We start from the raw sequence: 72089 nt of genomic DNA on the forward strand, positions 1-72089 counted from the left end.
TCTTTTTACAGTGTAATTCTAAAATATACTAAAACTTAAAGGATAAGAGGTCTTATTAAGAGCCAACTTGCCATGTTCATACAGAAATAATAAACTGACATTACAAATACTGCATATCAAAACAGGGTAATGGCTTGAGATTATTTTAATGAAAAGACAAGGGGTCTCATCACGAGCCAGCTTGTTCAATTGAGTTGCAACCAGCGAATGGCATTGTCACTTTTGGCCACCAAACCAAGACAATGACCATTAAGCAGAAAAAAGGAAAATTTTAGAAGAAAAATAAACTATTAAAAAAATAAATAAATGAAATTATATAAATCTAAATTTATCTCTAAAATTTATACTCTTATGTAGATGGGATACTTAATCATTGATGGTTAAAAGGTAACACTGACGAGGCTATGGATTCCTGCTGGCAGCAGCAGCTCTACCTGTGACAAATGAGTATATCTAAATTCTAATCTGCAATAGCCCCCTGCTTTATTTTTAAACCAAGTAAATACTGATATAGAAAAAGAAATTTTCATTTTGAATAGGATATCAAGTGGATGGTAATTAGGTGAGTTTTCTTTTCTTATTCAGAGAAATGTTACTTATCTTAGATTTCATGTAATTCTTATTTTTTGAACTACCTTTATTTTGGAAGTTCTAGAAGTTTAAAAAATTATCAGAGATAACTGGTTCTTCCAGCGAACATCCAATTGTTTTGTTGTTCAACAACCCTACCGTTTATTGATATAATAGTTAATATTCTATTAATAAATGGGGACCCTTTATAAAAATCCTCCAAAAAACTTAGCGCTTAAGGGCTTTCTTTTTATATTAATAGAAATGAATTGCTAAATAATATAAGGTACCAAGTCAAATCCCTTTAAGACTAGCAATTCTTGCTTCATCGCATATCGCTGGATCATGTATGTCAAAAGTTAATTAGCAAACCAAGATTTACGAATTGCGATAAGAAGGGATCACACTAATAAACTTAGGATATCATTGAACTTTCCATATAAAGCTAATACTTAAGGCATTTCTTGTAAAAAGAAGCGCCTATCGCAATTGCATATCACTTTCATGAAAACACAACTCACAAAGCCTGTTAATATGTGAACTATGATATTGCAACATAGTGTTGGGTGTAGTATAGGGCATATAAATGTACCAAAATTTAATTTCAATACGGTAGTTCATGAACTTCGAGGCACAACAATGGAAATGCCTAAGAGAGCCCCTGACAACCTGCAAAACAAATTCTAGTCTATCTTGCACATTAATCTCAGCAATAAATGAAATCCTACACTAAAAGAGAATTTGAGAAAACACCAATCCAAACAATTAAAGTCACATGGGAAATAAAAAGCAATCTCGTACTATTTGACTATGAGAAAGGAAATTCTAAGTACGAGCAAACAGAAGGGAAATCAGAACTGGAAACCAAGCAGTGTTGGCACAATATCAAAAAGACTGTAAATACTGAAATAAATTCAAGAGAAATTCAAAACCACTATGCCTACACTAATTCTACAGCATCTACCTCTGTGTAAACTTAACCTGAAAGCATTAGCAAGCATAAAAAATAAATTTACTGTGTAAATAAACTTATGAAAGAAATTATGGATTCTCTCGCCTTCCTTGTCCCTAAAAATAAATCTTGTAAAATTGTTTAGAAGTTTAAAGGAAACTATAATGGGAAAGAAGCATCATCGTTTTCAAACATAGTGCAATTTCCTTTTCATCAATGACAACTCTACGATATAAAAATGACAGCTTTAGATATCATAAAATTATATTTGATTACTGCTTCTTGAGTGTTGCACGGGTGCTATAACATCAATGTTTAAAATTAAATACATTTGATGGTTATGATCTCACCACTTCTTAATCATTCAAATCCATAAGGTGAAACTGATCACATTCCATAGCACAATCCCTTTAGTTCTAGACCAAAGCAGAGGATTCCAACTACACATTAAAACTTGTAGAAACAAAGTATCACAACATAAGCCAATCTTGTAAATTCAGACAATCTGAAGGGACACAATCTTTGTTTGATATAAGGAAATTTTCGGAGCATAAGAACAATTTCTAGTGCAGCAAATCAAATCAATCTTGCAGTCGAAAGGAAAACATTGTAACGGATTTAATAACACCAATTTAAAGAAGGAAAGAGACTGAAAACAGTTAAATCATGCGATATGAATTTCACACACAACAAATAATAATTTGAATAAAATTTAATCTAAAAATATGTAGAGCAGTGTCGAGCTGGTCTAGTGGCCAACCTAGCCAGCTCACACCCTCTATGAGCGAGCTGGTTTACATAAGAATTAAAGCTATGAGATGAATGAAATAGATAAACAAAGCATGGCAACAAATGCTTCAATTAAAATTTAAAATTATTCTTTTACATTATGCAGACAAACATTTAACTCCAACAAGCTAGAGAAGCGATCAATAAGCTATAATCTGTGTGATGCTACATTGATACCAACTTCTTCTCCCTTCTGTGTGTTCCTTCTATGCTTGGGCGTGATTATGCTATCGACGAATTAATTGACTGACTAACTCCTCTACTCTAGGCGGTCTGTTAAACTTATATATGCATCAAAATACAAATTAAGGCTTTTAATAGCCAATCGAAATAAAAGAGGTCCAGATTATAAATCTTAACCATTTTCTAGGAATAAAATTGAGTTTGTAACTAAATGTATAAATAGGAATTGTTTTGGCAAATCATTCCTCTTTCCCTGGAATGATGTTGTGGGTGGACCAACTGCTTCCTCGAACTGCCTGTTCAAATAAGATTAATTTCCTCAGAAAACTAGGATCACCTAAAACATTTTCTAATTCTAAAAATAACAACAATGACTCTGCATCAAATGGCACAATGATGCATCATCATGTTGGTTCTAAACCCCTGTCGTCGCAACAAGCGAGGACGATGGTAAAAATTCCCACTTGTTTCTTTCTCACGTGGAAATGCATCGTATAAGATAATATGGCATTGTGGTCGATCTGGAGTCCAATAACAGATTTGATCCCTTCCTTCTTTCATGGCACTACGCTGACCTAGCGTTTATTCCCCTTGTTGTGGCATCGATCATGTGGTTGCGCTTTCCAGGATCCAAGCGTACTTCAGTTGTGAAGCAAATTAACATTTTCCCTCACTCAATAAATCTTTGGTCCTTCGAAGAGAAACAGTCTCCAATAAAGCCATCAACACATTAGTTCAGGCATCCTGTTGTGTTATTGTCAAATGAAACAATCTTCAAACGGTTCTAGAACTTTGTTGGGAAGATAGAAAATAAGCTACAGGTTTACGATTGCCTTCTTCTAATGACCTCATTAAGTATGAAGCTTTCATTTGTTGTAGGCACCGTGGCTAGAGCTGAAAATATCCTTGTTGTTTGATTCACAGCATAGAAATTTGTAGAAATTTAAGCTACTCCCATCATCAGTTGTGCCGCTTGTGCCATGTTGAAGCAACCTGCCAAATTGGTACGCAATAACGCTGCCCAACTTTGCACTTGTTTCCTAGCGCAAATGAGTTGATAATATATATTCGTCACATCCATTAGAAGTTGCAGAGTATTCCTTTGAAATATACAGCATCATGATTTGTAGGTAGGGAAAAAAACTATTTCACCAATGCAAGGTTGATCATTTGGAAGAGGATTATGAGCATCATCAAGCAACACAAATATTATTGTCATTTACAGGGTGCTAAACATTCCAAATGCCTATCACTGTAGTAAGGAGTCATTAATATAAGTAGCTGAAAGTTTTGTACCACCACAACATTCTATTACTGGCTTATACCAAGCTTTGGAACTTAGCCACAAATCATCATCAATGTTGGAGGCCTCCCCTGTAGAGACAAAATTCCTAATCTGAGACCAATCAAGCCAAGTAATGTCATCCATATTTGAGTAGTATACGCACTCCTTAACTCTAGTGCAGGAACGTGAGTGTAGTCTAGGAATCCTTCACAATGCAGGCATCCATAAAATGGTGTAGGAATCCGTTGGATGGTTCAGGTAGGTAAATGCAGGTCCATAGCTTGTATAAAATCATGATTACATCAATTTTAAACCTGCAACAAAAAAACCTTTATTAATAATTTTTTAATCCTGATAAAACAAGGGAAGCACAAATACTCTCGAAAATAACCATTTATCCAAACAACAACATGAGTGATTTCGAGTAAAAATAAGACAAAACAGAGGCCCAACATCCCCCCATGCTGACCATTTTGCATGTCCTCATATAAGGAAATATGGTACTATCACTCCCTTGCATAAAACAAAATTAAAAACATTTATAGGCATTCATAATGATGTTCCTAAAATTATGTGTGATCACACTTCCTGTGCTGAATAAAACTTGTGTGTTTGCTGGACTCTTTATTTGCTTAGACTAATTTCAACAAAATATAAAACAAAAGCTGCAATGGAAAAACTAAATTGCAAGGATGGTGTTATTACTTGAATAAAAATATCCAACTTTTAAAATTTCCAAACAACCTCATTATAAACATGAGTGATATGATTTAAAAGCCATCGTGTTAAAAGTAGGCATAGTAATACCTTCCCATAGTGACCATTTTACCATTATCCATGTATAGTTGAAGCTCCTCTTGCCTGGGCATAGTGAGTTACATGCACTAAGGGTCCCACGTCCATAAAAATCATGCCAAAAAGATAGAACTCCAACACATAACACCAGAAGGATTTTAAATCCATTCTCAAAGAGATTGATAATGAGTTCAAGGAAGGGCAAAAACAACCAAGTAAATTATAGTGTAGAATTAACTTTAATACCACATGCATGGCCCTGGTGCCAGCAGGCGTCTATGGCCTCGACAGGGATACCTTTTAACCTCATGAAATGCTTTTGTCCCACCTATTAGATATATATTCAGAGTTATTTAAGGGAATTTACTTTTTTTATTTTTAGAAATTAATTGAAGGCCATTCTCCTAGCTTGGAAACTAGCTAACGACAATGTCATTCATAGGAATAAACAAGAATGAACAAGTTGGCTCATGATGAGACCTCTTGTCTTCTAGATTTTCAACTGAAAGCCATTACCTTGCACTACAACAAAACAGGCAATTTGCGCCAGATTTAGCACCAGATTCTAGTGCATTTTTTTCTCAATTGGGATGAGCAACCTGGCGCTAAATCTGGCTCTATTGTACAATTTTTAAAGCGTCCTTTTTTGCACCAAATTTTTCATCTTTTTTACGCCAAATTTTCCATCATTTTATGCATCATATTTTGCACCAAGATTTTCATTTGGTTTCACAACAAGTTTTGCTTCTAGTTTTGTGCCTTTTTTTGCATCTATTTTTGCATCATTTTTTGCTTCCTCTTTTGTGGAATTCTTTGCTTCTATTTTTGTGTCATAATTTGCATCGATTTTTACACCATCTTTGACATCTTATTTAGCGCCTTTTTTTACATCCAATTTGTGCCAATTTTTGCATCTGGTCTTATGCCATCTTTTGCTTCTAATTTTGTACTTATTTTTACATCTATTTTTGTGCCAATTTTTCTGCTTTTCTTTACACCATCTTTTCCATCCAATTTTGCACCATATGTTGAATCTGATTTAGTGCCAAATTTTGCATGCATTTTTGCACCATTTTTTGCATCCACTTTTGCATTTTATTTATCTCCCTTTTTTGCATCCTATTTTGCACCATATTTTGCATTTAATTTTGCATCATTTGTTGCATCCAATTTAGCATCACTTTTAACACCATTTTTTGCATCCAATTTTTCATTCTTTTGAGCAACTAAATTTGCATCCTATGTTGAACCATATACTGCATCCACATTTGCATCTCATTTTGTGTCTATTGTTACGTTCACTTTTGAGCCATTTTTTCGTCTACTTTTTCATTTTTTTTTGCACCAAGTTTTGAATGATTTGTTGCATCATTTTACATCCAATGTTGCATCTCAATTTGCATCCAAAATTGAGCCATTTTTATGCCCATTTTTGCACCATTTTTTCTTCTTTTGTGTCCAATTTTGCATCATTTTTAATGTCCAAATTTGCATCCTTTTTGGTATCTAGTTTTTCATCCTTTTTGGCTTCCAGATTTGCATCCTTTTTTCTGCCACATTTTGTGTCCACATTTGCATCTCATTTTGCACCTAGATTTTAGTTGGAATTTTCATCTAGTTATGCATCATCTTTGACATCCTTGGTTTCACCATTTTTTAGTCCCATTTTGCATCTTGTTTTGTGTCTTTTCTTACATCCTTTTTGCATCCTAATTTTACACCATTCTTTGCATCCTCATTTTGGTGTCCATTTTTGCATCCTTGTTTGCACCCAATTCGGTATCCTTTCATATGCCCTATTTTGTTCCCTTCTTTGTGTCTAGTGTTGCACCCTTTTTTAATTTTACTTTAAAAACCTTTTTGTGTCATTTTTTGCATATTGTTTTGATGGCTAGTTTAACATCCAATTCTACTCCCAATTTTTCATCCATGGTTAAATCCACTTTTGGCTTCTTGTTTAGAGTTTTACTTTTATTTCCATTTATGACCACCTCTATGGGTTCATTTTACTAAGTTCATTTACATAGTGAAATAAATTAAATTTTCTAAATATCATTTTGCTTTAGGATTTAATGCATGGTTAGATGAAAACAAAACCCTCTCAGTTTATCTCAGAAACCTAGGACAAACCAATTAAGAGAAAGGTTGTTCTAAGGCTTAGGATTCTTAGTAGATCAAGATGTAGAGTATAGATTAAGAAAAAGAGAATGAATTCTTGTGAGTCCTCGCATGCAGGTCTTCTTGGAGTTTTTCGTATAGCCAAGAAGCACTCCTAGCTAGCTCCAAAGCTTGGTCCTACACGTAAGAGAGAGAATAAAGCAACCTTCACAACATAATATCTTAATAATCAAAACTATAAAAAACATATAAATATTATTGAATAAATAAATATAAACCAAAAACCCATGCATACATTAGTTAAATAGAAGAAGTAAAGAATGAATAGAAACATATGGAAGGAAGAACAACTGATCTATATGAATAAAGGAGTTGGAGGAAAGTTACAACAATCAGATATAGTTGCAACATCACCTCCCCCAACTCATAGCTCCAAAACTCTCCCTCTCAAGACAGATCTCAAGAGCATGACAATACAAAATTCCCATCATTTTTTCAATGGCCAAGCCTCTAATATATAGGAAAGTGGAGGCTATGAAGATTTCCAAAATTCCTCATTAGTTCAATTTGGGAAAAATCTTTTGGGTGAATAATGTTTCCTCATATAAAAAAGGAATTTTCCACTTTTTAGATGCTTTTGTGCTTAGGAAAAAGCTTCCCCATGCTTTATGGCTCTTTCCCACTTTTGTATGCTTTTATTTTTTAGGAAAAAGCTAAAGATGAGGATAAAGAGAATACATTCCACCATATGTTTCCGAAAGTGACCAAGAATGTCAAATTCAAATTCTAGTTTGCTTATGTTTTAGTTTTTTTTTAAATATATATTTAGTTTTAGTATTTTTTTTTTCTAGAAAAATATATTTAGTTTTTGGCATATTTTTCTATAAGAAAAATTATATTTTGTTTTTATAAAAATGGATTTTAAACATTCCATTCATGCTAAATTTTTGATTTTATGATAGGAGTTTAAATTATATATAGTAAAGTAACTTAATGTCATGTGTCGTGTTGCTGAGATGGGTGTTATACATCTCTTTCTTGCGAAGTTATAGAATGTGCTTGGGTTTTCTTAATGCAATAAAACTAATTATGTTCTTCATGATATCTTGAAATGTTCATCTTGAACCAGGCTAATAAAACAATAAAGTTAAAATAGGTTTTCCTTTGTCCTTTATAGATCTTTGTCCCCATTAATCTTGGTCTTAATAGATTAATTGTCTTGTGGTGGCCTTGAGTGGTCACTTCCATTAGTTGCATGCTTTGTAGATTTCAGTTAGTGACATTTTTTAGGCTTGATAATATGTTATTTAATTTATTAAAATGTGTTATTGTCCATATTATTGTTAAATATTAATATTAAATACGCTGATTTTTAAGCATGTTTTAGAAAAACTTTCCCAAAATGTTTATAATTGTATTTTATAATGCAATGATTCTTTGCTTGATGAAATTGTTTTGGATATTTTTTTTAATTATTCATTGATTGATGAAATTGTTATGGATATTTTTTTTAGTATATTAAATTGTATGTGATAAAGTCAAAAATCACCTCTCTTTTAGATTTTCATTGATCAATTTCCCTTAAGGCCATCAAGTTCACCATTTGGTCCCAGGTTAAGGAAATATAGGAGTCATGAAGTGGAATTGTCCAAGCACTTAAATCTTGAGACATGTTTCTTTTTAGTCACTTTATACTTTCTTTCTATGTAAATTTTTGATGAAAATAATCTTGGAACATGAGGGGCGTCAATAGTAAGCGAAAACAAACTCCTAAAAGAAAAATGGTATGCAAAGCACCCATAAATAATGTTTATATAAGAAGCAAAAATATTAAGTGAGGTTCAACCTCATATAATTAGAAAATGGGGGAGGAATTTCCAAGTAGTAGTGATTGATGCTTAGAGATACTTGGGTGGAATGGTTATTATTTGAAATGATTAAGACATCAAGGTTACCAATATGTTTACCTCTTTTCGCATTATGACAATACAATTTTAGTTAATTGACATTGAGGACTACTACCATGTATCCAATGTCTATGACTCCAATATCGCAAATGGAAAACCTCTATTTCTCAATTCTATTTCTAGCACAAGTAATTTATACTCCCCATCTCCATGGATTGTTGGGAGTGACTTCAATATTATAAGTGTCTCAAGGAAAAGAAAGAATGAATCGAAATGTTTAACAAGATATTTTGTAAGCTATACCATTAAAGCCACAAAGTAGTCTCCATTAAAGTTGTCAAGAAATGAGTCTCCAACCCACACATGTGGATCAATGAGATGTAATACATGTGTGTGTGGTTACGAACTCAATACACCTCTATAATAACTCCACAAACTTATGTATTTCACTCTGTCACATAAATTGACGGTAGTGTGACATAAGTAAACCAAGAGTAGACATGAAAGCCTTAGAAAACAAACATTCCTTAGATCCTCAATTAGGTGCTTAAATGATGAAGTGAAAATGCAAGGAGAAAAGAAGAATTCATGATTTAACCATCACATACATGTGATCAAGTGTGACTAGGAGTGTGTATATTCATATATTTTCCAAAGAGGGAGTGAATACATGAGTTACCATTTATTGGCCCTTATTTTTCTTTCTTTTTCATTTTCTTATATATAGGACTTAGGGAATAAGGTTTTCATAAGTTTGGCACAACTCATAGATATAATATTTACATGAATTTTCACTTCAACCTTAGAGTTTAGACTTAGATAAATCAATATAGTGTATGTTTAATGATTTTGGCTTTCACTTCTTTATTGTATTTCATCACAAATACAAAAGGGGAAATATTTTGCCACAAATCTATGGATGCTTAATCATAAAGTCGTCATGTGATGAAAACAAATTAATGATGTTATTCTCTACGAAAATGATGGGTATTCTTGAGAAAATCTTATGCTTGTGGATGTTTCCTCCCTGGTTGAGAGGGAGTGAGGGTAGACACCATGTTATCCATGTGTCATGTACTATGGCTAGGATTAACAATCGTAAGCCTAGTAAATGCACTAGTAGGGATAATGGTGGATTGGATAAACATCTGGGACCAATATTCTTTGAGAATTTGGACATTGACTAGGACTAATCGCCATAAGTCAAGTACATTAATCCAAGATAAGAATAGTCATGAGGATTGACATTTTCTGGTGTCAAATATTATGATAGTGGATTAGGAAATGATCATGTGAGGACATACCTAGTAAACATCTTGGTGGGGTAAGTGCCTTGAAAGGCAGTGGTGTCCAAATCTATGCCTCCCAACATTGTGCTCTGATCTAATGGAGAGATAAACTTGTTAGTCAAGGCCTTACTATTTTGAAAATTTTGGCTATGATGATGTAAATCATCATTGATGCTTATCAATCTAGATCCCTTCTTATATGAATATTTCAACTTGAGAGTACTTTTTTGTCTCATTATGAGTACCTCGCTAGTTTAGAGGGAGGGTCATCATCTTCATTATTGCCATCATCACCACCATCAATGTGATCATTATTGTCATCATTTCATTATCATCATAATCACCATTCATGTATTCTTCATGATCATCATCATCATCATCATTTTGTATATTGTTGTCAATTGTTCATAATTATAGGTATCATAAGAAATATCACCAACCTTAGGACACATGATATATGAAAGAAAAATAACCACTTTATTTTTTAGAAATGATTGATGATCATCAACATCACTACCATTATCATCGTCATTATAATTGTCATCATCCCCATCATCATAACTAATATAAGTTTTATCATAATTTTTGTCATCTTCATCATGAACATCATAATCATCATTCATGCCATTATTGTTCTTGATTATGACCAAGATGAAAATAATGATAATGATGATCAGATGATGATGACTTGGAAGATGACGCCAAAGATAATTATTATGATTTTTACCATGATAACATTTAAAAATTGGGAGGAATGGCCAAGGTCATTAGCATCATCATCATTGTCATTGTAACTCCCATCATCTTTATCATCATTGTCATTATCATAACAATCGCAATTCATGTCATCGTCATCATCTTCATTATCATCATCGTTATAATTATTGACATTGTCATCAGTTGTTCATAATTTTCAATGTCATAAGAAATATAATCAATGCAAAAGATATGATGTGTGTTGGAAAATGGATGCAAAAGTAAACAAAAAAATGGGGGTAAAAATAGACGTAAATTTGGATGAAGAGTGGACACAACATAAGTAGATGCAGAACAAGACAGAAAAATTGAACAAAAGTGGATGAAAAAGTAGATGCAATAGTTCATACAAACTTGAACACAAAATAGGACTCAAACATGGATGAAAAAGTGGAAGAAAACATGGGCACAATAGTAGGCATAAAACTTAGCATGAATTGTGGTGAAACAAATGTGGATACTCCAATGAATGTAAAAAAAAAGGGACACAAACTTGAATTCAAAAAGGAGGAAAACTTGGATGAAAAAAGGGATGTAAACATGGGCCAAACATGGGTGCAATAGTGAACATAAAATTAGTTGCAAAACTAGACAAATCAAAAGTGGATGTAAAAGTAAATTCGAAATGGGATGCAGAAAACATAAACAATATTTGATGCAAACTTGGACACAAAAGAGGATGCAAATATGGATGCAATAGTGGAAGAAAATGTGGGTTGCAATGATAGGCATAAGATATGGCACAAATAATAGCACAAAAAAGGTGGATGTAATAATAGACACAAAAAAATATGAAAACTTAGATGCAAGACAAGATGCTATAAGGGATGTAAAAGTGGATGCAAACACGGGTGCAACATGAGAAACAAAATTGGATGCAAAATATGGATGAAATGGAAGTACATGCAAAAGAAGATACAAAATGAGATGCAAAACCCAACACAAAAGTGGATGCAAAAATAGATGAAATATTTTATGCAAAAGAGGATGTGAAGATGGATGCAAAATTGGAAGCAAACGTGGGTACAACAGTATGTGCAAAACATGGAACAAATTTTGTCACAACAAAAGTAGATGTAATGATAGATGCAAAAAAAGAAGCAAATGAAGATGAAAAATAGGATGCAAAAAGGGATGTAAAAGTAGGTGTAAACATGGGTGCAACAATGGATGTAAAACAGCTTTTGCAACTTATTTGAAAGAGCAATTTTGTCCCAACAATTAGACTTGTAGCATAAAGAACATGGTTAATACATATGATTCGACCAAAAACTAGTTACTACCAAAATTCAACCAAAAAAAATATTACTGCATAAAAATAGAATTAAAAACAAAAAAAAATAAAAACAAAAATTTCCCAAATTAAAAATAAATAAATGATAAACTTTTTTTTACCAAAATTTAGTGATTTTTTTAGTGCTAATACTAACATCACCATTACAACAAGATATTTTTTTAGTGCTAATATTGCCATTACAACAAGATATAAGAGGGATATAATGCAAAAAGTTTAATAATAATATGTATGTAGAAGATGGTCTTCAGACTGGTGAATTCATGATAATCAATGGGACTACAGTCAAAATAGTTGGATGTTATTTACTTTTTTACATAGATTGTCAAAATAATTGCATAAATCGATTTTTTTTAACCAAAATTTAACAAAAACTTTGCTAGTGCTAACATTAGAACCACCATTACAACAAGATATCTTTCTAGTGTTGACAACACCATTATAGTAAGATACCTCAAGGGAGACAGAAAATTTAAAAAGTATGATAGTAATATGTATCCAGAAGATGGTAGTGAAACTAGTAATTGTTCATTCTCATTATCATAATCATTGTCATCATCATCACCATCATCCTTGTCATCATTATTGCCATCATTACATTATCATCATAATCACCATTCATGCCATCATCATCAGCTCCATCATCATCATCATTATGGACATTGTTTGCAATTGTTTATAATTATAGACGTTGTAAGAAATATCATCAACCCAAAAAATGTGATCAGTGCTAGAAAAGGGTTGTTTAGGACACATTGATATACGTAAGAGAAATGACAACTCTATTTTTGAGAGATGATCAATGATCATCATCATCACCACCATTATCATCGTCATTGTCATTTTTATCATCCCCATCATCATCATTAATGTAATTTCTATCAACATTGTTGTAATCATCATCATCATTCATGCCATTATTGTTTTTGATGATGACCTAGATGAAAATGATGATGATGACACCAAAGATAATGCTTATGATTATGACAATGACAACATCTAAAATTGGGAAGATTCGCCAAGGTCATTAGCGTCGTCATCATCATAATAATTGCCATCATCATCATTAATGTCATTGTAACCACTATCGTCTTTATCATCATAATCACAATTCATGTCATCGCCATCATCTTCATTTTCATCATTGTCAATATTATTGACATTGTCATCAATTGTTCATAATTTTCAATGCCATAAGGAATATCATCAATGCAGAAAATAAGATGAGTGCTGAAAAAGGGATGCAAAAGTGAACATAGAAATGGGGGCAACAATAGAAGTAAAATTGGATGAAAAGTGGATACAACATAAGTAGATGCACAACAACATGAAAAACCTAACACAAAAGTGGATGCAAAAGTAGATGCAGTTGTCAATGCAAACTTGGATGCAAACATGAAGGCAAAAGTGGAAGCAAACATGGGTCCAATGGTAGGTGTAAAACTTGGCACAAATTGTGGTGAAACAAATGTGGATGCAACAACGGACACAAAAGTAGATGCAAAAATGGATGAAACAAAAGTGGATACAATAGGGGATGCAAAAACATACACAATATCTGATGCAAACTTGAACACAAAAGAGGATGCAAATGTGGATGCAAACGTGGAAGCAAATGTGGTTGCAATGGTAGGCGCAAGATATGGTGCAACAAAAGTGGATGTAACAATAGACAAAAAATATGCAAAATAAGATGCAAAAATGGATGTAAAAGTGGAAGCAAACATTGATGCAACAGGAAAAACAAAATTGGATGAAAAAAATGGATACAATGGAAGTAGATGCAAAAGTAGATACAAAACGAGATGCAAAACCCAATGCATAAACCTGACACAAAAGTGGATGCAAAAATAGATGCAATATTTGATGCAACAGAGGATGTGAACATGGATGCAAAATTGGAAGCAAACGTGGATACAATAGTGAGTGAAAAACATGGTGCAAATTATGGCATAACAAAAGTGGATGTAATGATAGATGAAAAAAAAGAATCAAAGTATGATGCAAATGAAGATGTAAAAAGGGATGCAAAAAGTGAAATTTAAAATGGGTGTAACAGTGGATGCAAAATTGTATGCAAAAGTGGATGCAATAGAAGTCGATGCAAAAGTAGATGCAAAACGAGACACAAAACCCGATGCAAATCCTGGTCCAAAATTGGATACAAAAAGGGATGCAAAAATAGATGTAGTAGTTGATGAAAACCTAGATGCAAATGAGGATGCAAACGTGGATGCAAAATTATAATCAAAAGTGGGTGCAAAAGGAGGTGCCAAACTAGGCGCCAATTGTGGCACAAAAATATTAGATGCAATAGTGGGTACAATAATAGATGCAAAAGATGATGTAAATATGGATGCCAAACAAGATGGAAAAGTGGATGCAACAAAAGTAGATGCAAAATTATATGCAAAACTAGACACAAAACTCGATGTAAAACGTGGCGCAAAAGGGATGCACAAATGGATGAAAAAATGGATGCAAAAAATGATTTAAAAAAGGATACAAAAAAGGATGCAAAAGTCGATGCAAAAGTTGATGCAAGTGTAGGTGCAAAAAGTGGATGCAAATGAGGATGCAAAAGTATGTCAAACAAAAATAGATGCCAAAATTGATGCAAAACCTGGAACAAAACCTGGTGCAAAGGATGACACAAAACTTGGCATAAAATTTGGTGCAAAACGTGGTGCAAAACCTATTGCAATACCTGGTGCTAAACTTGGTGTAAGATTTGGTGCAAAACTTGATGCAAATTTTGTGTCAAGTTTTGCACCATATTTGATAAATGGATGCAAATAGCACCAAAAATGGGCTCTAGATGCAAAAAAAGAAGTAAAAAGGGACGCTAATCGCTGGTTTTGTTGTAGTGTTGGCTTGGTGACCAGTAGCACTAATTTCATTCTCCTTAGGACCCATGATCATAGCAGGTCAGCTCGCAATGTGACCTCCTATCCCTCAATTAATTTGTTTATGTTTCTAGAACAAAAATCTGATTATAATTAACCTTATATAGGTTACTTAATAGGTGGGGAAGCAAATATACTCCTTAAGAGTGCAGGATGGCATGAAAAGTTTTGAATTACTACTCTTTACGAGTTGGTCGTGCGACCCTAAAGACTTATTTAAAAAACATCTAAGATAATGACCAAAAATATTCCTTTAGTTGGTCATGCCAGGATTCTTTATGAAATCTTATTAGAGTTTTGCAAGCATGGTTCACCATAGGAGGTTTTTCATCAGTCCCTTTGAAGAGGGACATGAAAAGATTTTCTGGATGATAGTTTATTTAGAAAAGGAGAAATGTATTACATGTAACTTATAACAACACCCTTCACTGACATATTAATCCACAATCAAAGTCACTAAAATATGACGCATTAATCGTGAAGTTCTTCTGACAAGTCTTACCATGAGAGTGCATAATAATAGAAATTTCCAAAGTTGTGCTTTTAGGGAATCACAAGTTCAAGAGTGTTGTTATACATCTTTATTCATTATTCTCATATTACCCTACCCTATTTTTGAAGAGAAAAATATCACCTTTAAGTGTCGGTGTACTTCCAATGAAGCCATGTGTGTAACAAAATGCTGATTATACTCACACTTAGTTTTAAAGAATAAACTTCAAGACATACCGAAGTGTGAGAAACTAATTGCTTCAATTGACATGGTATGAAAAATTTCCAAATGATGAGGAAATAAGGTGGGCTAATGACTACTCAAAACCAGGATTCAATGGAATCCACATATTTATGGTTCTCCAACTAATGCAAGTCTTCCACAATTTTATAGTCACCCTCCTGGAGGCACAAAGAATCCGGTGAAAGACAAAAGATAAATCCCTCAAGTTCGGGCTCAAATATTTGATTTTCAAATTGACAAGAATGGTTGAGAGAGATTTTAGGGCTTCGACAACATTTTGAGAACGAGTTCCAATGAAATATTTCTCCTCTAGTGGTTTTTGAATTATATCTTCCTTGGGTAAATATTATACGTAATGGGGGAAGTTTCCAAATTCATTCCCTTTCCCAACATGGAAGATGTGACATTTTGTTCGATAACGGGAAGAATAGGTATTTCAAACTGTTGTGAAACCTGAAGGTTTAGATTGGGGTTTATGATATGGTTTGTGTTAAGGTTTTGGTTAATGCTTGGGCTAATCTTTGGATTTGGATTGGGATTAATCTTTGGACCAGGGTTAGGTTAGGTTTTGGATTAGGACTACGGTTAGGTCTAGGGAATGGATTAGGGTTAGATGTAGGGTATGGACTAGGGTTAGAATATGGATAAGGGTATGGACGAGGGTTAGGGTATGGATTAGGGTTTGGGTTAGGATATGGACTAAGGCTAGGATAAGGTTTCACATGCAGCTGGGAAAATGGAGGAGGATGACTTGATGGTGCATTGGAAATAAATTGTGGTTGTTTCTAGTGCTCATATGATTTAATTTGCATGGGATATTTCCCTAGAGAGAAGGTTCCAAACCATTCTTGAGGCCATGGAGATATATGGTTCAAGGATTAGGGCCAAGGAGAGGGCCACTATGGCCATGAAGTAGGATATTCAATTGGAGGAGGATTAAAAGTTTGGCATGAAACTCTGGGATTATAAACATGTTGAGGAACCTACCCAAGATAATAAACATTATTCCAAGTATCAAATGGTGATGGGTTTTGAGTTCTACTCGGGAGTGATCCAGGTGGATATTGGTGGCCACCCGCTAATTCCACTTGGATCCCCTCTAGTGCTTCTTTCAGTTTTTTCAGTTTCCTTAATTATAGCACAGTTTACTATTTTTAGCAGTTTTTCGAGTCCTAAACTTCCAGATCCGTTTTTAGGCCCTAAACGACGTTTTTCGGGAAATGTACCGTCAGCAATTTTTTTGTCAAAAATCGCCTTTTCTGTCATATTCCTTGGAGATATCTTTCCAACAGGCTATCATGCGTGTCAAACGGAGATAATACGACCAATTCGCGACCCCAGGAAGTTGATGTACCAACTTACCCAAAAACGGGGCCCACAATTTGGCGTTTCATCTTCTAGGGTTAGGTTTTGGAATGTGAAGGGCTTTCCATTATTTCTCAACAATAAATAGGCCTTTGAGCCTCATTGTAACACAGTTCAGAGGCATGTAGCCACGCATCTCTTCTCAGAGATAAGCTACCATCGCCCTAGCTAGTTTATTTCCATTTCTGGTTGTAAGCATATGTCAGTATTTTCCATTAATGAAATGAAGCATTATTTCCGCTGCATCTTTGTGTGTATGGTTATCTCTATAATTTGTTGCGTTCCTGTTTAAGTCCATATCAGTGGTATCAGAGCAGTCTGCTTTTTCTCTGTTTTTCTTTGCATGTCCCCAACGAGGTCAGGATATAAGGAGTTAGGGCTTGAACTGGTCGAACCATTGCAAGACCAGCCTCGCAAATCCCGACAGCCTCCCATGGCAGATGAGAAGAAAGACGAGGGAGCAGGAGATCCTATCAAAATCTTGCTCGAAGAAGCCCTCAAGCGATAACGGAACGCGATGATGGACAACTTTGCCCAAATCCTTCAGCGGCTACCCAAAAGTGACGCATCGGCTTCCAGCAGCTACTCTGGAAATGCTACGCCCTTTAAGGTACAAGTTAATTTTGAAATCCCCATATTCGAGGGTCAGATAGACGCAGATGCTGTAGATAAATGGTTAAATTTCCTAGAGGGTCATTTTTCTGTTCATGAATTTTCGAGTCGGGAAAAGATTGTTTTCGCTCTTCTCAAAGCAGCCCCCCACGTCAAGGACTGGTGGGAAACCTACTGCGAGCAGAAGGATGAAAGTATAGGCTCACTATTTTCAGCTGCACCCACTTGGAATTCATTCCGGGATGGCATTAAGGAGCAATACTACCCTGTTGGAAGTTATGAGGATGAATACATAAAGTGGACCACGCTGCGGCAGGGAAGGGATCAAGATGTGCCGGAGTTCACCAATCTTTTCCATACCCTTCGCACGGAGTTGGGTATCAAGGATTCGGAGTAGCATTTGATACTCAAATAACACGGTTGCCTACACAAGTACATCGAGGAAGAAATAGAATTCCTAAACATCTCCTCGCTTGGCGTAGCATACCGATATGTCGTCAAGATCAAGCAGAAGTTTAAACAAAAGAAGCGAGACTTTGGATCTGCGAATCCAAAGCAAGGGAAAGGTGCCCTTAAACCAAAGAACAAAGGACAAAGCTAAGGCTGGGTAGCCCAAGACAACCCGCCAAAGCTACAAGCAAAGAACAGTGCCGCAAAGCCGAAAAAGGACATGGGAAAATGGTGTGAGTTCCATAAGAGCTCCACTCACAACACAAGTGAGTGTCGGGCCAAGCAGTCACTGGTGGCTGAGCTAAAGGTTTCAAAATCATATGCATGTTCCGACTCTGAGTCAGAACCCGACAAGGGGAATGACAAAGGGAAGAAGATCATTGATGTAGATCCCAAAACCACTTTTGCTACTGCCAAGATCCAGAAAAATGAACCCGAAGATCTAGAGGAGGAGGAGCATCTCTTCCACTCCCAGATGTGGGTAAGGGGCTCCCTGCTACAGTTCATTGTCGATAGCGGGAGCCAAAAGAACCTCATTTCGGCAGAGGTTGTGAAGCGATTTGGCTTACCGACCACAGCACATCCACAACCGTACACTATCGGGTGGCTACACCAAGGATGGGATCTTCACGTGAGCCAACAGTGTCACCTTCCATACAACATCAAGCCCTTCATAGATGAGGTATTGTGTGACATTTCTCCCCTTGAAGTTTGTGATGTATTATTAGGACAACCATACTTGTGGAAGCGACACGATGTGTATGAATCAAGACCCCGTGTTGTTATTATTACATTTGGAAATCAGTTGTACAGGATACCAGAGGTAGCACCGCCTACTGCCATCTCTTTGGTTACTACAAAACAATGCAGTAAGCTCATTTCCAAAACTGGAAAATTTGTTTTCCTGATGATACGCCCTTAAGGAAAGAAGAAGATGGTGGCCACAGCCTCCAACAGGGCCCCTCTGCATGACAACTACAGATGGACAAGGTCATGGAGGAGTACGAGGACATCTTCACCTCCCCCGTAGGGGTGCCTCTGCACTGTCAAGTCAAGCACTCCATTGATCTAACCCCAGGTGCGCCGCTACCCAATGGACCAATTTATCAGCACTCCGTTCTGGAGAACGATGAAATCAAGAGGCAGATTCAGGAGCTGCTGCAGAAAGGCGACATCCGTCCAAGTTCATCACCTTGCGGGAGCCCAATTATGTTGGTACAGAAGAAGGATGGGACTTGGAGACTCTGTGTTGACTATCGGGCGTTGAACAAGATCACTGTCTGTAATAGGTACCCGATCTCGTGGATTGATGACCTCCTGGACCAACTAAAGGGGGCAAAATATTTCAGCAAGATCGATCTGATGTTAGGATATCACCAGGTACCAATCGAACCCTCTGATGTGTGGAAGACTACCTTCAAAGCCAAGGAGGGCCTTTTCGAATGGTTGGTTATGCCTTTCAGGTTGACGAATGCTCCTGCAACCTTCTTGAGGCTAATGGATGACATCTTGCAACCATTCACCAACTCATTTGTAGTGGTATACTTGGATGACATTCTAATCTTCAGCCAGAGTTGGGAAGAGCACCTCCACCACATCTGATAAGTTCTCCAAACACTGCGGCAACACAAGCTATGTGCCAATTTGGAGAAATACACTTTTGGCATGACCCAATTTCAGTATCTGGGATACATTATTGATGAACAGGGGGTGCATGTGGATCTAGCCAAGATCCAAGTCATTCTGGATTGGCCATCTCCAACCACTGTGACAGAGCTCCGCAGCTTTCTAGGTCTTTCCAACTTCTACCGCAGTTCGTGTTGGGGTTTTCTCATATCACTTGGCCTTTGAGTCAAGTCATAAAGGGAGGAGCAAAAGCAAAATTCTTTTGATCTGAATCTCAACAGAAGGTATTCATAGAGTTGAAAGATTGCCTCTGCACAACACCAGTGCTCGCATTACCAGTTTTACAACAACCATTTGAGGTCGAGACAAATTCCTCTGACTATCCTATTGGGGCAGTCCTTACTCAACACAGGAATCCAGTGGCATATCATAGTGAAACACTTTCAGACATAGTCCGAAAGTATACCACTTATGATAAAGAGATGTATTCCATTGTGCAGACCTGCCAACAATGGAAGCATTACATTTTAGGGAAGGAAACGATCATCCACAAAGACCACTGACCCCTGCAGTTCATACAGACCCAAGGGAAATTGCAGAATGATCGCCATCAGAAGTGGTCCCCATACCTGCAACAGTTCCATTTGAATATCAATTATAAGAAGGGCAGCACTAATAATGTTGCAAATTGCCTCAGTCAACCACCGATCATGGCGTTAACCACCGTGCTCAATTCTTGTGGGCACGAGACTTCTGATTGGCCACTGCTCTACAGAAGCGACCCAGAATTCGACCACACATACCAGACCCTCTTGGAGGGTCAGCATGTTCCAGATTTTCACCTCCAGGACGGCCTGTTATGCCACCTGGGTCACCTTTGTGTTCCTTCAAGCGAGCGTGCCAAGATGATTTAGGAAGCACACTACTATCAGGCTGTTGGGAATTTTGGGGTTGAAAAAATAGTGGCAGTACTGCAGAAGTATTTCTATTGGCCGAATCTTCGACAGGATGTCGGGAAGTATATCAGATCATGCACTTCCTGTGCCATTGCCAAACCGACCATCAAGAAGCAAGGCCTCTATACCCCGCTGCCTACCCCTAGTCGGCCTTGGGAATCCATCTCCATGGATTACATGTCAGGCCTTCCTTCCACTAAGCATGGAAGTGACTGTGTTTTTGTGGTCATCGATAGGTTCTCAAAGATGGCCATTATGACGGCCTGCAAGAAGAATATCACAGCAGAAGCCACTGCTAAACTCTTCTTTGAACGAGTGTGGGTACACTTTGGGATCCCACAATATATCATCTCAAAGCGGGACAGCAAGTTCCTCGGTACATTTTGGTCCAGTCTCTGGTCGATGCTGGACACCAAACTCACTAAGTCCATAGCCTTCCATCCTCAAACTGATGGCCAGACAGAGGTTGTCAACAGGATGATCGTACACATTCTGCACATGTACAACTCAAAGCATCCACGCGCATGGGACGAGAGCCTCCCCTATGTTCAGCACAGCTACAACCGAGCTCTCCATAGCTCGACTGGCCACAACCCCTTTCAAGTGGGCTTGGGATTCCAGCCACTATGTCCCATCGATGTGGATTTGCAGCTACTCACGTAGATTCTGCTCATGTCCAGTTCGAAACAGATAAGGCAAACAACTTCATTGAGCACATCCAAGATATTCGCCAGTAGGTCCATGAAATTCTGGAGAAATCAAATGCTAAGTACAAGCAATGACATGATCAACATCGAGTGCCACACAAGTTTCAGGTGGGTGACAAAGTCTGGTTGCATTTGCAAAAGGAATGCCTTACCGAAGCCTATCGGAAACTCAGACCACTCCGATATGGTCCTCACACCATTACCAAGGCTGTGGGAGACAATGAATTTGAGCTCAGCATTCCCCCATTCCTTGGCCTGCACCCAGTGTTCAATGTCGACTGCCTTCGGCCATACTTTCCACCATTACTAGACACGTCCGACATTGCAGAACAACTCACACCCACAGAGTTAAATCCAGCTTGCATGGAACAAGCTACAACTAATCAAATCATGGACACACAAATCAATCACACTCGCCAGCAGAATATCCAATTGTACCGATTTGTCAAAGCGGGACAACTTCTTCACCAGGGCAAGTGGCTCACTCGGGACCAAGTGCAGCAGAAGTTCCCTCATCTCATGGACGAACTCAACGCAATGGCGACCATTGCTTCCTGAGGGGGGAGGGATGATCCAGGTGGATATTGGTGGCCACCCACTAATTCCACTTGGATCCCCTCTAGTGCTTCTCTCAATTTTTTTAGTTTCCTTAATTATAGCACAATTTACTATCTTTAGCAGTTTTTCGGGTCCTAAACTTCCGGAGCCGTTTTGAGGCCCTAAACGACGTTTTTTGGGAAATCTACCGTTAGCAATTTTTTTGTCAAAAATCATATTTTTCATCTTAGTCCTCGGAGAGATCTTTCTAACGGGCTATCATGCGTGTCAAACGGAGATAATACGACCAATTTGCGACCCCAGGAAGTTGATGTACCAACTTACCAAAAAACGGGGCCCACAATTTGGCGTTTCATCTTCTAGGGTTAGGTTTTGGAATGTGAAGGGTTTTCCATTGTTTCTCAACAATAAATAGGCCTTCGAGCCTCATTGTAACATAGTTCAGAGGCATGTAGCCACACATCTCTTCTCAGAGATAAGCTACCATCGCCCTAGCTGGTTTATTTCCATTTCTAGTTGTAAGCATATGTCAGTATTTTCCATCAATGATATGAAGTATTATTTCCACTGCATCTTTGTGTATATGGTTATCTCTATAATTTGTTGCATTCCTGTTTAAGTCCAGATCAGGGAGTTGATTTGATTCCTTACTTGATTTCCTTAGTGCCTTTATTAATCCCGGTAGTGATGGGCAATGTTCTGTTGAATGGTCCTCTTCACAAATTTTGCAAACTTTCAGGCTATTAAGTAGACACTTTCCAAGGAAGTGTTTCTTTCTACAATTGGCACAAAAGATAAGCAGTGTTTGTCATCCTTCTTCTGCTCTTCCTACAAATCATCCAATTTTGAAATCAATGATTTAATAATATCATACTTATGTTCAATAAAAATATTAAATTTTTCACTTGTTAATTATTCATTAGATGAATTGTATGTCTCTATAGTAGCATAAAAACTCCTCATTGGAGGATTCCTCAAAATACCTTTTTCATGTTTTTAACAAGCCAACTGGTACATTTGTTAGCACATGAATAGTGTGTATATAGATATGTGTGTGTGTGTGTGTGTGTGTGTGTGTGTGTATGTATGTATAGGGTGGGGAGTTCTTACAACATCAGAGAAAATGAGAAACCTTAAAGCAATAGTGCATGAAAGAAATAAATTCAAAGAACATAAAATTGCAAGAGAAATTAGGTAAAGGAAAAAATAAATGCAACAGGTCACCAAGTTCAATCCCCTAAGTTCCTCCCCAGCAACGACGCCAAAATGTTCGGGGTAGTATGGGGCATATAAATGTACCAACATTTAATTGTTAATCTAGTAGTTCATGAACTTCGACGCGCAGCACTAGAAATGCCAGAGAGAGCCCCTGGCAACCTGCAAAACAAATTCTAGTCTATCTTGTGCATTAATGTTGACAATAAATGAAATGTTGCACTAAAATAGAATTTGAGAAAACAATAATCCAAACAATTAAAATCATGCAAGAAATAAAAAGCAATCCTATAGGAAAATAGTCAACCGAAAGGAGGAGCGATGGCTAGGGTTTCTGAATCTGCTTTCTACAACGCTGCTGCTCTCCAGACCAGAGATATAGGAAACAAGGGATATTACAGGAAGGGAGCTCGATGCCCCCACAGAACATCTGAAGATGTACAAGCCAACGATGTCAATCTGTCAACCGTATGGCTCCTCCACAATCCAGAATACGAATCCCCTGCGGCAGATTGACCACTACTCTGGTTAAGGCTGAACTCTCCCTTCCTAAATAGATGCGCTTCATATAAAGCTAGACAAGGGATTATAGGAATAGGAAACCTGAAGGTAGACACACCCCTACATCGACTAGATCAATCAGACATCAAATGATTACACTATGTCTTCTATCAATCTGTCGCCCACAAATCAATAGGCATAGGGGAAGCCATTTGGACGGTTTGGAAAGCATAGGACAGGTTCTAGGATATCAGTCCGAGCGATTTTAACACAAATCTATCCTCGACATGTCTCACGGCGAGCCTACCTGTCTATGTTAAGACAAAAACCCTGCATACAATGTTTTTTTGCAGGAAGTGATACAAGAACTGGAGCTGAAGTTCGACGTAGTAGGGCTTGAGAGTCGAAGGGATGAAAAGAAGGTCTTACCCCTGGTATCTGAGAATTTTTATGGAGGTAGTCTTCCGAGGACATGGATCTATGGTGATGTGAAGTCTAACAAGGAGAGAATCGACCCACTGCGCTATCCCTCGGCCCTGTTTTAGTCCTGGGCGAACGAGGCACATTGGTCTATGGGTGGCCCCTCCTCCAGTGCTGAGGATTCTGGAAATTTTAAAGCCACTAAAGACATTGTGACTATCAGGATTTCTTCCAGGAATAAGAAGAGGAAAGGGGAGTCTGAGAATGTAGAAGGCGAACCCGAGACTAGTAAGGATGTTAAATCTGTGTGACTTAGCAGCCGTAGTGTATCCCCTACACTGGTGAGCTCCAGGACTACACAACATTATGGAGGCATAGAACCAGGATAGCTATGGAAGAACCAGAAGACCTTAGAACCCCCCTCTTTGGTAATTTCTAATCGTTTTCAAATTTTTATTAAAACCACTTCGGGGAAGTCTACCTTGATATGGGTCCATGTAATAGATGGTATTATGGACCTGAAGAATATCATCGCCCATAAAATTGTCTATCTGGATGGACTACAACATCTTCTATATGGGGGCAGAACCCTCCAGGACTACAAATCCATTTTGGACTACAACATTAAGCAAGTTTCTACCATAATACTCAATATGAGACTATGAGGTGGAGCAACAATCTTCAGCTCAACAAAACAAACAGAGGGAGGAAGTGGGACAAGTAAAAAACCAAAATATAACATATATCCACAACAGAAACATAGAAATGAAGGAATATCATTCAAGAACATCTTACAAGGGGAAAAATCTCCTACATGAGCTCCAAAGCAGGCTGGAACAGAACCTAGTCCATACATTATGGAGCAACTGAACAATACACCAGAATTAAATATAGCCATACCAAAAACAGATGAGGCATGTAATAACTATGAATCACAAGCCATTATTTATCGTTTCAATGGTTTTTGGCCAAACCGTTTGATCTATTCCATTAGATTTTCACAAAATGGACCATAGAAAATTTTAGGGGCGAATGTTCGCCCTTTGGCGAAATTAAGGGGTTTTAAATTTTTAGTGGGCGAATATTTTGTATCATAGTACATTTTTACAAATCACCTCAAATAGCCCACCTTATTTTAAGGGAGAGGGTAAAAAAGGTAAATTTAGCCCTTGAAATTAGGAGTTACAACCTTCCATTCGCCCATTTTCAAGAATAGGTTTTATTTAAGTGAATCCTATGGGCCAAATACCATATTTATATAAGAGGTATGGTAAATTAATAAAAATATAAATAAATGAAAGGTATGGTAAATAAATAAAACATTTTTTATATTTACTCCATAAGTCATCTTATATACATGCAAGGGTGTAAACAAATAAAAATATAAGTAAAGTGGAGGTATGGTAAATAAATAAAACGTAGTATGGTAAATTAATAAAAATATAAATAAACAAGAGGTATGGTAAACAAATAAAACATTTTTTATAATAATAATAATAATATCCATTTTTAAGGTCACAGCCAAGCCAGACACCAAATTGGTGTATGAGACCCCCTTGTTTGTGGGACAAGGGACCCACCTTCGTGCAAGGATTTGACTGCTAAGTCTACGAAGGCATACATACTCTACCCCCCTCTGGTTTTGAACCTGTGACCTCTTAGGGGAAACACATGCTCTTAACCATTAGGCCCACTCAAGCTATATATTTACTCCATAAGTCATCTTATATTTATGAACACTCAAAAAATGCCTTATATTTAGGTGAAACCTATGGGCAAAATACTATGGGACAAATACCATGGACTAGATTGTTATTAATACCATGCAAAAAAACATTAGGGTGTAAACAAATAAAAATATAAGTAAAGTGGAGGTATGGTAAACAAATAAAACATTTTTTATATTTACTCCATGAGTCACCTTATATTTACGAACACTCAAAAAATGCCTTATATTTAGGTGAAACCTATGGGCAAAATACTATGGGACAAATACCATGGACTAGATTGTTATTAATACCATGCAAAAAAACATTAGGGTGTAAACAAATAAAAATATAAGTAAAGTGGAGGTATGGTAAATAAATAAAACGTCTTTTTATACTTACTCAAAACGTATGGTAAATAAATAAAAAAGTATGGTAAATAAACAAAATCTCTTTTTATATTTAGTCCATAGCCCTCGTTCTATTTATGAAGGTTCAAGAAAGAGGTTTTATTTAAGTGAATCCTATGGGCCAAATACCATATTTGTAAAAGAGGTATGGTAAATTAATAAAAATATAAATAAACAAGAAGTATGGTAAACAAATAAAACATTTTTTATATTTACTCCATAAGTCACCTTATATTTACGAACACTCAAAAAATGCCTTATATTTAGGTGAAACCTATGGGCAAAATACTATGGGACAAATACCATAGACTAGATTGTTATTAATACCATGCAAAAAAACATTATTAACTCTAATATTAGTATTAATAAAAATAAAAATGGCACATGATATTGACCCATGGTATTCACCAAAATGGCACATGGTATTGACCCATGGTATTCACCTGGAATGTAGCCTATTTAAATGGGGCAATTAAACTAGCATAGATCCATCTTTACTCTGGATCTACTAACCCCCGAGAGGTATCAAATATCGTGATATGCAAACTAGCATAGAGTGAAAAAATATTTGATCCCTCTCGTGGTAGATCAAGAGTAAAGATGGATGTTGTAATTTAATGTATGTTAAACATTTTAGATTGGTTAAAATAAAAAATAAAATAAAAATCAACTATTAATTTTATTAATTTTTATAAATTACTAATAGTAATTTTTAAGCTCCAGGTTTATGATAACCCATGGTAATACCAAGATCTTACTTGATTTTATAATTGAGTAAAATATTTGCCATGCTTGGTGAGAGATTCACCAAAAAATTATATACACATATTATATTATTGATAAAATCGCCTTCCATTTTTCCTATATACCATGGAGATTCGCCCATTTATTATACATATAAATTTATGGGTAGTTCTTAAAATTTTCCCTGAAATGGACTCTCCACTATGAGATTCGCCTATGCTCCAAAGGGTTTTTCATTGTAAAATTCCAATCAACAGAGATAGACATAGTGATACAGGAGGGACCATGGTTCTGGGGATCTTCGAGCCTTTTCATCACACCATGGTTCCCATATTTTGATGCCAATACCATGGTTGTTTCCAGGATGCTAGTTTGGGTACGTCTACATAACCTCCCAATTCATTTATGGGACCAAAAGGTTATTGCATGTATAGGCAATACCATTAGCAGATATATTAAAATGGATACACAAAGAGTGGAGGAAATAATATTTACATTCACATGCATCTGTGTGGAAGTAGATCTCAGCAAGGGCTTACCGGATTGCATACAGCTAAAACACAAACAACAAAGTTGGACCCAAATATTAGACTATGAAAACACAACATTCAGGCGCAGAACATGTCGAAAAACAAGACGTCTACAAAACACATGTCCAGAAGTCAAAAAGGACAGCAGAAGGAAGAAGAAAATAGGAAAACACCACAAGGGTTGGAATTTCCCCCCACCAGATCCTGAGGAAGAGGGGGAGTTAGACGTGGAATAGCCCATTCCCAATGAGAACAATCAAACAAAAAAAGAAGTAGAAACCCATGAGACATCTCCACAAGAACCTATGGGATCACAACTAGAAAATATGTCAGATACAATGGAAAACAGTGGAGCCAAAAGGCTACATGCATCAGACACCTTTGATTCCGACAAGGAAAATCCCCAATCAGGTGTTGAAAACCCACTTCAACTTGTTACCACGATACCGTCTCAAGGGGAGTGGCGCAAGGTTGAGAAGAAAAAGGAGCGCAAAACATGATTTCCCTGAGATGTTTTTTTGTTTTTTATTTTCTACTGTATTTTATGTACCCCCATCTGATGTCTTTTGACTTGTAGATGGATTGTGATCAGCATACAACATGTAATTTTATTCTTATTAATAAAATTACGATTTTTCCTAGGGGAAAAAAGCAATCCTGTAATATTTAACAATGCGAAAGGAAATTCTAAGTACGACAAAACAAAAGGGAAATCAGAACTAGAAACCATGCAGTGCCGACACAATATCAAAAAGACTGTAAATACTAGAATATATTCAAGATAAATTCAAAACCATTATGCCTGCACTAATTCTACTGGATCTACCTCTGTGTAAAATTAACCTGAAAGCATCAACAAGCATAACAAATAAATTTACTGTGTAAATAAACTTATGAAAGAAATTATAGATTATCTTGCCTTCCTTGTCCCTAAAATTAAATCTTGTAAAATTGTCTAGAAGTTTAAAGGCAACTACAATGGGAAAGAAGCATCATCATTTTCAAACATAGTGCAATTTCCTTTTCATCGATGTCAACTCTGTGGTATAAAAATGATAGCTTTAGATATCATAAAATTATATGTGATTGTTGCTTCCTGAGTGTTGCACGGGTTCTATAACATCGATGTTTAAAATTAAATACATTTTATGGTTATGATCTCACCACTTCTTAATCATTCAAATCCATAAGGTGAAACCGATCACATTCCAGAGCACAAACCCGTCAGTTCTAGACCAAAGCAGAGGATTCCAACTGCACATTAAAACTTGTAGAAACAGAGTATCACAGCATAAGCCGATCTTGTAAATATAGACAATCTGAAGGGATGCAATATTTATTTGATATAAGGAAATATTCTGAGTGCAAGAACAATTTCTAGTGCACCAAATCAAATCAATCTTGCAGTTGAAAGGAAAGCATTGTAACAGATTTAATAACACCAATTTAAAGAAGGAAAGAGACTGAAAACAGTTAAATCATGCGATAAGAATTCTACACACAAAAAATAATAATTTAAATAAAATTTTATCTAAAAATATGCAGAGCAGTGTCAAGCTGTTCTAGCGTCCAACCCAGCCATCTCGCACCCTCTATGAGCAACCTAGTTCACACAAGAATTAAAGCTATGAGATGCATGAAATAGATAAACAGAGCATGGCAAGAACTGCTTCAATTAACATTTAAAATCAGTCTTTTACATTATGTAGACAAACACTTAACTCTAGCAAGCAGGAGAAGTGATCCATAAGCTATAATCTGTGTGATGCTACATTGGGACCAACTTCTCCGCCCTTCTGAGTGTTCCTTCTGTGCCTGGGCATGCTTATGCTATCAACATATTAATTGTTGAATAACTCCTCTGCTCCACGTAGTCTCTTAAACATATATATGCATCGAAATACAAATTAAGGCTTTAAACAGCCAATCGAAATACAAGAGGGGAAGATTATAGATCTTAACAATTTTCTAGGAATAAAATTGAGTTTGTAACTAAATGTCGAAATAGTAATTGTTTTTAAAAAATTGTTCCTCTTTTTCTGGAATGATGTTGTGGGTGGACCAACTACTTCCCCGAATCTCCTATTCAAACAAGATTAATTTCCTCAGAAAACAAGGATCGCCTAAAACATTTTCTAATTCTAAAAATAACAACGTTGACTTTGCATCAGATGGCACAACGATGCATCATCATGTTGGTTCTAAACCGTTGTCGTCATAACAAGCGAGGACAATGGTAAAAATTTCCACATGTTTCTTTCTCATGCGAAAATGCATCGTATCTGATAATCTGGCGTTGTGGTCGAGCTGGAGTCCAATAACAGATTCGATCGCTTCCCTCTTTCATGGCACTGCGCTAACCTGGAGATTATTCCCCTTGTCGTGGCATCCATCATGTGGTTGTACTTTCCGAGAGCCAAGCGTACTTCAGTTGTGAAGAAAATTAACATTGTCCCTCACTCAATAAATCTTTGGTCCTTTGAAGAGCAATAGTATCCAATAAAACCACCAACATAGTAGTTCAGGCATCCTGCTGCATTATCATCAAATGAAACAATCTTCGAACGATTCTGGAACTTTGCTGGGAAGATAAAAAGGTAGCTACAGGTATACGATTGCCTTCTTCTAATGACCTCATGATGTATGAAGCTTTTAGTTGTTCCAGACACGATGGTTGGAGATGACAATATCTTTGTTGTTTGACTCATGGGATAGAAATTTTTAGAAAGGTACGCTACTCCCATAATCAGTTGCGCTGCTTCCGCCATGCTAAAGCAACCTACCAAAATTGGTACGCAATTGGGTTTCCTAACTCTGCACTTGTTTCCTAGCATAGATGAGTTGATAGTCTATAGTCATCACATCCATCAAAATTTATAGAGTGTTCATTTGAAATATACAGCATCATGATCTATAAGTAGGGAAAAACCCTATTTCACCAATTCAAGGTTGATCATTTGGAAGAGGATTATGAGCATCATCAAGAAACACAAACCTTGTTGTCATTGACAAGATGCTAAACATTCCAAATGCTTGTGGTTACAGTAAGGAGTCATTAATCTAAGTATATGAAAGTTTTGTACCACCACAACATTCTATTACTACCTTACACCAAGCTTTGGAAGTTAGCCACAAATCATCATCAATGCTGGAGGCCTCCCCTGTAGAGACAAAATTCCTAATCTGAGACTAATCAAGCCAAATAATGTCATCCATATTTGAGTAGTCTACACACTTCTTAACTCCAGTGTAGGAACGTGAGTGTAGTCCATGAATCCTTCAGAGTGCAGGCAACCATAAAATGGTGCAGGAATCTGTTGCATGGTTCAGGTAGGTAAATGCAGGACCATAGCCTATATAAAATCATGATTGCATCAATTTTAAACTTGCAACAGACAAACCTTTATTAATAATGTTTTAATCCTAATAAAACAAGGGAAGTAACAAATACTTTGGAAAATAATCATTTATCCAAACAACAGCATGAGTGATTTCGAGTAAAAATAAGACAAAATGGAGGCCCAACACATAGCAAGCCAATACTCATCGCACCGCGACACTTTACTTAAAGGCCAATCTTGTCAACTACAAAAAGTTTGCGAAACACGAGATTACCTAGACCCGATAAAAATAAATGTTATAAGCTGTAGTTAAGTTCGGTGCCTAGTCAAAATGCACTTTAAGCAATAGTTATTCATTTAGGCAGAATGTGCTCTAAACGACAAAAAGTATGTTTCTCCTCTTGCATCTCGCAAAATTTTAAACAACTCAGAAAAAACACAGAATCGAAAGTGCGATATTGTGATTTGCGATATTGCAATAATCTTATCGCAATCACATAGTCAACATTTCACACTTTAAACTCACCACCTTAAAGATTTTCCTCTCAAGTTTGTAATGTGATGCTTAAATGAGTAATAAAGGCCATGATAAAAGATCTTAGTGTGTATTTAATAAGTTTTAATGGGATTTATGTTAAGAACGGCTCGACGTGATTTGATATCTTTTCATCTGCATTTTGAATAAAAACTCCTTTCTTTTCACCTTTCGAGGTTAACTGTATCATTTAATTCCCACTATAATTTTCTCCTTATGTTTATCTGATAATTTTCATTACTCCATTTCAGGAAGCCTCCATAGAAAACAACGTTGGAAAGAATGGAAAAGAAGGGAAAGGCGAATACGTTTGAGAAATCATACATGATACCACTTTTCTCTGATACCAAATGCAACAAAGACGAAGGAACCACATCGTGGGAAGCCATGTCTAACCTGTTAGAAGAAGAGAAGCCCAAGCCACTGGTAAGAAAGGCAACAAATGATGTCGAGGAATCATCTACCGCCTCCTATTTTGAAACAACATGTTAATTCTTGCACTGAATAGCTACGAGACCAAAGATATTACCATATACATATATGGTAAAATGGGTAATCGATGATGTAAATGTCTTAGATAGGACTTTCAGGAATAAAAGGCAATAGGTCATGGGGTATTTCTCACCGGACAATCTACGACTAATGTACCATCTACCAGAGCCTCAAAAGCTCTATAACAAAGAATTCCTTGAGAATTTCACCAAAGAGAACGAAGACCATTTGGACGTTACACAGACCTAGAGGTCAAGTGGAGGAAAATTCAAACGAGATAAATCTGGTATGTACTCAATAGCATCCCTTTCTACCCCTCATAATTTCACACAACAATTATGTATAGGTTATTCGGTAAACCCGATAACACCAAATTTTCTATGGAATGGCTCATGTTAATTGATGCACCAGTTAATGCAACAATTATGAGCTAGATTCATATTTTATCAGACAATTTAATAAAGGACATTATGGAATAAAGAAATAAAAGAAGTGTTTCTTAAAGGATATTTCCCCCTTTCTTTATGAGTGATATTGTTATGGATGCAATTCATTTTTGTTCTCAACTTCCGAACATGGGATGGAAGTGGACTGTACATAACCTACTCCCCATCCATATATACCATAAAATTTTGTGGGAATATCAATTCCATCCTCATTTTTACAAAATATGCCAGGGTATTATGCTACCTATTCATAAAATTGTTTTTTATAGAACAACCCCTAGGTTTTCTGAGGAGGCAAAAGTAGATATCTTTCCAGTGGCCAGATGGTTCAGAGAGGAGATTTTCAACTACATCAGAGTTTTTGGGAGCATTTCTTCTCCACATGTCCTCCCATATTACGTCCCAAACAAGTTATTGGCCAGGGAAATAGCTTATCAGAGAGCAGGGGAGGGAGATTTCACCAAAAGCCTGAGGGAACATAAGAAAACCATTTGGCCAGCCCTTCCCTTACAATGTGATGCTTTCATACTACATGAATATGGGCACACAGTAAAAGAAGCAGAGATTATTATGTCTCTAAAATTGGCGATAGTTCCACAGAGATAATATGACCCAAATCATGTTGCTAAATAATTTACCACTATGGTGAAAGTCAAACAATTCACCCATGAAAAGGATGCCTTTAATGACCTCTTTCAAGAATATAAAACATTTGCACAAGTCCTACATTTGGCATTATCATAGTTGAGCTCGAAATATATTAATGCTTTTCATGTATATAGAAATAAGAGACTGTTAAAGTTCCCATTGGACCTATTACATATTAAACCAATAAGAGAACCAATTCCTAGTGTAAGCTTGGAGGGAAAGTCGAAAGAATATTTTGAAGAAGAAAACCAAGAAAATTCGACTCACGAGTCAGAGCATTGAGAACGACAATCTCAAAATGGAGGAGGAAACACAAATAAAGACTCTAAGAAAGATATAGTTGGAAGTACTCAGGAAACGACCAAACATGCCTTAGCAAAGAAGTAGGTAGAGGTTGCTTCCACTTCAGTTCAATCAATTAAGGTGCCAGTCACTAATCTTGAGAAGGAATGGGAGCAATTTAACAAGAAACTCCAAACAAGTACTGAGGAAACATCTGATTTTCAGACCCCCAAACAGACCCATCACAAAGAAAACCCTGAAACAATAGAGCAAGGGGCTACAGGTACTCGGGATATTGAGATTATTCCTGTTGTTCCTACTTCCGAAATTTTCTTGAGGATTGAAGAGATACCTCCATTAGATATATTCTACAATCCTTTCATAAGGCTGTAGTTAAAAGACAAAGGAATAAAAGGAAACTAGACACCACAACTACTACAACTCTAGAAAATGAACCAATGGATGTGTGTGCAAGGACACTCTTGTTGACCCATCCGAGAATCTCACGAAGTTATCACAGTTCACAGGAGGTTATGCCACCTCAACCATCGATAAGGCAATAGAGGTTCGAATGTTGCTAAAGGAGAAAGAACAAAAAAATCCTACTGTATGAATAGCAATTAGAACAAGAACAAACTAATCAACAAGCAGAACAACAAGTAGCCCAGCTTCAGAAGGAATTCAAGCAGATGAGGTTGCAGCACCAAGCCAGCTTATCAGAAAAGGATGTGCAGATTCGTCAAATAAAATCCATGGTGGATAAATTCAAAGATAACCCACAAACCGAAGAATTCATCAAAGAAGCGGTCAGCCTCAACTCCCTATTAATGAAGCAAGAAGAAATGTTCTTCTAGAAAATCTCACAGATTAATCCTTACTGTGAGACCAGTGATAAATTATTAAACCAAGTAATTGATATGAGGTTTGAATATGAAGAGGTCCACGAATATATTTCTGAATTTATCACCTGGAAAGAATCCGAGGAGGGAAGAAAAGTTGACCTACCAAAAATAGAGGAATCCCACAAATATATTATGTTTACAGATTGGGATTCACGGTTGAAATAGTAGAAAGGGCGACAACAATAGCAGTAGGAGAAGCAAGGAGTATAATAGAAGCCTTTAATGAAAACCTCCATAGTACTAACCTTGTCAAATAATGCATACCAAGGTTTCTACGAAATGTCAAACAACTAGAGCAGCAATGGAAATATACAGTGCAGGAAAAGGAAGAAGAAATTAAACACCTAACCAGGCTAAATTGGGAGACATACTGGCAGTTTCTAGTAAACCACACATCCAGTGGATGACTCTACGGTGTTTAACAACCTCTACAAAAAACATGGTGACAGCTTTGACAGATGCCATATTTGCTGGGCAGTTAAAATCCACAATCAGTCAGTCACCTCATCTCAAGCTAATTATTGACATTTGCAACCTCAGAGATCAAGTTAGCCGATTAAGTTAGTTCAAGATCAAAGGAGCTAGTCATTAGTTTAATTCTATTTTTAGTTTTATTTTTTTCCCACTTTGAGGAAGGTTGTTTGAAACCTCCTCAGCTATTTTTGTAATAATCTATTTTGAGGCATGTATTTTAGTATTTAAACCCCTCTCATGCATTTAGAGAGGGGTCCAAAATTTTATCAAAAACACTTTTCAAGACATTACACTTATGTATTTTTTAGAAGGTTTTGATGAAATGAATGGAAGAGGATCTATTTTTCTTTGAATATCTAGCATGCTCTATTGAAATTACACTTTTGTACTCTTAGAGTGTATTGAATTGAATGAAATTCGGTCAATATTTTTGAAGCACATGAGCAGGACTTATCATATATGATACTTTTATCATATGATTATGTTTTATTTATGTATTAGAAATACTTCTTCTCTCGATTGTTCTATGTATGAAAGTATGAATTATAGTTTTGAATTATTGCACTTATGTATGACATTCTAGCTGTGATTCCATTTTGAATACATAAACGATTTGTATATGAAATATATTTCTCTCAATTGTTTTTTTCTAACTATTTATCATAAACAATTATCATTAAACGATTTCATTTCTTTTGGTAGTTGAATGATATTTATTACCAATTGCTGTGAGACATCATTGTAGATCGCATATCTTATTTTATTCCTCGGTATATTTACAGTTAGATAATATTAGGTTAATATATATGCATGTGTTTAATATTTAGATTAGGTTATACTTAGTTGAATCATTTCCCTTTATATCTTATATCATCCCATCAACATTATCAAATCAATCCTCTCTGGGAAACTAGTCCCATTATCCCCAATTAGAGCCACTATACCAAAAGGAAAAGGAGTTTCTTTCAAGGTCTGGACCAGGTGTTTATCCCCCATGTTTTCCAGTGAATTTCGAGGCTTCAACAGGCTCGAGGACTAGTAACTCAACCAAGGGCTCCAGAGTGTTTGTCCAATCAAGGCTTCTAAGACTAGTAACTCAACCAACATCCATATGGAACATGACCACCAATCAGGAATAATCAAGTGGGAAACATACAACACCATGGCTATACAAGAAATGGAAAGGTTTGGAAAATGTAGGGACCAAACCTATAATTTTTTTTTTTAATACTAAAATACATCCATAAGAAAAATAGCATTGGGAATTCAAAAATCATTTAAGCAATATATAAAACTTTCCGACAATTATCTTTATTGAACATATCATTAAATTTACATGTTGTTAACTAAAACCATAATGAAATCATACAAAAGAATACTATAACAACATAGGTACCATTCACTAGGAGACGATATTCAAACTTCACTTGCTGCTATTTGCCTTCCTTCATTGTCGGTCACCTCCAAGTGTGAATGTCAATGTGCTTAATTCGAATGCAATGACCCACCGGTTGACCTACCAGCCTACTCCTTCGGTACTCTCCATCCCCGCTGTTTCCGAAAAAACTAGTGTTTTTTCGATTTGCTAGTCCCACTAGGATTGGAAGCTATCCTAGAAACAAACAATCAAAGCAATTTGTGATTTCCTTTATGTATGATAGATAAGAGAGGAGCAAAGGGACCAACCTGGATCTTCTGCTTGACTCCTTACTTGATTTCTCTCTCCCTTGATAGAGCTTGCACCTCTTCTCCTACTTATCCCACTCAATGAATACCTGTAGAGACAAAGTAACAAAACACCATCAAATCATCTCAATCTATTATATCATAAACAATGCAGAATCAGAAATACATTGATCATATAATGGCATTCACAAATAACAACATTCACAAATACACAATTGTATGGAGGAAAACTCAAAGAACTTTATTAATAATAGAAGGGAGAATTACAACCCAGCTGTCTGATCTAGCATCATCCTCCCAGCATCAAAGCCCTCTTCACCTCATGAAAAGCAATATCACCCAACAATACAATGCTCCTTCTCAAAGACAAACTATCAACACTTGCTTACAAATTACAAAATTCCAACCCCTATATCTCTCAGATGAGGGATCCATTTATATATGTCTGCAAGGTGTGAGTCATCTTTGGGTTTTTTATTAGTGTCATTCCACTTGTTGTTCTTGGTTCCACTTGGAGATTTCTTCGATCTCTTACTCATCCCTGAGCGAATTCAAAGAGGCAAGTGTCATATGAGAAGTTTCTGGAAGATTCCATGAGCATCCACTTAGCAAACTATCTCAGAAATTTGTCCATCCTCGCTTATTGCACCCCACAGATGGCCTCTTCAGTATGCATTGCACCTGGCTAGTGTACAAGTCAATATGCATCGTACCCTAACAGTGGAGCAGTCAGTATGGTCGAGTTTTGGCCAGTTTTGAGTGGTTTTTCAGGTGGAACTTTTGGGGAATGATGTAATCAGTTGACCATGATCCTTTAGGGTATGAAACAACACTTTTACGGGTTAAAGAGTCCTTGGTTTATCGACATATAAGATTGGGGTTGTAGTGCCAAAATATGTCTATAATAGTTTCCCCCTAAAGCATGAAGTCATAAATATTTTGATGTCGGGTGAAATGCTTTATCATGAGGATTCGAGGTATTCGAACTGGAAGATGACCTGTATAAGATACAATACAATACATCATCATCATATTATTTTCATGATATAGCTGAGGCGGGCATCCCATGCTCAGCTTTATAAATTCATTTTCATGTACATAGGACAGATAATCGTCTACAGTTGCAAACTAGTGATTCTTCATGTGAAGAGTCATCTTCCTTGGCTTAGATGACTATCCATGCAGCTTTTGTGTACATTTGATGTCTTTATATTCTTGAATATATCATAGCCCAGATGGATGAAACTAGATCCGAGGTCTTCAAAAATCGTTCAATCTTCGCCTTGTACAAGTCGATCCATGTGAAAATATGTCCTGAAGTCGAACATGGAAAGACATCGCCTAATTACCAGCCAATAATGTAAGTTGTTAACAGGCACGAGAGGAATCACTGATAATGATAATGACCCTCAAGGTACTACAATACAATTCACGTGGTGTGAATATATGATCCGATGTCGAACACCACACAAAATCTTTCGGTCGAAGGCCATTGATGTAAACCTGTCACTGGAAGTGAGAAACTTGCCATTGAGGCATGCAAGCTTCAAAGTACTAAAAGGGTTGTTTCTAAGTCAACTTCTTGGATAATGAGCTGATGTCGACAAGAAGTGACCCATCATAGGAGGGCCTTAATGTATCCCACATCTATGACACAAAATGAAGCAAATGATTTTATGGAGGTGAAAATGATCTGATGATACAAGGTTCAGGAATGGCGGTCATGAAATTTGGAGGGTGAAGGTATTGTAGTGGACGAGGCATTGACTGGATGGTGAATTCTCTGAATGACTTCTCTTGAACATATTGGCGACACTAAGATGGATTGGTAGCGTTAACCCCAAAAGATGGATGGTATGGAGGACCAATGGCGATATGAACGGTGAACGGAATAACCCAACCCGACTCAAACATGGTGATGGAGTGAAAGTGTCATGTTCAAGAGCAACCTACTACCAATAAAATTCTTTAAGTTTTCTTCCCTTTTCCCCAGTCATTGCTTACCAGTACCTCTTTATTTTTGTCAAGCTTGAGGAGGATAATATATGCTTGTTCGATAATTTTCCCTTCGAGAAAACCTGTCGCTATGATTTAGCGAGTCTAGCGACAATGAAACTCGTTCTTGTCTGGGTGGAAAAGTTTGTTTCTATTGTTTTAACGAGTTTAACAACAGAGACAATTCAGTCCTTTTCATGTTTAGAGAGTTTGAAAAGGGACGAAAAGAGAACTCCAATATTTCTTTTTCGTAGCATAATCCCTTAAGTCCAAAAAAGATTAAAATAATACAAAAGGGATGACTTTTCAATCACTTTAGTGAGCCGAAAAAGACAAGCGCTCAAACTTTTTCATGAGATAATCCCTCAGGTCTGAAAATTTTAAAATACACAGGAGGGATGGTGCTTCCAATCACTTTAGCTAGCTAGAGAGGCCAATTTCTCAACAATCTTTTCATATTTAGTAAGTCTGAAAAGGGTTTAAAGTGGACTCGTTTTTTGAGGAATGAGTGGTATCCGGGGTAGCAACTGGTTCTGGGTAATCTTGGAACTTCTCAAAACATGGTGATGTGAAGAGGGTGGCTAACAAGACCACTCATCACAGTTGTTCCTCAAAATGGTAAACAATCAAGTGGAAGCGTATGATCTCCCAAACGGATGGAGGTGATGGAGGAAACACAACCAAGGTTCAAAAGGCTGATATAACTGTGATCACAAGGGTTATTTATCGAAAGTGGGTTCATTTTTTAACGAGCTTGAACTCTGGGGGAACATATGCTCATTGGTAGGTTTATTTTTTAACAAGCTTGAACCATACGATAACATTGCTCATGGAAGTGGTCAAAGATTTTTACTGTTTAGCACATGATATTCTTTCAACGGTCATTTAACCTGCTCAATCACTCCATCAAATTGATTAGAAATACATATATATGTACAATGAAATGAACTAAAACTACCATTTTACTTGAAGTACGTGAATAGTAACATAAAAAGTAGTTTTACCTTTCATTTTCATCATTTCATTTCAAATTTGGGATTTTGGAGCTCTGGAGTGGTTTTCCCCCTCAAATTTCACCAACTGATTTCGGGAGATCTGGTGGAGTATTCTCCGCACTGTTAGGACCAGGTAGGAGCTAACCTTGAGTTCTTCATTTTCATTCCATCCTTTTTTTATTTTGAGCAAGTTTTCCCATTCTTCTGGGCCCCTGGGGTTTGAAGAACTCATTCTCCCATCATCACACCTGTCCCACATCAAAAGGAGCAATGCATACTGAGATGTACACTGGCTAGTCAGTATGCATCTCACCTTGTTCAAAGGCAGGGTGCGATGGGTGCAAAAGGGAAACCTTGCACAGTGATTTCTCATGAAATTTTTGCCTGTTTTTGCTCAAATTTGGATCCTAACTTATATTTTGTCTTTGTTTTAGATATTTGTTGGATTAAGACAGTTGTTACATGGCATGAACATGAAGAAGAGGACGTGCTTTCCTTACATGATCAGGGCACAGTTACTGCATTACGAAACTGTGGTTTGCTCAAATTCTTCCACATATCCAACATGAGGCAACAAATCAGTTTGTTGCAATATTTTCTCGATGCTTGGGATCCGATCGACCAGGTATTCCAGATCAGAGGCAAATCTATTCCATTGATAGTTGAGGATATTTACTTTCTGACGGGGTTATTGAGATGGGGTGCCCCTCTTTCACTATCAGGATCCGCCCGTGGGGGTGAATCTGTGAGAGATTATATCCGTCAGTTTTGTAGAGATGGATCTCAGCCCAGCAAAGATGGCAAGATCAATATCTATGATGTCACTGATCGGCCCTTGAGGACCATCTTATTTACCTTTGCTAGATTGGCTAGTAGCATGGCTCTTCATTTGGAAAACAGATCTTACATGCAGTACGCCCTGGAATGCTTGGAACCAAAGGTGTTCAACTAGTGTGAGGCGGTACTTCCTGTTATAAAAGAACAACTCTCCAAGGTAAAGAATGGAAGATCCAAGAATTTTGGTTATGGTTCCATACTGACTGCTTTTTCCTTGGAGAGGATTCCACTGATGCAGCCTCAGTACATTTCACTAGGATTTCCAACACCGAGAGAACCACGGATGCAGAGATGGGTTGATCTTATGGCTAGACATGCTGGTCAGTCACATATTTATTTCTCTGATGCCTTCCTTCAGTGGTTTGACCATCAGGAGATGGTCTTTGCAGAGTATCCATATTTCTGGATGGATTTCCGAGGTGACTCGGATTTGGCATTACCGGCTGGCAAGCAGTGGAGTACGATAGCTAAAATGATTTGACCATATCTTTGTTTATCAGTTTTATAATGTTTTTGTGTTTTTTTAATATTATCAAGACTAATTGAACTCATATGTGTATGAAGATATTGGGCCAGTGCAACCAGTGGCATGCCCACGGGTGGCAGCTGATGCTCCAGTAGGAGAGGTTGTAGGGAGGGCCGTCCTTCGAGATCTGGACATCTCAGAGACCTTGGCAGTGCTACAGGATCAGGTCGAGGGCCTTACTCTTGGTATTCAAGATGTTAGGACCAACGAGTTACCCCTGAGGTTACAATGCCACACTACTGGTGTGCCGAGTCGATGGACCTGACTCTTGCGCATGATCGCACAAGCGGTGACATGTTATCACCAGCATCATTAGTCTAGGATGCTTTTTTGCATTCATTTTGAGTTTCTTGGTCATGTGACCAATTTTGTCTTGGACACAAAACATTTTGTAAAAACTATAAACAGTTATATATTTTTGATTTTTGGAGTTTTATTCTGGTTAAGTTATGCAATCCTGATGCAAATATTAATGTAAAATGTTTTCTTTACAAATGCTGCAAATGTCTATCTAACACATAATTTGCTAATGAATCAGTTAATGTGTTTAAATTTCTAGAAATATGTTGATATTGAATGGAATCAAACTATCTTTCCAAAATATTGACTCTTAGGAACATGCAATAAATAGCTGGGTTCCGAACAGAATAAACACCAATGATATATAGAATGAAGAGCTGTGAATCTAGCCTGACAATGAATCGGCATATTCCATGTGAAATGGCATCAAAGAGAAGTTCAATGAATGCGCTATACTCAGCGCTGTTGTTTGTCGATCAACCAATACATATCCCCCTGAAACTCACTAACTCGCCGCTTGGAGTGAAAATGGCCTAGGCTGCAGAAGATAGATTCCGCGTACTACGGCTAGCTCTGTCGGCATACCCAAGAAATGGTTCCAAAAATTCTGACATCTGCAATCAAATGCAAATTGGATTACCTAACCAAAATGACAACTCTAAAAGAAAACAAAAAATGTAACAAAAGTATATATACAAAGAGTGTACTACACTTAATTAAGCATAGTAACACTTAAGATACAACCCGTTTCAGGGCTGTGACAGTGAAAAACCATCATAATCGACTAGCTCATAGGCTCCTTTTGTCAATACTCTTTTAACAATGTAGGGGCCCATCCATAATAGTTCGAATTTTCCTTCTCCCAATTTTTAAGAGTCCTGATTGTAAAGCAAGACCAAATCACCTTCTGAGAAGACACGAGGCTTGAAATTTTTGTCAAATTGTGCCTTGACACATTTCTTATGTGCTTCGTTAGCTAGCATGGCATCACGATGGGTTTCATCCAAGTGGATTAGTTCCAAGAAATGAGCCTCTTCCTCCAAAGTTTCAAGAAGCAAATCAATTGCGAGCTTGAGAGATGAAATTTCACACTGAATTGGTAAGACAGCTTCCAGACCATACACCAACTGAAAAGGTGTAAATCCAGTCGCATTTCTCACCGAAGTCCTATATGCCCACAGAGCTGAGTACAGGATTAAATGCCAATTCCGTTTGTGGACTCCAATCATTCTCTGCAGCATGTGCTTAAGGACTTTGTTGATTGCCTCAACCTGTCCATTAGCCTGCGGATAATATGGAGTAGAACTATCGTGGGACAGTCCTAATTTGGCAGTCAATTCAACCATCATGTGATTGCAAAAATGTGATCCATGATCTGTGACTATAGCCTGTGGAACACCGAATCTAGAGACTACATGATTGAAAAAGAAAAGAGCAGTCATTTCATCGTTGTTATTTAATGTAGGCATCGCCTCGACCCATTTTGTAAAATAGTCGACATCAACTATAATATACCCATGTCCCCCAGCCGAGGTGGGGTTACATGTCATGAAATCAATGCCCCACTTAGCGAATGGCCCAACAGGAACTACCGGATGCAGTGGTGTAGGTGATAATCTGGTTTTGCGATAAAAAATCTGACAAGCATGGAAACTTCTGACTGGAATTACGAAATCTTTGAAGATAGTGGGCCAGAAGTAACCAGCTCATAAGATATTTTTTGCAGTAGCATAACTAGATAGATGCCCCCCACACACACCTGAATGACAATCATTCAAAACTTTTTTGGCCTCCTCATGCGTGAGGCACCTTCACAGAACTGTATCGACACCACGACGGTAAAGTGTACCATCGACGATCATGTAATCTTTTGCTTGGTATTGAATACGTCATTTTTCTAACTGAGAGGTGTTTGGCCTAAAAGTTTGGGTTTGGAGATAGATATATATATCTCCATACCACGAATTGCTTGACGATATCAGAAACAGAGTCTCATCTACAAGTGATGCTTTAGATGTTAAATCATTGGATGAAGATGGAAGGTCACAAAGTAACTCCGCGAAGATGAGAGACTTATTTGACTTGGATTTGGTGAATTCTAGATCCAACTCTTCCAAAATGGCTATCCATTTGGAATATTTTCCCCCCAGTAATTGACACAACAGAATGTAGGTCATAGGGTTGCAAATTGACACAATAGTAGTTTTGCGAAAGAGTATATAGTGTCGAAATCTTTGTACTACTTGAACAGCTGCTAAATCCAGCTTTTCAACATAGGAGTATTTGCTTTCTGTATCATTCAAGTTTTGACTTAAATAATATATAGGATGTTCTATTCCATCATTTTATTGCACTAAAACCACAGCGATGGTTGTATCTGCAGTGATGAGATACAGGTTAAAGTCATTTTGATAGTTAAGAGCATACATTAATGATGCTTTTATCAGGGAATCTTTTAAAGCATCAAAGGAAGCTTGCGCAACCTGATCCCAGTTGAAGGGTACTTCTTTTTTCAAAAGATGCGTATAACCTTTAGCATGTTTAGCGTAATGTGGAATGAACCTCCTTAGAAAGGTCGCTTTCCCTTGGAGTTTCAGAATCTGAAGCAAATTTGAAGGTGGAGGCATGTCTAGGATAGCCTGAACCTTACATGGGTCGAGACGAATTCCATCCTTACAAACTACAAAACCAAGTAATCAACCGGAACCAACACAAAACACACACTTGTGTGGATTGAGTCGTATCTTGTAGTGTCGGCAATGTAGAAATATGGCTCTAAAATGTTGTGGATGATCAGTCCGCTTTCGTGAATGAGCTGGTAGATCGTCGAGATATGGTTGAACGATGTGCTTGATGTCATGGAAGGCATATTTCATTGCCCTCTGAAAAGTTGCCCCTGCGTTCTTCAAACCGAAAGGTAGTTTACAGTACGTGAACGTACCCCATGGACATATAAATGTAGTCTTCGACTGGTCTTGTGGGCGGATATTGATTTGGTTGTACCCAGAAAATCCATCCATGAATGAAAAGATTTCGCATCCGGCATATTCATCAATTATCTAGTCGATAAAGGGTGTAGGATAGTTGTCTTTTGGACAAGATTGATTTACATCCCTATAGTCGACACACACTCTAATCGTTCCTTGATTTTTCATTACAGGAACAATATTCGATACCCAATAAATGAGAGGAATAGGGTAAATGAAACCAGCATGCAAAAGTTTTTCAACTTCTGCCTTCATGGCAGCGGTTTTCTTCGAGTGAACCAGTCGAAGCCGTTGTCTTACTGGTTTGACATCCTGATACATCTTTATTTCATGGTCAATGATTTTCGAGTTAATGTCTGGCATTTCTTCATATGACCATGCAAAGACATGTCTAAATTCGCGAAAGCGAGTGCAATAAATTTCGAGTTCTGATGAAGAACATGATTTGCCAACATGATATTCTCTACAACATTAGGTTTGGTCGAGATATTAATGGCTATAGTTTCTTCAATATTGGACAAATTTCACTCGGAATCCACTGTATTTACAGTATTTGATAAAAAATCAAAGACTGAAGGATGATTAAGGTCACTTGAATAATCTGCATTGTTTTCTTGAAGGTGGGAATGATGGTGGTAATCCTCCCACGATGTCTCTTCCATCATCATAGACTGAATGATTCCTTTGTCTGTAGGATGTATACGAGACCAAGGATCGGAAGAGGTACCATACTCTAGAAACCTATCTCTCCAAACACTCATTGAGTGTTGATTTGGGTTCGCTGCCCATGCCCAGAAAATTGATTGCTACAAATATTGTATGGGGCTTGGGGGCAACATTTCACGATGATCCACACTATCAAAATGGTCAGAGTTCTTGTTAATCTTTGATGATGTAGAAGATATCATATGACAGGTTTCCACTGTGGCCACTTCTGCCTCAGATTACTTGGAGGCGAGAGGGCAAAAGTACCCATTAAGGAAGGGTATTTTAGGAGACCTACTCCAACATGTTGAAGCGATTGAGAACTTCCATGGATCAATGGAATGCTTACAGTAGCTTGTGAACTGTTAGGGAAAAAGGTTAGTTGGTCAATGATTTTAATTCCACCTTGGAAGGGAAATGCAATCTTTCTAAAATATGTTGACACAACGGCGGCCATATCATAAATCTAGGGCCTTCCTAGCAAGATATTGTAGTCAAGGTTTCCATCAATGACCTCGACTTCAATTTCTACTATCTTGCCCCCCAGTTCAACTTGCAAGTTACTTAATATCCCATATGGCATGTATGTTCTTCCATCGAATGCTTTTAATGTTGTTGATGATCGTGACAAGGGTGGAGAGACTAAAGTTTTCCAGCAACTCATTGACATAATACAGGTAGATGCCCCCTCATCAATGATTGTTCGATGAACAATTTTATTGAGGGCTTTACCTGTATAAGGAAAGCGAGTTGGGCCAGTAACTGAGGTTCATATCCTTTATGGGTGAAGGCCACAAGATTGGAATCCGCTGGGTCAATCCCACCTATTGTTGATAACAAAACTTGCTTTTGGGGGGGGGGGGGGGGGGGGCAGTTTTGCAGTACTTCAAGTGTCGACATAGCGGATGGCGATAAATCCAAATCCTCCACTATATTATAATTCTGTGCTACTTGAACACAAGGATTAAATGTCGATTTATGTATTACTCCCTTTTGGCGGCTTTATAGTTAGTTTAGGAATGATGGGCGGAACAACTTCAGGCAAAGTTGTTGTCGAACTATTGGTTTGATCTATAGCCTTTTTGTTTGACGACTGTGGATTCCCATAATCTTTATTCCTTGTCGATATCATAGCATCATTTTGTTTTTTCGAGATGGATATCATAAGAACTTGGGATGGGGAAGCATGATCGATAGCAACCAAATTGGTTTCTAGGCTCGGAAACAGATCAATCAACACCGCTGAGGTAGTTGAAGTTTTTAAAAAATTCATAACCTCAGCTTTATGTGGACAATATTTCGTGAAATGCTCGTCGTCGCATATGAAACATGGATAACAAGGTTTTTTTTGCCCAGTTGGGTTTTGAGAATATTTTTCAGGAGGTTAATTTTCCTGTTTCTTCTTATTATTTTTCTCTTTCTTCTTGCCCCCTGGTTGCTTTGGATTCTTGCCCTTATCAGATGATACGGCGAGGCAACTGTTGATTTAGGTTAGGCGAAGCATACCCAAGATAAGATGGAATCGCCTGAGCAGTAGGTATTTGCATACCAGCATAATGTATCTGATGCTGGTAACTTTGGTAAGGTTGTTGGACATAACCATTATAATATCCCTGTTGATAACCATTTTGAAAATGCGGTCATCCGTTACCTAGAAAGCCTTGCTGCTCAGGTCCTTGGTAGGTTTGCTGGAATTGCGGTTGTTGGTATTGTACCAGCCATGGTTGTTGGACCATCTGTTGTTGCCCAATACTGGAAGATTGACCAAGATGCAAAGTAATCATACTCGTTTGAGCCTGAGTCATTCCTGGTAAAGAAGCACTAACCTGAGGTTATAATTGAGCTGTAGAGACAAGAGGCTGTTGTATTGTGATTTGAGAGACTTGAAACACAACAGGAGGTGCTTGTACTTGTGACACAGTCACCATAGTAGGTGTAGTGGGAATATTCGACACAAATTGGGTCGGTTGCATTGAATATACAACCCTTGGTTGTTGAGGTAGTATTGGTACCCAACCGCTGGATGTAATTCTAGTTTGACCTAAATTTTGTTGTAAACTCTCATATGGTTGTTCTCCAGGAGGGAACAATGAAAAATCATACTGCCCTCCATATGGCGGAAATCTAGTGTTTACAGGATATATAGGTCTTTGAAGACTGGACTCCCCAAATTGATATTGGCATGCAGGATCAATTTGCTGAGTTTCAACATAAGAAATGTCGGATGGCATTGCGGATGAACAAATAGGAACAAACCAAGTTATCGAAACAACCCCTAAATGGACTCCAGCTAGCGATTGGTAACTAGCCGGGACAGATGGTATACCAGAAAACATTGTAGGAATGGTAACAGGAAGCTCTGTTGTAGCTATATCAGATGATATAGTCCTAGATGTTGATGGTTGTTCAGACATGTTTAGTCTATCAAAAAGATTTTCTAGCGATTCGACAGGAACTTGCGATGAAGGATTATTAAAAGAACTAACTTTAGGAATAGAAGGATATAAGTGGATCCCAGTTCCAAAATGCAATGGGGTACTGGATGGAAGATCCTCTACTATATCTTCTATTGCAATCAGTCTAGGTGGAAGAGGTAGACCGTCAAGTCTGTAAAATACTTCTGGAGTCGAAGAAGGTATTGCTTATACAGTGAAAGATACCGGAGGGGTGACACCTTCTGAATTCCGAAAATCAACTTCCAGGTGTTCAGGTAAGTGAACTTCAGTCTCTGGATCAGCTCTATCTAGAGTTGTTTCAGGTATAGAAATGTTTACTGTTACACTAGGATCAGTTCTAATGTCCTCTTGCAACTGCAGAATTCCTTCTCTAAAGGCAGATGTACCAAAAATGATCGAAGTAACTGTAGTCTCTGATGATGTTGAAACATAGGTTTCAAATAAATCAGGTGAATTGGACTCAGTTAAACGAGATTGTTTTGCCCGAAATGGTTTTTTTTTTTTTTTTTTCTGGATTCAAATAGAGTTGACTCACTAATCTCCACGAATGATGGGGTTTTGATTGACTTTCCTCCACGATTGTGGATTACTAGATCAACTCAAAATTAAGGGTAAAAAGGTTATTCTGAATTTAAATAAATTTTAATGATGCTTTGACACAACTTTGCTTTTTCAATTTTTAAGAGTCGAGAAAAAGCTAAAGATGACTCTAGTCCCCTTCGATTTTTAATGAGCCTGAAGTGACAAGTGCTCAAATGGACCTTTTCTTTTAAGGAGTCGAAAAGGAACGAAAGTGACTACTCTGGAAATCTAGACAGTGGAATTACCAAACCAATCGCAAAACTACAAAATACACCTTGGTGATAAATTAAAGAGAAATTACCAAGGACTTATGTACGGCAATCAATCTTCCTGAATTTTGTGTTCAGTGCATTACGATCAATAGGGTGGCAGACACGGCTTCTTATGGATAAAGGATATACATCTATTGTGGTCTCCCAATATATACTCAATGGTACGGGGAGCACAAGTCCGTGCTAGCACTTGTCGTATCAAAGAGGAGTAATCACCCAACCTTCGATGAAAACAATAGTTACTAGATTTTACGACGCCGGAACACGTCTCTAGCCTAGACCTCTAGATGTGTTGCGTTAGGTTCCAAAGCATTGTTAAGTTCATTGAAATTTATTTTAGAGTTGATCTTGCTTAGAAGTTTTCCTTTCAAGGTTCATCGCGTGATGTATATGTAAAATTCCTAAATATGCAATCTAAAATGATAAACAATCGTTGTTTATTTTTTAGCAATGAAAATCCTAGCTACTAAGGAAAGAAGGTTATGATTCTTTCAAACAGAGAGCAAACAACACACACTAAATGCACTTTTCCTAAATCATTTTTCACACACAGTCTAAATGCAAATTCAAATGCATGTATTTGTTTTTCATTCCCTTAATGTGAGAAATGCCAAAAAGGAAAGCTGAGTATAGATCTGAAATATTTTCTTCAAAGTGACATTTTGACAATTTCTTTTTCAAAAATGAAAGGAAGACTTAAACGACACTTTTCAATTTCGAATAGAAAAAGCTTTCAATGCTTCAAATATCAACAAATCAAATCAAATACATGACAAAAATTCCAATTGACTATCCAAGGAAGGAATATTCAATGACACTTCTCTTTTTGATACAAAATGATAGTTATGACACTTTTTGCACCAAAACGACAGTTCGATTTAAGAAAATTTTCGACAAAGGATTGCAAATGATGGACAAATACATAAAAACATTTAGTATTCCTAATCAATGGAGACTAGACTATGTAAAGCAAGGAGGCTTCAGAAATGAGATACTGTTCATAAGCAACAAAACAACTAAAGAGAGCTGAAAACAAGGACAAAAAACCAAATTTCAATGAAAAAAATATGATTACTCAGTCATTGCACTTGTGCATCACAAAAACAAGGATGCATCTCACCTGCTACACTCAGGAAGTGCGATGCATACTGGTTTCTAGTGGTAGACAACGCGATGGGCCAGGGAGCGCAACTGAGATGGGTTTTGGCTCATATCTGCAGCTGATTTCAGTGAGTTAAGCTGAGCTATTATGGACAGTAAAAGCAAAGTATAGGGGTATGATCTTGGGAGGTTATTGAGCTACCAACAGGGCATCTAGAATGATTGTAAGTTAGATGTTCAAATCATAAACTAAACCGGAGATTGACTGAAGCAGCATTCATCTACTTTGCAATTGCAGAACAAGAGCGGTTCGAAGGCTATCTGGCTAATTTCAGGCTCCATCAATAGTTTATAAAACAAAAAATCAATAGCAAACAAAGAAACTATTCGATCCCCAGCGGATTCGCCATTTTGTCTCTGGGAAAACTAGTGTCTTTTCAATCTGCTAGTCCCAATAGGATTGGCAACTATCCCAGAAAAAAACAGTCAAAGCAATTTGCGATTTCCTCTATGTATGATAGATAAGAGAGGAGCAAAGGGACCAACCTGTATCTTCCGCTTCACTCCTTGCTTGATTTCTCTCTCCCTTGATAGAGCTTGCACCTCTTCTCCTACTTATTCCGCTCAATGAATACCTGTAGAGACAAAGTAAAAAAACACCATCAAAGCATCTCAATCTATTATATCATAAACAATGCAAAATCAAAAATACATTGATCATACAATGGCATTCACAAATAACAACATTCACAAATACATGATTGTATGGAGGAAAACTCAAAAAACTTTATTAATAATAGAAGGGAGAATTACAACCCTGTTGTCTGATCTAGCATCATCCTCCCAGCATCAAAGCCCTCTTCACCTCATGAAAAGCAAGATCACCCAACAATACAATGCGCCTTCTCAAAGACAAACTATCAGAACTTCCTTACAAATTACAAAATTCCAGCCCTTAGATCTCTCAGATGAGGGATCCATTTATAGATTTCTGCAAGGGTGTGAGTCATCTTTGGTTTTTTTATAAGTGTCATTCCACTTGTTGTTCTTGGTTCCACTTGGAGATTTCTTCGATCTCTTACTCATCCCTAGGCGAATTTAGAGAGGCAAGTGTCATATGAGAAGTTTATGGAAGATTCCATGAGCATCCACTTAGCAAACTGTCTCGGACATTTGTCCATCCTCGCTCATCACACCCCACAAAATTCCTCTTCAGTATGCATCACACCTAGCTAGTGTGGAAGTCAGTATGCATCGCACCCTAATAGTGGAGCAGTCAGTATGGTCACATTTTGGCCAGTTCTGAGTGGTTTTTCAGGTGGAACTTTTGGGGAATGATGTAATCAGTTGACCATGATCCTTTAGGGTATGAAACAACACTTTTAGGGGTTAAATATCCCTTGGTTTATCGACATATAAGATTGGGGTTGCAGTGCCCAAATATGTCTATAACACCCGCAGACCCCGGAGCTGCAATGGGGTTGTATAATGGAGGAATGTAATTAGCTGGTAGAGGAGAGCACTCCTTGGCTCAAGAGTCCCCTCTCTAAAGTCCTCTACCTCACCAAACTCACTATAGCTCGTAGTCACTACTCTGGTGTAGTCTCATCCATCCAACATTAGGGTCCAAAAAGTCCCTTCTCCCATGGCTTGCCCCTTCTTTTATAGGAGTCCTCATAGGTGGCACTTGGCATTTCATGCATAGTTAATTATTTTTGATAATTCAATAGTATGATTATTCACCCACCCATGTGTCACTCTCTCATCAAGGATCTCCAAGATCATTTACTTGAATTTTAATTTTAAAATAATATTTTTCCTCGCCTCAACAAGATTCCTATTTCTCCTCCTAGTTATCTCTTGATCCCCCTTTTTTACTACTTAATTTGTGTTCATTACTAAAGTCAATTGACGAGTCAAGATTTGTTCCCCTATCTACTCCCTAATTTAACTCAAGTTATCTCTTAGATGGATATTCTTATGTTGGTTGTTGCCACATCGAGGTTCTCTCTATTTCTCTAAAATTTAAATTATTAATCTTATTTTAATTCACCATCCTCTTCTCTTAATTAGGTTTAACTAGGACTATAGTTGTCCCACTGGACCTTAACTTTGTCCCCTAACCATCATCTAATTTGCAAATTTCTTTGTTCTAGTATGCGAACTGGTTCAGCCATTACTGTTCGCTTGACCAAAACCTGCAAATGACCAAAGTCAATAACATGCGAAGGATCTGAAATATAATGATGCGAAACATAAATATGAAACACATCATGCATACACGCTAAATATTGAGGTAAGGAAAGCCTATATGCCACCGGGCCTTTCTTTTCTAAGATTTCTAAAGGTCCCACAAATTGTGGAGACAATTTTTCTCCCTTTCTAAATCTTATAGAGTTTTTTGGGGCCTTACTCTCAGAAATACCCTATCTCCCACTTCATAACTTTGGTCTACCCGATGAGCATCAGGATAGCTCTTTTGTCGGCCTTGTGCTTCTTTTAGCCTTCCTCTAATCATAGTCATTTGTTCTTCCATCTGTTGCACCACTTCTGGTCCTATTAATACTCAGTCCTCTAGTCGGCCCCAACTAAGAGGCGTTCTGCAAGGTCTTCTGTATAATAACTCAAATGGCGCCATCTTGATGAAACTCTGATAACTATTGTTGTAAGAAAATTCCACAAGGGGTGAAAACTCCTCCCATCTCTTTTGTTGGTCCATCACATACCTCTGAATCATGTCTTTGAGGATTTGATTAGTCCTTTCTATGTCTGCCCATCTGTCTCATGGTTAAAAGCAATGTTGAAGTTGAACTGGGTTCCCAAGGCTTCTTGGAAACTAGTCCAAAACCTTCCTGTAAACACTTCTTCCCTATCAGATATGATCTTCCTAGGAAATCCATGTAATCTCATAATCTCATCAATAAAAAATCTGGTTATTTCTGGTGCCTTATATGTAGTCTTAACTGGTATGAAATGGGCACTCTTGGTCAATGTGTCCACCACTACAAATATGGAATCATGTCTTGTTGAGGTCATTGGTAGTCCCACTGTTAGTGTCAGTCTTTCCAGCCTTCCTCCAGTGATCAAATATGCTCTTACAAAGTGGTCTCAGAGTGTCAAGGTCAAATTTTGTCATTTCAAAGAGTCTTCAAGTAAAATTTGGTCACTAGGCATTAGGTCTAGGGTTTGCTTTCACTCCTTCTAAAGTTGTCCAAATGTCGGTTCATGTCATCATTCAGCTGATTCTATCATCATTCATAGGGTTTTCCTCATCATGCCAGGTTCCATTGGGTCATTTTACACCTTGTTCATGCTTCAGTTGCGCCTAGGCAAGGTTCATTTCCCTCTCCTAGGGTTTTGGAGGTAAATTCTCTTGGAGGGTCAAATCATCGAAAAAAATTGTATCCTGATGTTCATACACCTTCCCCTATCATTAATGTACCTTATTAAACACTTCCCATCACTGAGATTCCCCAAATTCCTCATTTTTCCACAAACCCTAGTTTCTTGCCACAACTTGGCAATTTTCTAGGCTAGGCCTGTGTTTTTCCCTTTTGGACCCCTTCCCCTCACTCCATCTCTAAGATTCCACTTTCCCCTACTTCCTAACATCCCTCCCTACTTCCAAAAATTTTCCCAAGAATTTAAAAGCCCCTCATCCCCTTCATTTCGCTTCATTTCCACAAAATTCCTTGTTTCACACATCGGGATAAGTTTCACTCAAAAGACGTTTCAGAGCAATCCAAGATGAATTTTTGAAAACTGAGAGAGGTTTTTGTCCAAAGCATACTAAATAATAAAAACCTCCCTCACCTTTTACAGATGTGTCATGGTTTTAGAGACATGTCAAAAATACAATCGCCTCGGGAGAATTGATGCACCTCTGAAGTGACCTTGGAAAAATTAGGTTTTCTCCTAGCTTGGAGAGCCAAATAACTTTCTTGATGAGTCAAAGGATAACTAGACAAAAATATCTTTCCAATGAGCTATCATGAGCTCAATTTAGAGTTGAGAAAGGCATTCAAAAGTTGACTCCAACAGCACTCTGCCTTGAGGCAGCCTCATTTGGCACATTTTGACCAGTCTTGGGAGATTTGATTTTTGACAAGGCAAATGAACTCCAAATTGAAAAATTCTGGTTTTTTTGGAAAGTAGACTCAAAGAAATTTCCAACGAGCTATCCTTCATCCAATTTCGACACCGTAAAGGCCTCCAAAATCCTCCTGCAAAATTCACTATGTGGCGCGCGGCGCGTTGGGCAGGCTGATGCGTCACGCGGCGCATTGAGCAAGTTTTCACAGTGTAAAAAATACACTGGCACGGCGCATCAGAGGTGCGCAGCGCGTTGGCCAGGTGCGCGGCGCATACAACCAAAAAGCCCAAAAACTTCAAAATTTTGCTCCAAAATTGCCCAATATGCTTGGATCATCATTTGTACAAGTAGGTAGGGCCTCCATCTCTGTTTTTTTATCCAAGTTTGGTGCTTACTTCATGGTGTTTGATGAATGGTGATTGTTTAAGAAATCAAACCCTACTTCTTCATAATTTCCAAAGCAACAGTGCTAGGGTTATGATTGACAGTTTTGCTACCAAGTTTATCATTCCTCCATCACTCCCTTATTCCATTTGTCCATTCATTTCCTTATTCCCTAAGTTCTCCCACCCCCTAAATTCACATGCCCTAATCCTATACCCACTGTCCCTATGTACCACAGCCCCTTCCTACTTGGCATATTTTGATAATTGAAACAAAAGGCACCAAATTCTCATTTCATACACTTGGAAATTGGAGATAAAGGTACCAATTTCTCATTTTCAACGAGCTAAACATATCATTGGCATAGACTGGTAACACCATGGAGACGGACACCGACACATCATACAACCGAGACAATGATTCTACCACAGAATTGCATGTACCAGAAGGGCACTAAAATGTCGAAAAAGGGAGGATAGACTTCGAATCTTGGCCGAAGCTTCTTTGGCTGAACATGGCACTTGATGAGGCGCCGTCAACCCAAATTTCAACAAGTTTTGAGAAAATTTTGTCAATTTTGAAATTTTTGGTTAAAAATTAGGTTTTTTGGCTCAACGCGTAGCGCGCCGCGCACATCCCATAAGATTGGGAGGTCCAAATCACAAATGGCTTGCACTTTTGGATTTTTCATGATGAAATATACATGCTCAGCTATTTCCAAGGCATTTCATCAAGGTTTGGGTCCCCAAAAGGTCAAAAAACATGCAAAAATGACCTCATTGCCCCTTTTTGGACACACAGGAAGCAGCCTTGGGAGAATGCATTTTTGGAGGGGAAAATGGACGCCAAATTGAAAAATTCCACTTGGGTTGGAAAGTAGACATCCATGGCTTTCCAAAAAGCCAACCTGAGCTCAATTTGGATGTCAGGAAGTGCACCAAAAACAGGTGGAAAGGCGCGCAGCGCATAGGGCTCAGGCGCGCGGCGCATCAGGGTTTTTTGGCACAATTTTCATCTTCAGCTCAGGAAACGAAGCCAGTTTGACCAGTTTTGACTTGTGATGTTATTTTTCACTCCTCTTGATGTAATTAATGAAACATGATGTAATTTTGACACTTTATTACTTGTTCTAGAAGATTCATTCACTAAAAAGTGAAAATTAAATGAATGAATCAGTTTCCTACCTTATAGAGGCAAGTTGTTTTGACTTCCTAGATTGTAGTGCTTTGTTTAGAATTGGTTTAAACAACTCCTAGGATGATGAGCTCGACCCCTAGAGGCAAGGGAATGAGTTAGCTTGCCTATATTATGTATTTTCTTAATCATTTTCAGGGTTGGACTCTTGGGGAAGAGGCTTTGAGACTTTATTGCACATTTTACTTCAACATTTTGCCAAAGGAAAGACCAGGGTTTTGCAGCACTGTTTGGAATTCTTGTGGCTTTATGTCTTGATGGTGTGTTTCTTTCAGTACTTGTAAGTTTGTTATGTGTATCATTTTCCTTCTCTCATCTTCTGCAATTGAACAAATGAAGTTTTAAGGTATAATTCATAATTTGTAATGCTCTGCCTTTAAGTTTGTTTGATCTCCTATGTTTTCATCTGTTTAAGGAGAACTCTTGAGGTTTTCTTGCTCTCCTTAGCTCCTCACCTGTCTGATCTACCCACCTCATTAGATTTAAGGCATCAAACAATTGCCTACCTTGCTCCAATCAGACCTCTGCAGAAACTGTGTCTCATCCCCGCACCCAAAATTGCCTTTCCCTTTGATTCAACAAAAATCCCAAAAACTCACCTTTAAACCTCTGCACTTAATACCTAGCCTAAGATTAGTTACAATTTTAGTCATCTCGAGCCTCATTGATTAGATTTTTCGAGATTGACCCGGAGAGAGCCCTCTCCTGTCCTCGTAGGGCTAGCTACGAGGCTGAGCGTGGTATGATGTTGCCTCGAGTTTTGCCTTCCTCAGCCTGAGGCAGATTCGAGCGCTAACACCCACAATGAATTCCATTGATATAACTTCCCATTTTGATTTTGGTATCTCATGGGGTTGCAATAATCCTGCTGGATGTCTGTGTTCAACTTTTAATTGTTGACACTCTAAGCATCTTGCTACAAAGTTTATGATGTCCTTCTTCATCCCTTTCCAAAAGAGGAGTGGTTTCAGGTCCGCACTCATCTTCTTAACACTAGGGTGTGCCATGTATACTACATGATGTGTTTCATTCAAGATTAACTGGCGAATATCTTCATTCAGTGGTACATATATCCTTCCCCGAAATCGTAGTAGCCCATCGTTATCAAGGGAGTATTATTAATATTTTGGGATCCTCATTTCATCCTCCCTCAAACCTTTTCTGACCTCTTGATACTAGGTGTCCTTAAATTGTAAAATCAAGCAGTTTCTCCCTCAAATTTTTCTTTAAGGGGCTCACTGAAAATATTCGAGACATCCTACTTAAAGCATTAGCCACCCTATTTATTGTTCTTTTTATGTAAGTGAGATCAAAATCATATTCACTAATTAGCTTAGACCATCATCTTTGTCTTGCATTTAAGTGGTCTTGAGTGAATATATGTTGTAGCCCACAATGATCAGTCCTAAGATCAAACTTCCTTCCAAGAAGGTAGTGTCTCCAAATCTTTAGTGCATAAACAATTGCTGCCATTTTTGGATCATGGGTTGCATAGTTTTCTTCGTGGGTTCTAAGTTTCCTTGTTGCATAAGCTATTACTCTTCCTTTTTGCATCAACACACAAGCCAGCCCTTCCTTGGAGGCATCAGTGCCACCCAAAAATTCTTGTTCCATATCCGACACCTTTAAAATTGGTGTTGTCATTAATAACACCTTTAACCTTTGGAATGCCTCTTCACATTTTTCAGTCCAAATGAATTTCTTGTTTTTTCTTTGGAGCTCGGTAATGGGGTTTTCTATCTTCGAAAACCTTTCGACAAATATCTAAGAACAAGTATTAATAATGAAATAATATATAATAATAAATTCCATTATTTATATGGAAAAATAATTAAATAATTAAAAAATGTAATAATTCTGAGAATGTTAAACTATCACAACAAATTGCATGCAATCGTGACATGGTTAACTGGAGTGAACTTAGTTTAGCTATCACTAGTTAATACTTGGGTGCCAAAATAAGCCATTGAAATTTTTTATTAGTAAACTATGAAATATGCAACTGGTCTAGGATATTGTTGATTAATAAGCTACATTGGTTGTAAACAATGTATATATCATCTGAATTTCTAATGGTTAAATATTCAAAATGGGTTTAATAATTCAAGTCACAACATTTTAAAATAAATGCATATCCCATGTAGGGAAGGGATTTCTTGAACCTATTACCACCATTATTGTGGTAATTTTCATATCCATGCCTCAACTCCTACAACCTTTGCGTTCAGCAGATAAGAACTCACAAGATGCCATCTTCCGACTATGAGTCTGAAGGCCTCTTAGTATTAAAAGTGGCATTCAGATACCCTCACTCTGAATTGGACCAAAACCTATATTTTTGAACTAGATGGTCTTACAATGATTTAAAGTGTTTCTTGGCTTCATATGCCATAGCATCAATCAATTTCTATGCATTATACACTAGCACAAATATTGTCCTAAATTCCATGTTAGGATCCATGAAGTACCCATACATTATGACAATCCAATTTAGAGTATTTCTTAACTTCATTTGCTATAGTATCAGTCAACCGCTGTACATTATACTCCAGCCCAAACATTCTCACACCAAAATCTTAATATTTTCATAAAAGATTTAATAGACATGTTAATAATATGGCAATTGCTTCTTCGAATTAAATTTCTATGTAATTAAATTTCTATGTGATTGACATACACTTTGACGAAAACTCCAAAGCCAAAAAACTTATCAACTTATATTATTTTTCTTTACAATAAATATGAAATTCTATTTTTTGTTAATTAAAATAAATATAATATCTAACCTTCTAAAGAAAATATCTTGGACCTTAAAATATATTAGATATACAAAGGTGAATAAAGATACAAAGTCTATTTAAAAATAATCTAAATATTTAAAAAGAATTTAAATGTTTTGATTTTATTATAAATAAAATTACTATTAATTTAAATAACGCACTAATAAAATGATATATTTATGATTAGGTAAATAATAATATTATATTAAAATTTGGAATTTCGTACATATAGTTGAAAATAAAATATAATTTACATATTTTTCAATGCAATATTTATCAGAGTTTTTAAAACACTTATCAATATAGCCTTCAGTTATTATTTATTGTTATAGAATGTAGGGACAATGATGTCACTTTTGAATTTTATATTTCATTATTTAAATGATCATATTTAAAAAATACTTAGTATATAGGACACAACAAGAGTGTACATATAAACAATTTAATTGATATGGTAACAAAGTATACTTTAATTATATAAAACTTTAAGTTTTGAGTGTGAGAGGTGCACACTTCATTGAAGATATCGAATATAGGGAATAGAATAAGGTGGGCCTGTGTCTTTAGCAGCTTTTATGAGACCAAAGAAAAATTAAAGACATAATCTACATCTAACAAAGCAAGTAGAGGTGAATCTTTAATGGGCGTCTGGAAAATAATCTCCTGCCACCAGCGACAACGAATTTGTGACTGGCGTTTTCAAATCTATGTGTATCCCGCTAACCACAAATGGACCATTGAAACTTCAGTTGAATGAACACGTTTAATACAGCCTTTCGCTAGCATCGCCGAGCTGCAGTTCCAAACTGTAGCCGAGCAGGAATTACCATTGTCCTGAAGCATGGGGAGGACAGGAAAGAGATGTTTCCATTGAGCTATACTCCTGGAAGTCTTCAATGAGCATCTGCCATCATCCATGAAATGGAACAGATAACCTGTATACCAGTCGAATCTCAGGTCTACGTGGAAGAGGGTTTAAGGGACTACGTGATATCACACTGTAAGATTCAAATTTAATTGTGATTTTATTTATAATACAGTCAGGCCAAGGCAACAATGCAGTGCCTCCAGCAGATGTAGCGGAAGGCAAAGGAAACTACTTGAGTGGCATTGCTAAAGTTGTGGGACATCGATCCACGTGAATCCAGCCAGCATTTGTGAGACTGCTCTGTTTCATGTCTGTTATATGCATCCCTTGCACTGGATCCAAAGGCAATGACTCGCTTAGGGACAATGGGTTCAAATCCACCCTTGAAATGCAAAGGTGGTCTTTCATTTGAACCCTTCTGGTAGAATAATTAGAAACTTAACACGTTTGCAGGAATAGACCTTTAAGTGACACGGTTACTGCAATTCCTCACTGATATTCTCGGAAGAATGAAATCCCCCTACTCTCTTTGAGGCGAATTCCTGTATATCTCTAAGAATATATGACCAGTGATAATTCCAAGGAGAATGTTCACAATAAGGACCCCAAGATTATAGCAGCAACTTTAATGATTGCAGTTTCTGGGCCAGTATCGTAGAATTTAAATAGTACAGGGAAATAACAACGCAATTTTGTAGAATATAACGAAAAGAAAAAAAGTACCAGCTTCGCCTAAAATAATCCAGCTCTCTAAGTAAGAGTACCAAGGATTAGCCTTTATTCCACTTTTAGAACACTCGACTGATGCATTTTCTGCATTTGTTCATAAGCTTAGCACAGTACACTAAAGAATTTAAGTTTAAACTCACTTCTCACAGTATTTAGGTATGCTTGCGAAGTCAAACGTAGTCACGATGAAATGACAACAGGGGCATACCTTTGTGCCTCAATAACTCAAGTCCAGAACTCCAATTGTTTTAATGAATCTCGTATAACAATTGCAACAACGATTGCAACAACGTTAAACTGATAGTGAGAATCAGTTTAAAGTTGCTAGATATACAGTCCAAACTACAGCTCTGTTAAATTTCTTTGTTTTTTAAAACAAATAGTCCAAAAATTAGAATCGAAAAATCTAATTTAATATTATGAATGGGTTTTGTTCAAATTTTAAAAATCGCTCCAAAACTAAAAGTTTGAATCGTTCCAGTCAACTTCCACATGGAGTAAAATTCTTCTATAAATTGAGATGATTTCTTCTCATTCATGGTAAGAAAGCAACATGGCATTATTTATCTGAGATTTGTGCAGCCCTTGAGGAGTATTACAAATCTGTCAAGAAGGCATTACAGTGAAGAGTATACGCGTTTGTGGGTCATGGTTTCTAGGCTATGATATTAAGCTTATGGGATTCGTTGGGCTTTTTCAAGTTTTTTTTTTTCGCAAGTGAATTTACACTTGAATATCTAAAGAAAACTTTATCTATTCGAAGGAGTGACCTATGTATGAACGAAGTCTGAAATTTATAAAGGTGTGGTTTCCTGTGCATTATAATTTTGTTTTGTCTTGGCTCTAAGATTTGAGATCAATCTGCAACAATCTAAATTCTTGTATAGGATGTCATCATTACCATGAGGAGGAAATAATGTCGTGAAAGATCAGTTTTCCGGGTAGTCCAACACGTGTATCTTGTGAAGATGATGGTCTTCTTCTCCACAACAGATTTAAGACTTGCATATGTGATTTGATCTAAGCGAAGCATATCATCTGAAACAATTGTTAAAGTATGGCCTAAAGGCTTATGAGACGTAGACCGTGGATACCTAAAGCGTTTTTGAAGTGAACACATGCTCATGTTTGACTGAAACAAAATACTCATCCTTTAGGTGGAATCATAGTGGCTTAAAGCATCAAATCTAGATTTGTTGTATAAACATTTTCTAAAGGTCTTCGTGTAGTAGATCAACATCCTCATTCTTGTAGTTGTGTACAACTCTGCAGATGAGATCTCGGTTGGGGTTTATTTAACCTGTCTGGATACTTCTTAACATTGTCTAGCTGTCTATATGAGCCACTTTGTTACCCGACATATAAGAGGTATATTGGAGTAGTTTCGGCTTGGTTTGTTGAAATCTTTTTATAATTATCCACAAAATTATAGTGAGTTACATTGGAAATTTAGCATAGTTAGGATATCGGTCATAATAAATTATTGTGCATGGAAGACATATTGGTGTTGGCTTGACTAATTTTGTTGTATAGCTATGGGATTTTGCATCTAAAAACTAGCTAAGAGCCTTGAAAGGTCACCATACACAATTTCAGGGTAGAGTTTAATAGATATTTAACTAACTAGTCATGCATGCATGGGCCCGTAGATCTTAAGGGTTCAACATAGATCTGATATCAAATGTAGGGACCAACCCTATAATTGTTGTTTTTTTTTCTAATACCAAAATACATCCATAAGAAAAATAGCATTGGGAATTCAAAAATCATTTAAGCAATATATAACTCTTTATTAAACATATCATTAAATTTACATCTTATTAACTAAAACCATAATGAAGTCATACAAAAGAATACTATAACAACATAGGTAACGTTCACAGGAGACGAGATTCAAACTTCGTTTGTCGCTATTTGCCTTCCTTCGTTGTCGGTCAACTCCAAATGTGAATGTCGACGTGCTTAATTTGAATGCAATGACCCACCAGTTGACCTCCCAGCCTACTCCTTGGGTACTCTCCTCCCCCGCAAACCCCCGAGCTGCAATGGGGTTGTACAATGGAAGAATGTAATTAGGTGGTAAAGAAGAGCACTCCTTGGCTCAAGAGTCCCTTCTCTAAAGTCCTCTACCTCACCAAACTCACTATAGCTCGTAGTCACTACTCTGGTATAGTCTCATCCATCCAACATTAGGGTCCAAAAAGTCCCTTCTCCCATGTCTTACCCCTTATTTTATAGGAGTCCTCATAGGTGACACTTGGCATTTCATGCATAGTTAATTGTTGTTTATAATTCAATAGTTTGATTATTCACCCACACGTGTGTCACTCTCTTATCAAGAATCTCGAAGATTATTTACTTAAATTTTAATTTAAAAATAATATTTTTCCTCACCTCAACAAGATTCCTATTTCTTCTCCTAGTCATCTCTTGATCCCCCTTTTTTACTCCTTAATTTGTGTTCATTACTAAATTCAATTGATGAGTCAAGATTTGATCCCCTATCTACTCCCTAATTTAACTCAAGTTATCTCTTAGATGGATATTCTTATGTTGGTTGTTGCCACATGGAGGTTCTCTATATTTCTCTAAAATTTAATTTATTAATCTTATTTTAATTCACCATCCTCTTCTCTTAATTAGGTTTAACTATTTTATGATTAATATTTATCCTTACATTTATGTCCCTCTTTCCCCTTTTTACCTAATTAAACTACATTATCTACCTAATATTTTCCAACATGGGAAAGGTAGAGTTTTTAAGGTAAAATATTTTATTTCTTCCTATGATCCTCTTAACCCAAGTTTTATTCTTGATTTAATTACCTTAGTTTCTAACATCATTTACCCTTGATGTGAATTTACCTAGTTTTCATTTCTTGATTATATTTATTAATTTATTTATTTTTAATGATTCCAAGGGTGCCATGTTTGGTCGTGCCCTTCAGGAACTTCCCTTGAAGTTCCAAGGGTGCCATGCCTAACAGTTTATTTGTGATGCCAAGGGTGCCAAGTTGGTCGTGCCCTTCAAGAAATTCCCTTGAAGTTCCAAGGGTGCCACGCCACTTGCCCTTCAAGCATTCAATGGCTACGAGGGGAAGGTATAGGTGCAACGACAGAGACCACTATCATCTCTTATGTTTCCTGCTATAGTGAGACTAATGGTGTTGGGGATCAAGGAATCCACCTTGATGCATGCCCCCCCCGGTAAAATCCTCATGAGTGACCCAACTTTGGGACCTGCCCTCATGACATTGTGATTTTCAAGGCAAAAGTGTTTCAACCTTTCCAGCCAAAGTCACGATGGGAGTGCTAGTGGATGAGATCATGGACACTGTCCCACCCCTCCCATGCAGTTCCATCCAATTGTACAACCCCATCACCCATATGTGAATCATTCGGCCAAGCAACTAATCTGTGCCTGCAACCACTAACATATCATCAGAATATAAATAAACATATATAGCAGGTTTCAAAATCAACTTAGAATTTCAAAGATAAAATAATATAAATTTTCATCAAACCAGGTGTCGTCAACTCGTCATGTGTAAGTGCCTCTGGTGGTTTCCTGCCATACTCAATAATAATCAGTAACAAGATTTCTCAGTGTTAGTCATTGTCATAATAGCATCATTACCATCATCTGGTCATTCACATCATTTTTCATTGTGAACCATAACTAATGCAAGTAGGTAACATAGGGGACACATCCATCATGGCTATCATCATCATAACATCAATGGAAGCATACATATCCATCAAATCTATCAACATCATAACATCAAATAGATAGCAAACATAACAATTTATGCCACAATCATCATAATATCAATAGATAACATGCATAACCATTAATGCTATCTTCATCATAATATCAATGGAGATTATACATAAACATCACAACCACTAATATCACAACCAATAATAATAGAGACATGGGTCTAGATTCTCAACTTGAGGTCCTCAAATAATAAAGTGTGGGCCTTAGGGCTAAATAAATGTTAATCTCATATCACTATCAATCAACTAGAGCGGGGCACTACAGCAAATCACTATTAATCCAAGCAATCCTCCATGCCAATGAAAAATCATAACCAAGAAACATATGTCATCCATGCCAAAACTAGCAAGGAAATCATACATGCAACTTGATACCTGCAAAGAAAACCCGCTATAGTTGTTCAACATGTTGTCCCCTTGCGCTTTCCCGCTCTTCCTTTTCCTTCTTTCTTCAAATCCAATGTATGTGAAAAATCTTCCAAGAGTGCTCCAAGAAAACTCTAAGTGTGAAAGATTATGAGAGAGAGAGAGAGAGAATAAAATAGAGCTCAAAGCTAAAACTAACAAAATGTTCCACACACTAACAAATTTGTGAACTAGTCCTCATAAGCCTTTTTATCATTGAGGCCTCTATTTTCTTCATTTTCCTCAAATTTCCTTTGATTTTCCTCACATGAAATTATGTGACCTTTCACCTTCCTTTTCTCCTATTTTCCTTTATTTTCATACATAAATGTCAGTTAATGCTTATTTTCCTTTGTCATTTCCTTTTCCATTGCCTTTTCCAATTTACATAGCTATTTATTAATCACCAGTGATCCCCATCACTATGTTTTTTCCCAACACTCAGCCTGGAATACATGTCCCGTGACATTGGTTATTATTTTTCCTTGATTAACTTTATTACATGGATTTTTAACTGGTGTTGTTACAAAACCCTCCCCCTTAGGGGAACATCGTCCTCGGTGTTCAGTGAAACTTATAAACCAACAAGTACATGCTACCTATGGATCTTTATAACACAACTCGATGCAGAATTTACATCATATACATCTTCTAAAAACATAACTAACATATTATGAACACAATACCACTTATTGGAGCTTTATAACACAACTCGATGCGATATTTACATATATATACATAACTAAAGCACAACATCAAATCATATACCAAAATACATCTGCTCAAACAATGAATAGAGAAGGATACATATCCTACATTTAATCAGCCATCTCCCATGTAGCTTCATCGGGCCCAAAGTGCTTCCATTGCACTTTAACTCGCTCGATTGCTCGATTCCATATCATGAGCATATTTCGCTACAAAATGTACTGAGGTTCCTGCTAAAATTATCCTTCTAGCTCCACCTACAATACAGACTAGTCAATCACATTATCATCATATTTCACATAATTCTTAAGCAATGACACATGGAAAACATTATGGACTTTCACTATCAGAGGCAGTGCAAGTCGGTAGGCTACTGGTCTAATCCTCTCAAGAATATTGAAAGGCCCATAATACTAAGGTGCCATATTGGCACACGATCCAACCCTCGAGGAGATCTTCTTGGGCTTGATGCACAAGTACACCTATTCCCCACCCTAAAACTCCTTAAGCACCATGTGTTGATCTGCATAGCTCTTCTTCCTATCTTGTGCTACCTTTAGATTCTTCTTAAATTACTTGCATTTCATGTTCCATCTATGCCAACATGTCTGGTCCAATCAATACCATATTCAGTGGATCACTCCAACTGATAGGAGTATTATAACTCTGCCCGTAAAGTGCCTCAAACATACTCATCTTCAAATATTCCTGATATCCATTATTATATGCAAACTCCACTAGTGAAAGATACTCTTCCCACTTTCATTGTTAATGCATAACATACATTCTCAACATTTCATCCAAATTTCTATTGACCCTCTCTATTTGTTTATCTGTTTGTGATTGATAACTTGTACAGAAGGCCAACTTTGTACCCAAACTTGCAAATAACTCCTTCCAGAACCTAGAAGTGATCTTGGCATCTATTTTTGATACAATCTTCTTCAAAACACCATACAACCTCACCATATCTCTAATGAAGACCTATTCTACCTCACCAGTTGAATTCATCAACTTCATTAGAATAAAGTGAGCTACCTTTGTCAACGTTTCAACCAAAACCATGATAGAATCATGTTTTCTAGATGTTCTCAGAAAAATTGTAATGAAGTCCATGGAAATGACCACCAATTTCCACTTTGGAATTATAATCGGTTGTAATAACCCACATGGATGCTTACACTCCGCTTTTAGCAATTGAAGATCTAAGCATCTCTCAACAAAATTCGCCATCCCTTTCTTCATATTTTTCCAATGGTAGAATATCCCGGGTGACTTGAATAGGGATTACCATGAAATTGCCTCAAGATAAGCTTCTTGAACTCATTGTTTTCTGACACATAGATCCTGTCCCTAAATCTAACCAAATAGCCTGTCGTAAGATGATAGTCCACATCCTATTCACTTTTACCCTGCTATTGTAACATGTGCTTAAGCTGCTAGTACTTGTCATCATGTTGTCTTGCATACAAGATCCAATCCTGTAAATTTGTCCCATATGAACTCATAGTTGCTGTGTGATTTACCTGTACTCTTATGCTAAGAGCATCTCCAACCCTGTTCTATTTTCCTTTAATGTACCTAATCTCAAATTAAAACTCACTGATTGTAGCCAACCATCTACCTTTCCTAGCATTCAGATTCAACTCGTTAAATACGTATCTCAATCCACTATGACCACTCATCAACACAAAACTCCTACCAATAAGATAGTTTATCCACATCTTCAATGCATGGATGATCGCTTCCAACTCAAGATCATGCGTCACATAATTCTTCTCATGCTCATTTAGTTTCCTTGATTCATAGCATACCATTTATCCCTCCTACATCAGGACACCACCAATTACTCTTTTACAAGCATCTATACACACCACAAATTATTTCTCCGGATATGCAATCTTTAGAACTAGAGCATTTGTAAGAAAATTCTCAAAAAATTCTCCACATTCCTTTGTCCATTCAAATTTTTTTCCTTTCCTCTACAATGATGTAATAGGATAGAAAATTCGTGAGAAGTTCCTGATGAACCTCCTATAGTAACCTGCTAAACCATGAATGATCTGGCCTCATCCACATTTCTAGGAGTTTCCTATTCCATAATAGCTCTTATCGTTTCTGAATCCACTACTATACCTTCTTTGGAAACAACATGTCCCATGTAATGTATCTATGTATGAAAGAATCTACATTTACTAAGCTTGGCATACAATTAATGCTCTCTTATCAAACTTAATATTGTTGCTAAGTGTTCTTCATGCACTTCTTCATTCTTCGAATATATCAATATATCGTCAATGAATAAAATCACAAACTTTTCCAGATAAGGACACAACAAACTATTCGTCAAATGCATGAAAGTAGTTGGAGCATTAATCAAACCAAAAGGAATCATAAAAAACTCATAATGACCATACCTAGTCTATATCAGTCTTATATATGTCCTTTTCTTTGATGCATACCTGATGATATCCTAATCTCAAATCAATCTTCGAGAACACTACTTCTCCCTTCAACTGGTCAAACAATTCATCTATCCTCGACAAAGGGTACCCTTTTTTATAGTTACCTTGTCCAACTGTCTATAATCAATACATAACCTAAGAGTACCATCCTTCTTATTTACAAACAACACAGGTGCACCCCAAGGTGACACACTTGGCCTTATGTATCCCTTGTCAAGAATTTCCTTCAACTTCAACTTCAATACCACTAACTCTAGTGTGCTCATCCTGTAAAGTGCATTTAGTGTTGGTACTGCCCCTGGTACCAACTCAATAGAATATTCCACTTTCCTATGAGGCAAAAACTTTGAAATATTTGTTGGAAACACATCCTGGAACTGTTGTAAAACTGGAGACCTCCTCAAGACATATGCATCCTCAACATCCTTATCTTTATCACTAGAAATATTCACTACAAATAATGCACACCCTTTCCTATGGCTACACTTTTCCTACATAATTGTAACCATTCTAACTGATGTTTCCTTCTCCTTACCTTGCAAGATTCTTTGTTCTCCATTTTCATCCAAGCAATCAATAGCCTTTTCATAACAATCCACCTTAGTATCGTGAAGATACAACCAATACATACCCAACAACATATTGTATGATGCCAATCGAAGCACATTCAGATGTGTTAATGTAGAAATAACATTCAACTCAATTGCACAAGCTCTTACCCAATGATGAACCCTTTTATTAGTACCTATATCCAATTGCACTAACCAACACTCTGCATGCACTTCTTTATTCAAACCACACTTATCTACCAGGTCAGGATTAACATAACTATAATTAGATCCAAGATCAATAAAAATAGAAACAACTTGATCACAAAGCTTACCCTCCATCTCGATAATAGATGCCTCGTGATCCACATACCTATTATCCAATGCTACATTAATATGAGGAATACTCTTTCCAACATCCCCCACTGTTTGTGCCTCCTGACCACTCTAGATTTGTGTTCTGCCACCTTGATGTTGCAGGCATTCTCTCCTATTATGCTCTCCACTAGAAGTCCAACACTACAAACACTTCCTTCCATCACCCTTGTTCTGCTCCTCATACTGAAGTCCCTATCCTCTATTTGATGCATTGAACTTCTTATGCAGTGTTGCATTCTCCTTGTCATCTGTATCATGTGGCTTTCCTCTATTCTTAAGCCACTTTCCTTTATTCTTCTCATTACGTTCCCAATATTTTTTAGTCTTAGATCTGTGCTTTGATTGCTCATAAAAATGCTTCAACTTTCTGATGGCTTCCTCTAGTGATCTAGGCTCATCAAACTCAATCCTATATTTGAACGATACCAGCAACCCATTGATGAATCTCTGAATCTTTGCTTTCTCCTCCTTAAGTTAAGGCACATAATTTAAAAAATCCAAGAATATGCTAGTGTACTCCTCATCGGTCATAGATCTGATCTTCAACTCATAGAATTCCTTTTCCATGTCATCATAGTATGTCTCAAATAGATAGTTATTCTTGGAAAGTCTCTCGAACTATCTCCAAGTCAGCCCTGTTCTTGAATACCTCTGACATTATTTACATCTTCCCACCAAATTTTTGCTTCCCCTTTAAGAGTGAGGGTAGTTATCATGGCTTTCATGTTCTTTGTGTGATCATGCAAATGAAAGAACTTATTCATCCCAAGCAACCACGCTTCTACATCCTATGAATTCTTCATTTCTCCATCAAATGTAGATGGCTTGGATTTCTTAAACTCATCTGGAAAATATCCCTTTTCACTCCTCCTATACAAGTGATAACGATGATGGCCATGATGTCTATCTGAACCAGAGCTAGAGTAAAGCCCATGTCCAATGCCTCTCTTATTAGGTGTATCCAAGAAACTTCCATCTATGGTCGTATCATATTTATCTGACCTATGCCCACCATGAGACATTCCACCATATGATCTATTAGTCATGTCCTCCTGTCCATGACTGGTCTTAAGCAGTCCCTGTCTCTACAAGTTTGACAAACTCTAAAGGACAATTGCATTGACCTCTGCTTGTTTCTCTTATGGCCTAACACGTCTCTCTTATGGTTGAATGATAATTTCATTATCTGCTTTACAACTTCTTATCTATGCCTTCAAACTTCTCAAAGTGTTTGTTATGTTAGGAGAGTACCCATCACCATGTTGCTCATCTAATCTATTGGGAGAATCACATGAACTGTAGTCCACAATTTTTATTTTCATCTTTGATCCTCTACTCCCTGCAAACATACCTTGTAAGATAAACCAAATACAAACATAATCAACATACCTTAGTGAAGCTCAGGGGAGGCTATCTCGTCTACAAGATCAACCCAGATTAGCATGATACATGTATATATACATAATCATATAAATATTCCGACATCATGTATGACAATACCAATTGCATACCATGGCCTCAGTCACGACCACCATGACCATAACAATGCATGCATAAAAAATATAGACATTAACATGCATGCATGACAAACAATTTTTTCCCATCCAGTGCAAGTTTTGAACCTGGGAGCTCTGATACCACTCTGTAACACCATGGTCCCACACTTACCCAAGTTCGTCGGTGCACTAGGATAAATATGTGATGAAGAGTTACTATGGGAGCAACTCAACCTCCTAAGTATGGGTAAGGAACTAGAATCGAGGGACTAAAACCTTGTTGACCTTCTTCAGGAGCTACAGGACCCCTGGGAGCCAAACAACCACTCCAAGTGCCCAAACCCTGAGCTAACTTTCCTTTTCACTGAGTCAAACTCCCATTCTCTTGCATAAGAAGGAAATTTAGTGAATGTAAGCCTCCATTCGCATGGATAAAGATACCTCCCAATGAATGTAGTCTAAATTACCCAGTTCTATGCATGCGACCCTAAGATCTAAGCCACTTTTTTAGGGCTAGGATCCATACCTCTACCCAGAACTTGATAGAAATTTCCTAAATGATGAATGACCCAAGTAAAAATCCATTAATGCAAAGTTTAGATAAGAAATTGATCTAACAAGGCCTAACTATGACAAATTCTATTTAACACATAATGAACATGTAATCTACATGTCATAATTACATATCTAAACATAGGGGTCTCATACTTATCTAAGAATCTTCAAGAAGGTATGATGCCCTCTCACAATAGCAGCATTATCATCTATTAGTTAATACATTAGTTAACCATTCATTTACCAATCAGAACATGATGAGAGCCATAACTAAAGTCTATCATAAAACCATGCTTATAACCAACATATAACCATAATAATAACAATGACGGAACAACCATCAAAGCCACATAATAAAAATTATAAATTCTCATGAAATACAAGAGTAAAAGAGATCTTATTAACATATGAAAAACCAACCAAGTCAGTGACTTCCACGTACCGCCCGACCATAGATTGGGCTAAATCAAATCTCTCTTTCAGCCAATCACCCTCGTACCATATTTCAAGCATGAATGTGGGATCTCATGGAATAAACCAACCAAAACCAAACCAGGGATTTCAGAGGCCAAACCACCTCAACCTCAACTAGTGATTCCATGTCACGATTAGATATCACTAACCATCACCAGATTAGTCTCTACCCAAGTTGTCCAAGGCTCTAGAGTGTTTTTTCAAACTCATCTCCAAGACTAGTAACTCAACCCGATAGTTGTCACAAGGCTCCATAGTGTTTTTCTAGCCAAGGCTCCAGGACTAGTAACTCAACTGACTAAGGGCTCCAAAGAGTTTGTCCAACCAAGGCTTCTAGGACTAGTAACTCAACCCAAGTTGTTCCAGGGCTTTCAGATCATTTTTTCAACCAAGGCTCCAGGAACTAGTAACTCAACCCATATCCATACGGGAACATAAGCACCAATCAAGAACTATCAAGTGGGAAACCCACAACACCATGGCTATCCAATAAATAGAAAAGCTAGGAAAACCATTGTCAATCTAGGCAATCCTCCATGTCAATGACACATCATAACCAAACAACCAGATGCATGTGTCATGCATCCCAAAACTAGCAAGGAAATCATACATACAACTCGATACCTACAAATAAATCTTTTTATGGTTGTTGATACCGCTATCCCCTTGTGCTTTCCTACTCTTATTTTTCCTTCTTTCTCCAAATCCAAACTATGCCAAAAATCCTCGAAGAGTGCTCCAAGAAAACTCTAAGTCTACAAGAGTATGAGAGAAAGAGAGAATAGAACAGAGCTCCAAGCTAAAACTGAAAAAGGGTTCCACACAACGAAAAAAGCTATGAACTAATCTTCATAAACCTTTTTATCATTGAGGCCTCTATTTTCTTCATTTTCCTCTATGTTCGTTCAAATTTCTTCACATGATATTATGTGACCTTTCACCTTTCTTTTCTCCCATTTTCCTTTATTTTCATAGACAAATGCCAATTAATTCCCTTTTCCTTTTCCATTGCCTTTGCTGATTTCCATAGCCATTTATTAATCACCAGTGATCCCCATCACTATGTTTTTGCCCAACATTCAACTTGGAATACATGCCCCATGACCTTGGTTATTATTTTTTCTTTTTTAACTTTATTACATGGATTTTTAACTGGGGTTGTTACATTGTCACATGGTATCACTTAGTCAACTGATGTCATAGTGTTTACATTTGTGGGATATTAAAGAATACTTTTAGTCTCACTAGATATTGATAAAACCCTCCCAAAATCCTTCTATTGAAACCCTTGTCTAGTACATCTTTCTAATAAAAAGTAATCCCTATTTTTAATATATATCCAGAATTTTGATTCGAATACCCCTTTTATGCCCTCCAATACTTATAAACACCCCCACCCAAAAACCAATATCTACACTATATTAACTCTATTTTTCACAATTTTAAAACCTTCTTTATGAATGAACATGGTAATATATTGGTCAACAAGGTGAAATACTTGTGCTCATGGTGTAGGCCATTATTTAGGGGAACAAAAGTGACTTAGGTCCCTTCTAATTCTTTTAAGGGTCACAAGCCATGCGAGGGACTTTTAGTTTTTATGCACATCCTATAAAAGGAAAATTTTTCCTACAAGAATAATATGGGACTTCAAGGTTTGGGTGTATTAGGAATGGATCTTGTAGCCCATGCCATGTTTCAAGGTTTAAAACTAGAGGCTTAGGCCCTAATTAATGCTTTCAATTAAATATGAGTATGCACAAGGTTCAAACCACAATATGGAGCATGCAAAGGAAATCTTTGCTCTACAATAGGGAGACCAGGAAAAATCCAATGTTTAGGCATAACAAGGATAGGTGGACCCAAAAAATGGTTTAAGGTTGCAAATCATGATTGATAATGTAAGCCCTAATCCTAGTTAAGGTATAATTAGTAATCTACAAGGTATATGTGATGATTCCCAAGGTTTAGTTGTATATTCAAGTCTTATTTAAGGATGGACGTTGCGTAATTAAAAATTTATAGGAACTAATCAATTATTTATATGATATGATTAAGAATATATATCTACAAGATTAAATAAAAGGTTTGCATAATATAGTATAACCTTATATAATACTATTGTGATAAATTTTAATGTATAAACATTGTAGCCAATATCCTTGACTTAAACCTTTATACTCTATATATCCTTGACTTAAACCTTTATATTCCATATTCTAGTTGAAGTATCTTTCTCAAAACCACCTTTTATTTGGTCTTCGAGGGACCATTATATCAAATATCAACA

This window comes from Pinus tabuliformis, chromosome 9 (genome assembly GCF_031772625.1).
Source record: "Pinus tabuliformis cultivar Carrire ecotype Pingquan chromosome 9, CPIR1, whole genome shotgun sequence".
Classification (NCBI taxonomy): domain Eukaryota; kingdom Viridiplantae; phylum Streptophyta; class Pinopsida; order Pinales; family Pinaceae; genus Pinus; species Pinus tabuliformis.